We start from the raw sequence: 69,137 nt of genomic DNA on the forward strand, positions 1-69,137 counted from the left end.
ATAAACTAGTTAAGAAGTGTCACTGAGAGAAGGTGGACAGTGGCCAGGAGCCACCCGCCTCCCAGGTGAGGCCGAGGGAGGCCTGTGGGCAGAGAGAGCAGGAAGCCTGGTGGGGGGAGAGAGCTCAGTCTGTGGGAGCAGGGGTGAGGGGGGAGAGAGCTCCAGTCTGTGGGAGCAGGGGTGAGGGGAGAGAGCTCAGTCTGTGGGAGCAGGGGTGAGGGGAGAGAGCTCAGTCTGTGGGAGCAGGGGTGAGGGGGAAGAGCTCAGTCTGTGGGAGCAGGGGTGAGGGGGGAGAGCTCAGTCTGTGGGAGCAGGGGTGAGGGGGGAGAGAGCTCAGTCTGTGGGAGCAGGGGTGAGGGGGGAGAGCTCAGTCTGTGGGAGCAGGGGTGAGGGGGGAGAGCTCCAGTCTGTGGGAGCAGGGGTGAGGGGAGAGAGCTCAGTCTGTGGGAGCAGGGGTGAGGGGGGAGAGCTCAGTCTGTGGGAGCAGGGGTGAGGGGGGAGAGCTCAGTCTGTGGGAGCAGGGGTGAGGGGGGAGAGAGCTCAGTCTGTGGGAGCAGGGATGAGGGAGGAGAGAGCTCAGTCTGTGGGAGCAGGGGTGAGGGGAGAGAGCTCAGTCTGTGGGAGCAGGGGTGAGGGGGGAGAGCTCCAGTCTGTGGGAGCAGGGGTGAGGCGGGGAGAGCTCCGGTCTGTGGTAGCAGGGGTGAGGGGGGAGAGCTCCGGTCTGTGGGAGCAGGGGTGAGGGGGGGAGAGAGCTCCGGTCTGTGGGAGCAGGGGTGAGGGGGGAGAGCTCCGGTCAGTGGGAGCAGGGGTGAGGGGGGGAGAGAGCTCCGGTCTGTGGGAGCAGGGGTGAGGGGGGAGAGCTCCGGTCAGTGGGAGCAGGGGTGAGGGGGGGAGAGAGCTCCGGTCAGTGGGAGCAGGGGTGAGGGGGGGAGAGAGCTCCGGTCTGTGGGAGCAGGGGTGAGGGGGGAGAGCTCCGGTCTGTGGGAGCAGGGGTGAGGGGGGGAGAGAGCTCCGGTCTGTGGGAGCAGGGGTGAGGGGGGAGAGCTCCGGTCAGTGGGAGCAGGGGTGAGGGGGGGAGAGAGCTCCGATCTGTGGGAGCAGGGGTGAGGGGGGAGAGCTCCGGTCAGTGGGAGCAGGGGTGAGGGGGGGAGAGAGCTCCGGTCTGTGGGAGCAGGGGTGAGGCAGCTGTCCTCAGGGACTCACTCGGCGGCCAGGGGTGCGGCCTTGTCTGCTGCAGTGCAGAACGTGGACTCGAGCTGCCATGTGTCTGTCTGCTGCCGTGTGTCTGTCTGCCGTGTGTCTGTCTGTCTGCCGTGTGTCTGTCTGCCATGTGTCTGTCTGCCATGTGTCTGTCTGCTGCCGTGTGTCTGTCTGCCGTGTGTCTGTCTGTCTGCCGTGTGTCTGTCTGCCGTGTGTCTGTCTGCCGTGTGTCTGCTGCCGTGTGTCTGTCTGCCGTGTGTCTGTCTGCTGCCGTGTGTCTGTCGTCTGCCGTGTGTCTGTCTGCCGGTGTCTGTCTGCCGTGTGTCTGTCTGCCGTGTGTCTGTCTGTCTGCCGTGTGTCTGTCTGCCATGTGTCTGTCTGCCATGTGTCTGTCTGCTGCCGTGTGTCTGTCTGCCGTGTGTCTGTCTGCCGTGTGTCTGCTGCCGTGTGTCTGTCTGCCGTGTGTCTGTCTGCTGCCGTGTGTCTGTCTGTCTGCCGTGTGTCTGTCTGCCGTGTGTCTGTCTGCTGCCGTGTGTCTGTCTGCCGGTGTCTGTCTGCCGTGTGTCTGCTGCCGTGTGTCTGTCTGCCGTGTGTCTGTCTGCCGTGTGTCTGCTGCCATGTGTCTGTCTGCCGTGTGTCTGCTGCCGTGTGTCTGTCTGCCGTGTGTCTGTCTGCTGCCGTGTGTCTGTCTGCCGGTGTCTGTCTGCCGTGTGTCTGTCTGCCGTGTGTCTGTCTGCTGCCGTGTGTCTGTCTGCCGGTGTCTGCCTGCCGTGTGTCTGTCTGCCGTGTGTCTGTCTGCTGCCGTGTGTCTGTCTGTCTGCCGTGTGTCTGCTGCCGTGTGTCTGTCTACCGTGTGTCTGCTGCCGTGTGTCTGTCTGCCGTGTGTCTGTCTGCCGTGTGTCTGCTGCCGTGTAGACCCCGCAGCCCGGGGCCTGTGGCTACTGCTCTCTGCTCTCTGCCCAGCCCAGAGAGGCCTGATGTGGGGCCAGGTGGTGGTGTACCCGGTTAAGCACACATAGTACTAAACACAGTACCCACGCAAGCATCCGGGTTCCAGCCCCCGGCTCCCCACCTGCAGGGCGGTCGCCTCACAAGCCGTGAAGCAGGTGTGCAGGTGTCTCTCTCTCTCTCTCTCTCTCTCTCTCACCCTCCTCTCTCGACTTCTCTCTGTCCTGTCCAATAACACGGATCTGTAGTGCTGGCACCAAGTCCCAGTGAGAACCCCGGAGGCAAAAACCAAAAACCCTTATTTTAGATAATTCCATGACACAGCACGGAGCAGTATTTCATTTGCTTGTTTCTTGGTTTTTTAATTTTCCCCTTTTGTTGCCCTTGTTGTTTATTGCCATCGTTGTTATTTCTTGTTTTATCTGGAGACGGAGAGGCAGAGAAGAGTGAAGGGGCCTCAGACTGGGAGCTCCCAGCCTCGGGTTCCACGCTGCTCCATGAGCCACGGGGAGCTGTGCCCTCTGCACAAGGGGCCCTGGGGCCCTGGGGTGCTGGGGCCCTGGGGTGCTGGGGCCCTGGGGTGCTGGGTGCTGGGTTGCTTGGCCCTGGGGTGCTGGAGCCTTGGGGTGTTGGCACCCTGGGGTGCTGTGTTGCTGGGGCCCTGGGGTGTGGGCCCTGGGGTGCTGGGTTGCTTCGTCCTGGGGTGCTGGGTGCTGGGGCCCTGGGGTGCTGGGGCCCTGGGGTGCTGGGGCCTTGGGGTGTGGGGCCCTGGGGTGCTGGGTACTGGGTTGTTTAGCCCTGGAGTGCTGGAGCCTTGGGGTGTTGGCACCCTGGGGCGCTGGGTGCTGGGTGCTGGGGCCTTGGGGTGTGGGGCCCTGGGTTGCTGGGTGCTGGGTTGCTTGGCCCTGGGGTGCTGGGGCCTTGGGGTGTTGGCACCCTGGGGTGCTGGATGCTGTGTTGCTGGGGCCCTGGGGTGCTGGGGCCTTGGGGTGCTGGGTTGCTTGGCCCTGGGGTGCTGGAGCCTTGGGGTGTTGGCACCCTGGAGTGCTGGGGCCTTGGGGTGTTGGCACCCTGGGGTGCTGGGGCCCTGGAAGGGACACCTTGCCGGCTGGGAGGCAACTTGTGTCTTTGCAGCTCTGAAAATCGGGGTCATCCAGACGTGGGGGTGCCCGCATGGCCCCCACCCTGCAGCTGCTGGTGTCTGACTCGCGTGGTGTCCTCAGATGAGCTGGAGCCACCGCCAGCCTGCCAACCTGCCCTTGGGGCCCCCGACACTTGGGGCTGCAGGTCCTGAGCCGGGACAGGCCCGGCCCCCTCCAAGGGTGACTGTCCGCAGTCTGGGGGCCTCCCCCTGCACGCGTCCCTGCTGGAAGCGGTCACCACTGTCCCCTCCCAGAGTCCCGTCACCTTTCCCAGGGGAGCCACGGCCCAGAGGGGCTCCCTGCTGCCCCTCCCCGCACTTGCAGAAGCCCAGGGAGCAGGGGCAGTGGGTGCACCCCCTTGGGGAGCTGCCAGGAAGCGGGTGTCCTCTGCACCCACGCAGACACACAGGTCAGCCGCCCACGGGGCTCCGCGGCCGGACGGCCACCCCGTGGGGCTCTCTGAGCTGCTTCCGGCAGCCCGAGGCCCAGAACCCCAAGGAGCAGCTCCAGACACCCTCTGTTTGCAGGCATGGCGGTGGGGGGGTATGGAGGCGAGGGAAGCCCCCGGCCCCAGGGGCCGCCCGCCTGGCCTGCAGCACCCTCTGCTGGTAGCACCGGCCCCTGCAGCCACCCTGCCAGCCCCTCCATCTCAGAGACGGGAGCCCACCCGGACCCGGGCAGGGAGGACTGGCCCGTGTAGGGTGAGAGGGAGCACGTCTCAAAGTGCCGAGGTGGGTGTGGGGGCTCCTGACGTCATGCCCATCAGCAAGATGGAAGCCAGCCAGGGCAGGGAGGAGAGGAGGAGTGGGGAGAGGACTCTGGTGCCGGGTTCAAGGAAAGCCCCAAGAGAGTCGTTTCAGCGTCACAGTGGAGACGCCACGTAGTTGTTTCTCCAGGAGCCGTGAGGACGCCCGCACTCCGTGCTCACAGCCGGAGAGCAGGGTCAGCCTCGATGGCCACGGCGGATGGCCAGGCAAAGCTGTGAGCTGGGGCTCGGTGGAATACTACTCGGCTATGAAAAAGGATGGTGCCATGCCTTCCGAATCAAAGCCGATGGAATTGGAGGCACAGGTGCTCAGAGAAGTCAGTCAGGCTGTAACAGATAACTACTGAATGGTGTCACTCTCGTTTGAATAGAAATAACTAAAGCAGGAACTGGGTGGTGGGGCACCTGGCTGAACATATGTTACTGTGCTCAAGGACCTGGGTTCAAGCCCCAGACCCCCAGCAGGAGAAGGGAAGCTCCACAAGCATTGAGGCAGGGCTGCAGGTGGCTCTCCATCTCTCCTTCTCTCCCTACCTCCCCTCATGAGTTTTTCTCTGTCCTGTCAAACTAAATAAAGTCTAAAAATTAAAAACAAGTGAGCCCAACAGGCTTGCCAAGAATTGATCACAGCCAAGGTGACTTAGACCCAGTGGAAATCCCGCTGGTGGTCAGAGAGGGGGAGACAGGCGGGGGTCTGCGTGATGGCACCTGGGTGTGAAGCTGGACCCCTGGGGGCCGGGTGGTGGCGCACCTGGTGGAGCACACCTGCTACCCTGCACAAGGACCCGGGTCCCCACCTGCAGGGGGAAAGTTTTGCAAGCGGTGAAGCAGGGCTGCAGGTGCCTCTCCTTCTCTCTCCTTCTTTATCTCCCCTCCTCTCAATTTCTGGCTGTCTCTATCCAATAAATAGAGGTTAATAAAAAATTTAAAAACAGGGGCCGGGTGGTGGTGCACCTGATTGAGTGCCCATGTTACAATGCGCCCCGGGTTCGAGTCCCTGGTCCCCACCTGCAGGGGAAAAGCTTCACGAGTGGTGAAGCAGGGCTGGAGGTGTCTCTCTGTCTCTTTCCCTCTCTGCCCCCCACTTCCCTCTTGATTTCTGGCTGTCTCTATCCAATAAATAAAATAGATAATAGGGGGTTGGGTGGTAGCGCAGCGGGTTAAGCGCACGTGGCGCAAAGCACAAGGACCGGCGTAAGGATCCCGGTTCGAGCTCCCGGCTCCCCACCTGCAGAGGAGTCGCTTCACAGGTGGTGAAGCAGGTCTGCAGGTGTCTGTCTTTCTCTCCCCCTCTCTGTCTTCCCCTCCTCTCTCCATTTCTCTCTGTCCTATCCAACAACAACAACATCAATAATAACTACAACAATAAAACAACAAGGGCAACAAAAGGGAAGAAATACATAAATAAATAAATTAAATAAAGAAGGATAAAAAAAAGTTTTTTAAAAATCAAAAAAGAAACCGTGCCCCTGAAGCCCTGTCACACTGCCAAGCCACTCACAGAGTGAAGTCAGTCAGCCACAGACCCGTTTCCCGCACTGTCCAGTGGAACCCGGGACTTCTACCTCCAAGGGGTCCTGGCGACCAGGGGAGTGAGTGGCGGGTGGGTGTGCACCCCTGCTGTGGCCACCACACAGACAACAACCCAGCTGTGGACACACAGACAGACACCCCCAGCTGTGGACACACAGACGACACCCCTAGCTGTGGACACACAGACAGACAACACCCCCAGCTGTGGCCACCACACAGACAACACCCCCAGCTGTGGACACACAGACAGACACCCCCAGCTGTGGACACACAGACGACACCCCTAGCTGTGGACACACAGACGACACCCCCAGCTGTGGCCACCACACAGACAACACCCCCAGCTGTGGACACACAGATGACACCCCCAGCTGTGGACACACAGACAACACCCCCAGCTGTGGACACACAGACGACACCCCCAGCTGTGGACACACAGATGACACCCCCAGCTGTGGACACACAGACGACATCCCTAGCTGTGGACACACAGACAGACAACACCCCCAGCTGTGGCCACCACACAGACAGACACCCCCAGCTGTGGACACACAGACAGACAACACCCCCAGCTGTGGCCACCACACAGACAACACCCCCAGCTGTGGACACACAGACAGACACCCCCAGCTGTGGACACACAGACGACACCCCTAGCTGTGGACACACAGACGACACCCCCAGCTGTGGCCACCACACAGACAACACCCCCAGCTGTGGACACACAGATGACACCCCCAGCTGTGGACACACAGACAACACCCCCAGCTGTGGACACACAGACGACACCCCCAGCTGTGGACACACAGACGACACCCCCAGCTGTGGACACACAGACGACATCCCTAGCTGTGGACACACAGACAGACAACACCCCCAGCTGTGGCCACCACACAGACAACACCCCCAGCTGTGGACACACAGACGACATCCCTAGCTGTGGACACACAGACAGACAACACCCCCAGCTGTGGCCACCACACAGACAACACCCCCAGCTGTGGACACACAGACAGACGACACCCCCAGCTGTGGCCACCACACAGACAGACAACACCCCCAGCTGTGGACACACAGACAACACCCCCAGCTGTGGCCACCACACAAACGACACCCCCAGCTGTGGACACACAAACAACACCCCCAGCTGTGGACACACAGACGACACCCCCAGCTATGGCCACCACACAGACGACACCCCCAGCTGTGGTGGATTGTCAACGCAATGTGACGCCCCCCCCACGATTCATCCCGTGACCTCACACTCAGTGAGCTCTTTGTGATGACCCAGATTCAGAGACAGCCCAGGGGCCCCACCGCAGGCAAGCAGATGACGAGGCTGTGGCCTCTCTTCACGGGGAATACTACGCAGCCACGTAAAGAGATGAGTCCTTCCCTTGCTACAGCACGGAGGGAACTGGAGACGTGGCACTCGGGGAGATACATCAGAGAGGATGGGTGCGGGGTGGCCTCTCTCACTCACGGGGGGACTGGGCACACAGCCAGGACCGGCGGGCTGAGGCAGCAGACCCCAGGACTCAGAGACAGGGAGGCAGGGACACGGGGAGAGGCCTGGGGACACAGTGGCCTTGGGGGAGAGAACAAGCCAGTGAGGGTGGGGGAGCCGTGTGGCACCTGTCTTGGGGAGACGCGAGACTGTAACCCATTACAACAGTCTCGGAAGTAATAAAAACACATTTTTTCCCCTCTAGGGTTATCTCTGGAGCTCAGTGCCAGCACCATGAATCCACCACTCCTGGAGGCCAACTTTTCCGTTTTATTGGACAGGACAGAGAGAAACAGACAGAGAGGGAGAGACAGACACTGCAGCCCTACTTCACTGCAGGTGAAGCTCCCCCTGCAGGTGGGGGGCCAGGGCTCCGACCCAGGTCCTCACAAGGTCCCTGCACTTGGCGCCACCTGCGCTTAACCAGGTGCGCCACTGCCCGGCCTCCAGAATGCTTTTTTAAGAACTGGGTTTCCCCCAGGGTTTGTCACCTCCTTTTCAAGGAAGGTCAGTGACAGGTGTGGAAGAGACACCTCTGGGCTCCCCCGCCTGCATGGACGCCCCCAGGATCCCTGCGTGGACAGAACAGGGAAAAGACAGGCCACAGGGACCCGTGGGGGTGACGAAAGATGGCGGCGTGAGGGCAGAGGTGCCTGTGCGGGCGCGGAGGCCGAGTCCGGGTGGAGGCTTTCCTGCCGCCGCCCCTCCACCAGCAGCTCCTGGCCTCCTGGCGGCCGCGGCTCAGCTGGGACCTCCCCGGGCGCTCCTGTGTGGTCACCGCGTCTGGGCGCCCAGGCTGGGGCTCGGGGCTCGCTCGGGGCTGGAGGAATGGGGCGAGGCCGGCTCAGGGCTGCCTGCAGGGAAGGGGGCACCGGGTGGGTCTGAGTGCAGGAAGGAGAGGTGCCAGGAGGGGAGTCGGGACGCGGGGGCACCAGGCACAGGGACAGACAGCGTTTCTGCACTGTCAGTGGGGCCATGCCTGAGACGGGGGCCGGCACCCTTGGGGGTTGTGTGGACAGCCCAGGTGGGGGCTTCTGGAGCCCTGACTGGATGCTGGACTTGCCACCGGGGGGGGGGGGGCTGTGGGCAGTGCCACCGTGATATGTCTGCAGTCACGTTGTGCAGCCAGGGCCTCCCCACGCTCCAGCTAACCCCGCCGCTGACTCTCACTCGGACAGAAAGAAGAGAGAGTGAGAGACAGAGAGACTGCAGCACTAGAGAGAGCTTCCCCCGGCGTTGTGGTGCCTCCATTTGGTTTGAACCTGGGCCGCACACAGGTGAGAAGTCTGTCCCTCCTGGCCCCATTTATGCTTTTTCCTTTTAAAAAAACTTTTATTATCTTTATTTATTGGATAGAGACAGCCATAAATCAAGAGAGGAGAGGGAGATAGAGAGAGACAGAGACAGAGACACCAGCAGCCCTGCTGCGCCACTCATGAAGCTTCCGCACTGTGGGTGGGGACCAGGGGCTTGAACCCGTATCCCTGTGCATAGTAACGTGTGCACCAGCACCTGGCCTCTGTCTTAGTTACTCTCTGTGCCACTTCAATGAGCAGAATTTTGAAGAAGCTGAGGACCAGTTATAAAGCTGGGGGGTGCTCCCACCTTCTCCCCTCACCATTTTCCAAACGAGGAGGCCCAGGTGCAGAGGGCTGAGGGCTTGTCCTGGACACCCAGGAGGTGGGCAGAGCTGGTCCTGGGGGGACGCCTGGCACCCTCTCATCAGGTTCCGTGGGGACAGATGGACCCCACACTGTCACCCCTCAGCACCGACACCCACGGGCTGAGGGCTGTCTGCCCTCCCAGCCACCAAGGTAGGCGACCCCCTCCTCACCCACCTGGCCTGACAGGCTCCTACCCGCGGAACACCTGGTAGCTGAAGCTGTCAGGCTGGGACTTGAAGCTGAACTGGCCGGTCATCCTCTGGTAGCGCCAGATGAGGAGGGCGGTCACACCTGCCACCGTCACTATGGCGGCCACCACGGTGAGCACCAGGGCGCCGGGTCCCAGGCCCAGCCCTGCCGTGGCGGGGGACTCAGCTGCAAAGGACAGGCAGGTCCAGGAGGCCATGTTGATGGGCCAGGACCCAGGTGGGTGTGTGAGTGGCTAGATGAGTTGATTGGTGGAGAGGTGGATGGTGGATGGCTGGGTGGATAGACAGAAGGATGAATGGATGGATGAATCATTGGACAGATGAGTATTGATCAAGTGAGTAGATGGATATATGGGTGGGATGGATAGAAGGATGGATGGATGGATGGATGGATGGATGGATGGATGGATGGATGGATGGATTATTGGACAGATGAGTATTGAGCGAGTAGATGGATATATGGATGGGATGGATAGAAGGATGGATGGATGGATGGATGGATGGATGGATGGATGGATGATTGGACATATGGGTATTGAACAAGTGAGTGGATGGATATATGGATGGGATAGATAGAAAGATGGATGGATGGATGGATGGATGGATATGTGGACAAGTGGATGGGTGGATATGTGGACTGAAGGATGGATGGAAGGATGGATGGATGGATGGATGGATGGATGGATGGATGGGTGGGTGGGTAGATGAAAGGATATATATATATATATATATATATATATATATATATATATTGATGGATGCATGAATTGAAGAATGATGGGGTAGTAAATGGATGGATGGATTTATGGATAACAGAAGTATGGAGAGCAGATGGGTAGATAGATTGTGGATAGATGGATGGATGAGTGGATGGTGGATAGATGAGTGGGTGGATGGGTGGTGGCTGGCTGGCTGGCTGGCTGGCTGGCTGGCTGGGTGGATGGTTGGATATGTGAATGTGCAGACATTAAAGGATAAGCAGCGGGCAGGTAGGTAAGTGGGTGTATATGTGCTAGAGGCACAGTGGATGGTGGACACATGAATCAATGGAGGTATGGTAGAATGGTGGATGGATGGATGGATGGGTGGATGGGTGGGTGGATGGGTGGGTGGATGGATGATAGAAGTATGATGGTACAGGGTTGGGCAGTGGTGCATGTTGATGAACAAGCCATGTGCAAGGACCTGGGTTTGAGTCCAGCTCCCCACCTGCAGGGGGCACTCCACAAGCAGTGCAGCAAGCACTTCAGGTGTCTGTCTGCCCCCTCTTGCCTCCCCTTCCCTCTCAATTTATCTCCCCTTCCCTCTCAATTTATCTCCCCTTCCCTCTCAATTTATCTCCCCTTCCCTCTCAATTTATCTCCCCTTCCCTCTCAATTTATCTCCCCTTCCCTCTCAATTTATCTCCCCTTCCCTCTCAATTTATCTCCCCTTCCCTCTCAATTTATCACCCCTTCCCTCTCAATTTATCTCCCCTTCCCTCTCAATTTATCGCCCCTTCCCTCTCAATTTATCTCCCCTTCCCTCTCAATTTATCATCTCTGTCCCACCAAATAAAGAAGGGAAAAAGGGAGAAAATGATCACAGGAGTGATGGGTTGCTGGTGCAAGTACCAAACCCCAGAGCCAACCCTGTTGGCAATAAAATAAATTAAAATAAAAGGAGTATGGGTGGTGGGGGAATGAATAGAGAACTTATGGGCGGATGGGTGATAGAGAAATGATGGCGGATGTGTGAGCGGGTCAGTTGATGAATGGGTGGATGGATGAGTGTGTGCATGGATGGATGGATGGATGGATGGATAGATGGATGGGCAGATGGATAAATGAATGGATGGATGACAGAAGGATGATGGACAGATGGACGTATGGATGACAGAAGGATGATGGTGGATGTGTGAACAGGTAAGTTGATGGTGGATGGCTGACTGGCTGGGTGCTAGCTGGTGAATGAATGAAGGAATGATGGATGGAGAGGGGTCCAGAGCGACACTGGCTTCCCCAGGCTCTCACTGATGACCAAGTGTGAGCACCTGTAGCCAACTCCGGTCTCCTCGCTCCAATCCATGTGTCCCATCCCAGTCACGCCGACATTTTTCTCAGAGAATGAAAAGGAAGTTCTACTTCTGTGCATGTCTGTCTCAACCACTTCTCCTGGAGGAGGAGAGTAGAATGGAGAGAGGAGGGAGGGGAAGACGTCCCTCCCTCCCGGAAGCCAAGGCAGCGGCTGCCTGAGGACCTGTCCGTCCCCGAGTCTGAGCCCCGGCTTTCAGCTTCTGATCTCTCAAGCACAGGTTGAGAGTCAGCGGCCAGGAAACCCTCCTTCCAGAGTTCCACCCCGGCCCCCCGCTCACCTTCAGACCGGATGAGGGGCCCCCAGGTCGTCTGGTGTGTGGCGGCAATGTCTCCACTTCGGGGCACCCGGAAGTCATTGCAGTTCTGTGGTTTTCCAAGGAGAGAAGTCCCAGTCAGCTGGCGGGAGTGCACAGCAGAGACACCCACCGGCAGGAAGGGCGACTGGACCCACATCTGGGCCCTGCTGGGGACATGGGGCCACTGAGGGCTGCAGGTGGGCTGGGTGGGGGAGGACACTGCACCCTGCACCCAGGGGCTCTGCCCAGCGTCTCGGCATGGGGTTGGGGCTGGGCGGGGAACAGGGCAGGGCACAGCCCTTGGTGGCACTGTGCCTGGGCCCCTCGCTTCTCTGTCTCCCCTGACTCCCAGTCTGCCCAGCCCTCCCTCCTGGACCCAGCAAGGGGGTCCTCCGTGTGCCCCAGGGCACCTGCTAGTGAGACCTGACTTAGATATTGGTCTCTGCAGATGAAGAAGCTGAGAGTCATTCGTGTGGACCCCCAGGCATACTCATCACGATGCCTGAGGACCCAAGTTCAAGCCCCAGGCCCCCCTCTTTCTGCCCCTCTTTTTCTTTTAATATTTTATTATCTTTATTTATTTACTGAATAGAGATAGCCAGACATCAAGAGGGAAGGGGAGACAGAGACAGAGAGGCACCTGCAGTCCTGCTTCACGGCCTGCAAAGCTTTTCCCCTGCAGGTGAGGACCAGGGACTCAAACTCGAGTCCTTGCACACTGTGACGTGTGTGCTCAACCAGCGGCACCGGACCACCCAGCCCCCTGCCTCTTTTTTTCTCTTTTTCCAACTCTCTCTCTGTCTCTGTCTCTCTCTGTCTCTCTGTCTGTCTGCCTCACACTCTATAAAAAACCAAACCAAAACAAAACAAAAAACCATGGCTGCCAGCAGTGGAGTATTCCTTGTGTATGGGGCCGAGTCTCAGGGAGAAAGCTGCTCACAAAAAAATAAATTCATGAATAACTAACTACCTGTCCCTCCACCTGTCCCTGTGCCTGTGCCTGCCCCTGTCCCTGTCCCTCCACCTGTCCCTGTGCCTGCCCCTGTCCCTGTCCCTCCATCTGTCCCTCCATCTGTCCCTGTGCCTGGGCCAGGCAGCCGCACACTGGCTAAGTGTACACATCACATGCCAAGCACCCAGGTTCAAGCCCCTGCTCCCCACCTGTGGTGAAGGTCTCTCCCTCTCTTTCTCCTCCTCCCCCTCAATGTCTCTGTCCTATCCAATGAAACAAAAAGGAAAAAAATAAAATGGAAAAATGGCCACCAGGAGCATGGTTTTGTAGTGCCAGCACTGAGCACCAGAGATAACCCTGGAGAATTAAAAAAAAAACAACAACAACTAAAAAACTGACTAACTAGATGAATAAGTAAGAAAAAGAAGAAAGAAATAGATCTCTTAAAAAAACAACTAAGTAGGAGCGGTCCCTCTAGAAGTGACAACAGCCAGTCCGCAGTGTGTCTGTGGCCCTGGGGGGCGGCAGCCTGAGGCCCCGGGACTGCAGGGTGCGTCCTCTAAGGTCCAGGATGGAGGAGGCTGGGGGGCTGGAGGTGGGGAAGACCCCCTGCCCTGACCACGTGCCTGTCGTCATTGTGCAGGCTTTATCCCGAGACCTCCACAGCGGACACACATCACCATGCGTAGAGACCCGGGTTCAAGCCCCCAGTCCCCACCTGCAGGGGGGACACTTCAAGAGTGACAGAGCATTGCTGCAGGTCTCTCTGCCTCTCTCTCCCTCTCTCTCTCTGCCTCTCTCTCTCCCTCCCTCTCTCTGCCTCTCTCTCCCTCTCTCTCGCCTCTCTCTCTCTGCCTCTCTCTCTCTGCCTCTCTCTCCCTCTCTCTCCCTCTCTGCCTCTCTCTCTCCCTCTCTCTGCCTCTCTCTCTCTCCCTCTCTCTCTCTGCCTCTCTGTCTCCCTCTCTCTCTGCCTCTCTCTCTCTCTGCCTCTCTCTCCCTCTCTCTCTGCCTCTCTCTCCCTCTCTCTCTCTGCCTCTCTCTCTCCCTCTCTCTCTCTCTGCCTCTCTCTCCCTCTCTCTCTGCCTCTCTCTCCCTCTCTCTCTCTGCCTCTCTCTCTCCCTCTCTCTGCCTCTCTCTCCCTCTCTCTCTCTGCCTCTCTCTCTCCCTCTCTCTCCCTCTCTCTCTGCCTCTCTCTCCCTCTCTCTCTCTGCCTCTCTCTCCCTCTCTCTCCCTCTCTCTGCCTCTCTCTCTCTGCCTCTCTCTCCCTCTCTCTCTCTGCCTCTCTCTCCCTCTCTCTCTCCCTCTCTCTGCCTCTCTCTCTCTGCCTCTCTCTCCCTCTCTCTCTCCCTCTCTCTGCCTCTCTCTCTCTGCCTCTCTCTCTCTGCCTCTCTCTCCCTCTCTCTCTCCCTCTCTCTGCCTCTCTCTCTCTGCCTCTCTCTCCCTCTCTCTCTCTCCCTCTCTCTCCCTCTCTCTGCCTCTCTCTCTCTGCCTCTCTCTCCCTCTCTCTCTGTCTCTCTCTCTCCCTCTCTCTCTCTGTCTCTCTCTCTGCCTCTCTCTCCCTCTCTCTCTCCCTCTCTCTGCCTCTCTCCCTCTCTCTGTCTCTCTCTCTCCCTCTGTCTCTCTGCCTCTCTCTCCCTCTCTCTCTCTGCCTCTCTCTCCCTCTCTCTCTTTCTCTCTCTCTCCCCCTCTCTCTTTCTTTCTCTCCCTCTCCTTCCCCCCTCCCCCTCCCTCTCTCTCTTTTTCTCCCTCTCCCTCCCTCTCCCTCTCTCTCTCCCTCTTCCTTTCTCTCTCCTCTCTTTCTCTTTCTCTCCCTCTTTCTCTCCCTCTCTCTTTCTCAACCCTCTCTCTCCCTCTCTCTCTCTCTCCCTTCTCTTCCCCTCTCTCTCTCTCTCTCTGTCTCACCTCTATCAAAAATTTTTAAAAAAGCAGGGCTGCCTGCCATGTGATTTCCTTATGGAAGGGCCAAGCCCCAGGGAGAAGGCTTCTCACAAAAAGCAGATACATAAACACACAAATAAATAAGGCCGGGCGGTGGCACACCGGTCACGTGCACGTTCTGCTCGAGGACCCCACAGACCCCATAACCAGCTGCTGGGGATGGAGGGAGCTCTCCCTTCTCTGCGTCACGCCCAGAGCCAGGGAATGAAGCAGGGGCCTGGTGCCACACGGGCTGCTCAACAGCCTAGCGGCCTGAGAGAGAGGCAGAGATGGGGAGGAGAGACACCACAGCACTGGGCTGCCAGGGCTTCACAAATGTTGAGGTGTGCCCCCTGAGCCCTGAGCCGTGGCTAAGCCCCTACAAAAGCAACCTTTATTTTTACTTTGAGAGAAATCTTATCTCCAGGAGCTACACGCTGAAGTGTTCAGGGTCAGGGACATCCTATCCGGACCACTTTCTTTTGGGTGTTAGGTCACCTCCGGGACGCTGTTGGGACTCGTGACTACTCTCCCACTGCTCCCAGCAGATGCTCTTTCCTTCTCATCTCCGAAATAGAGACAAAAAGTCAGACAGAGGGTGGGGGAGATAGCATAATGGTTATGCAAACAGACTCTCATGCTTGAGACTCCAAAGTCCCAGGTTCAATCCCCCACACCACCATAAGCCAGAGCTTAGCAGTGCTCTGGTGTTTCTCTCTGTCTCTCTCTATCTGCATCTCTCTCAAAAATAAAATAAATAAAATATTTAAAAAAAAAAAAAAAGTCAGACAGACCCAGAAGAGACACCACCCGGGAAGCTTCTCCTCTGTCTGCCTCTCTCATGGGAGGTCAGGGGGTTGAACCCAGGTCCTGTCCCGTAATGAAGTATGTGTGTGCTTTGCAAGCTGGCCTACCTGTGGGCACAGGAAAACTCGGTGGCTAAGGAGTTTGGAAGAGAAAAGAGAAAAAGAGGAGTCGGGCGGTGATGCAGTGGGTAAGTACACATGCACTCGCTACGTGCAAGGATAATCACAAAGAGCCGGGTTCGAGCCCCGGCTCCCCACCTGCAGGGGAAGGCTTCACCACCAGTGAAGCAGGGCTGCAGGTGTCTGCCTCTCTCTCCTCTCCATCTCCCCTCTTCTCTCAATTTCTCTGTCCTATCGAATAAAAAGGGGAGCTCCGCTTCCCCAGAGCCCTGCCCCACTGGGGAAAGAGAGAGGCAGGCTGGGAGTATGGATCCACCTGTCAACACCCATGTTCAGTGGGGAAGCAATTCCAGAAGCCAGACCTTCCACCTTCTGCACCCCACAATGACCCTGGGTCCATGCTCCCAGAGGGATAAAGAATAGGAAAGCTGTCAGGGGAGGGGATGGGATACACAGTTCTGGTGGTGGGAATTGTGTGGAGTTGTACCCCTCTTATCCTATGGTCTTGTCACATAAATAATAAAATGGGGGGGAGCCACTAGAAATTGAATTAGAAGTGCAGTCACCCTGTGACTGGAGGCAAGAAAAAAGAAACAAGGAAGGAAGGAAGGAAGGAAGGAAGGGAAAGAGAAAGAGACACAGGAGGAGACATGTCACAGCACAGTGCCACCATCCACAGGTGTGGGCCCCGGTGCTCCCAGGGGTGCTAGGTCACGGACCCGGGGCCTCGCACTCAGACATGCTGACGCCCCGGCGGGCTGAGCCCCAAGCCCCAGCACCCCCGCCCACCCCACTCGGGAGGAAGGGCCGGGCCCACGCACGACGCGGCAGGAGGCGGCCGGGGCTTCAATGCAGACACGGAGCCGGCAGTGCAGGTAGACGGCGGGGCCCTGTGCGAAGGAGAAGATTCGCAGACGCAGGCGGGCCGCGCCCGAGCCGCCGTTCTCCATCAGGTCCGTGTGCGTGTTGGGGACGGGGCAGCTGTGGGACGGAGGGGGCACGGCCCTGAGCGCCCATCGCCGGGACCCGGGGCTCAGCCACTTGAGCCCGACTGCACCAAGGTGGGGACAGGTCTCTTCTGGGGACAGTCCCCCTTCCTGTCGGCTGTTTCATTTTTAATTGCAGGCAGAGAGGGGAGAGGCTCCAAGTGGCCCCCATCACGGGGCTGAGTGTGGGAGACCCGGCTAGAAGCTACCTCAGAGCTGCTCCCCACAGGGTCTAAATCAGGGAGAGACCCCTGCCCAGCCCCCCACATGGGCTCCCTGGGTGCTGTGCCTGGTGCTGAGAGAGGAGACACCCCACAGCCCTGCCCACCCTCCATGGGCTCCCTGGGTGCTGTGCAGGGTGCTGAGAGAGGAGAGACCCCACAGCCCTGCCCACCCTCCATGGGCTCCCTGGGTGCTGTGCATGGTGCTGAGAGAGGAGAGACCCCACAGTCCTGCCCACCCTCCATGGGCTCCCTGGGTGCTGTGCAGGGTGCTGGGAGAGGAGAGACCCCACAGCCCTGCCCACCCTCCATGGGCTCCCTGGGTGCTGTGCCTGGTGCTGAGAGAGGAGAGACCCCACAGCCCTGCCCACCCTCCATGGGCTCCCTGGGTGCTGTGCAGGGTGCTGAGAGAGGAGACACCCCACAGCCCTGACCACCCTCCATGGGGTTCCCTGGGTGCTGTGCAGGGTGCTGAGAGAGGAGACACCCCACAGCCCTGCCCACCCTCCATGGGCTCCCTGGGTGCTGTGCCTGGTGCTGAGAGAGGAGACACCCCACAGCCCTGCCCACCCTCCATGGGCTCCCTGGGTGCTGTGCAGGGTGCTGAGAGAGGAGAGACCCCACAGCCCTGCCCACCTCCATGGGCTCCCTGGGTGCTGTGCCTGGTGCTGAGAGAGGAGAGACCCCACAGCCCTGCCCACCCTCCATGGGCTCCCTGGGTGCTGTGCAGGGTGCTGAGAGAGGAGACACCCCACAACCCTGCCCACCCTCCATGGGCTCCCTGGGTGCTGTGCCTGGTGCTGAGAGAGGAGAGACCCCACAGCCCTGCCCACCCTCCATGGGCTCCCTGGGTGCTGTGCAGGGTGCTGAGAGAGGAGAGACCCCACAGCCCTGCCCACCTCCATGGGCTCCCTGGGTGCTGTGCCTGGTGCTGAGAGAGGAGAGACCCCACAGTCCTGCTCACCCTCCATGGGCTCCCTGGGTGCTGTGCAGGGTGCTGAGAGAGGAGACACCCCACAGCCCTGCCCACCCTCCATGGGCTCCCTGGGTGCTGTGCAGGGTGCTGAGAGAGGAGACACCCACAGCCCTGCCCACCCTCCATGGGCTCCCTGGGTGCTGTGCAGGGTGCTGAGAGAGGAGAGACCCCACAGCCCCGCCCACCCCCCATGAGTTTCCATGTCTTGCTTACACTTGAACCCAGGGCCTCGCACACCAGGAACTATGCTGTCAGCCTGCTGAGCCAGCTCCTGGGGTGGGGTATCCCCCAGGAACCCGGCCTTTCAAGGTAAGTCTGGGGGTGAGGTGCCCACCTGTTGTTGATGAACCCAAAGGTGACTGGGTCCGAGGCGTTGCTGCCCGGCGTGGCCCAGCACTGCAGAAGCACCACCTTCAGGCCCGCCCAGGGTCTGCGCAGCCCCACCTCAATCCTCACGCTCGCAGAGGCCGGCACGCTGTGGTTCCGGGGGACGGGCACGTCCCCCACGAAGACCCGCATCTCCGTGCTGAAGCTGCCGGCCCCGTGTAGGTCTTCCTCGATGGCCGGGACCCTGAGCCGGGGGAGCCGTCAGGGACCCGCCTCCGACACCCCCTGCATAGCCCCACAAACCGGCTCCTGGACCCCAGGCCCAGCACACCTGCACCTCAGAACTCCAGCAACCAAGCCCCAGCACCCCAGCCCCGGCACACTGGCACCCCAGCACTCCAGCATCCCAGCAACTCAGAACCCCAGCCCCAGCACCCCAGCCCCAGCACCCCAGGACTGCCACAGCCTGGGGGTATTCCTATCTGCTTTCTAGGTAGGACAGAGAATTGCAGAAATCGGGGGGTGGGTATGCACACAGTCGAATGCGCATGCTCCCATGCACAGGACCCAGGTTCGAGCCCTCTCTGCCCACTGCAGGAAGGAAGTTTCAGGAGCAGTGAAGTAAAGTTCCAGGTGTCTCTCTCCCCCACCTCTCTCAATTTCATTCTGTCTTTATCCAAAGTAAGTAAATAAAAAGATCTAAAAATAATCACTGAAAAGTAAACAACACAAAGACGTCGCCGTGGACAGCGGTGCAGAGGCCGGGCCTCCCTGTCAGAGTAGACGTGGGAGCCGGCGACACTCCGCCCACAGGCTTGAACCGGCAGGCCTCTCCCTCTCTATCTGCCTCCCTTCACAATAGCTCTCTGTCCTGTTCAGCAAGCAAGGAAGGAAGGATGTTTATATTGGGTCAGAGGGTCTGATCAGCAAAAAGCTTATGTGGACAGGTTAGCCCTCTGTCCCCTACTCCTGGGCAGCATACAGTGAGGGCCACACAGCCCTGCCACCCTCCATGGGCTCCCTGGGTGCTGTGCCTGGTGCTGAGAGAGGAGACACCCCACAGCCCTACCCACCCTCCATGGGGCTCCCTGGGTGCTGTGCAGGGTGCTGAGAGAGGAGAGACCCCACAGCCCTGCCCACCCTCCATGGGCTCCCTGGGTGCTGTGCCTGGTGCTGAGAGAGGAGACACCCCACAGCCCTACCCACCCTCCATGGGGCTCCCTGGGTGCTGTGCAGGGTGCTGAGAGAGGAGACACCCCCACAGCCCTGCCCACCCTCCATGGGCTCCCTGGGTGCTGTGCCTGATGCTGAGAGAGGAGACACCCCACAGTCCTGCCCACCCTCCATGGGCTCCCTGGGTGCTGTGCAGGGTGCTGAGAGAGGAGACACCCACAGCCCTGCCCACCCTCCATGGGCTCCCTGGGTGCTGTGCAGGGTGCTGAGAGAGGAGAGACCCCACAGCTCTGCCACCCTCCATGGGCTCCCTGGGTGCTGTGCCTGGTGCTGAGAGAGGAGAGACCCCCACAGCCCTGCCCACCCTCCATGGGCTCCCTGGGTGCTGTGCAGGGTGCTGAGAGAGGAGACACCCCACAGCCCTGCCACCCTCCATGGGGCTCCCTGGGTGCTGTGCAGGGTGCTGAGAGAGGAGAGACCCCACAGCCCTGCCCACCCTGCATGGGCTCCCTGGGTGCTGTGCCTGGTGCTGAGACAGGAGACACCCCACAGCCCTGCCCACCCTCCATGGGCTCCCTGGGTGCTGTGCCTGGTGCTGAGAGAGGAGAGACCCCACAGCCCTGCCCACCCTCCATGGGCTCCCTGGGTGCTGTGCCTGGTGCTGAGAGAGGAGACACCCCACAGCCCTGCCCACCCTCCATGGGCTCCCTGGGTGCTGTGCCTGGTGCTGAGAGAGGAGACACCCCACAGCCCTGCCCACCCTCCATGGGCTCCCTGGGTGCTATGCAGGGTGCTGAGAGAGGAGACACCCCACAGCCCTGCCCACCCTCTATGGGCTCCCTGGGTGCTGTGCAGGGTGCTGAGAGGAGACACCCCCAGCCCTGCCCACCCTCTGTAGAGCCCGCCCAGGCCCCCTCACCCCCAGTGAGGGCTGTAGCCGGAGGAGCTGAGCAGGTGGTTTCTGAAGGCACAGGAGATGGGGCTGAGGATCCTTGGGTGGTGGAGGACGCTGCCCGGGGCCCGGTCACTCCTCAGCATGGTCTGCACCACCGTGTCCGTCCCGATCTGCACCAAGAACAGCATGGAAGCCGCCCCGGCTCCACCCCCGGCCCTCCCCGGCCCCCACCCCGGCTGGCCCTGGTCTCACGCTCTGCACCAGGGTGCCGCACTCCGCCCAGCCGGCGGCCAGGAGCACGTGGGTGGCGTTGTGCCCGCGGACGCCGCAGGCCGGCTGGCCCAGGTACAGCGCGGCCTCGGGGATGGCCTCCTGCCTCAGGAAGCTCCGGCGCACGGCCAGGGCCACCTGCCCGGCCTCGCACAGCACGCTGACCGCCTCCGCCAGGCTCAGCCTCCCCGCGGGGCCCTGGGGCACCAGCCCGGAAAGGCCGGCTGCAAGGCACGGGGACGAGTGCCGAGGAGTGAGGGCGTGTGCGACCAGGCGGGACTACCGCGGGAGCCGGGCAGGGCAGGTGCACCCGGTAGAGAGCACACCTTAGCACACACAGGGACCTGGGTTCAAGCCCCGGGTCCCCGGGGGGGGGGAGCTTCAGAAGTGGTAGAGGAGGGTCTCTAGGTGTCTCCCTCTCTATCTCCTTCTGTCTCAAGTTCTCTGTCTCTGTCCAATAAATAAATAAAATATCCATAACAGACTTTAAAAAAAAAAAAAGCAGGCTGTGCAGTCACACACCTGGTTTAGTGCTCAGATTAAAGTGCACAAGGACGTGGGTTCGAGTCCCTGCTCCCCACTTCCAGGAGGGAAGCTTCATGAGTGATGAAGCAGGGCTGCAGGTGTTTGTCTCCAGCTCCCTCTCCCTTCTCCATTTCCCTCTGTCTCTGGTCCATAAATAACAAAGAAAATCACACAAAAGGACAGCAGGGCCCCGCACAGGCTGCTGGGTGAGAGAAGAGTCCAGAAAGGGGGTCTGGAGGGCCTCACCTTGGCAGGGCCTCCCGGCATACTCCCCGGAGGAGGCGGCACCTCCCGGTCCGCAGATGCAGCGGAAGGAGCCCAGCGTGTTGTGGCAGGAGGCGCCCGGCTCACAGTCGTGCTCCCCGCTCGCACACTCATCGTAATCTGAGGGGCAGGAAGCAGAGGTGACGAGCAGCATGGAGATGGGCCACTCCCGAGACCGCAGAGCACAGGGCAGCACTGCCCGCAACCCCCGAAGGCCAGCCCCACGCTGGGGGCCCAGCTCACTGGCCGTGACCTCCGCACCTGACCGTGACCCCCGCACCTGGCCGTGACCCCCGCACCTGACCGTGACCTCTGCACCTGACTGTGACCCCCGCACCTGACCGTGACCACCACACCTGACTGTGACCCCTGCACCTAACCGTGACCACCACACCTGACCGTGACCACCACACCAGACTGTGACCCCCGCACCTGACCGTGACCTCTGCACCTGACTGTGACCCCTACACCTGACCGTGACCACCACACCTGACCGTGACCCCCGCACCTGACCGTGACCACCACACCAGACCGTGACCACCACACCTGGCCGTTACCTCCACACCTGACCGTGACCTCCACACCTGACTGACCACCACACCTGACTGTGACCCCCGCACCTGACCGTGACCACCACACCTGGCCGTGACCTCCACACCTGACTGACCACCACACCTGACTGTGACCCCCGCACCTGACCGTGACCACCACACCTGGCCGTGACCTCTGCACCTGACTGTGACCCCCGCACCTGACCGTGACCTCCGCACCTGGCCGTGATCCCTGCACCTGACCGTGACCTCCATACGTGGCCATGACCCCCGCACCTGACCATGACCACCACACCTGACCGTGACCCCCGCACCTGACCGTGACCACCACACCTGGCCGTGACCCCCGCACCTGACCGTAACCACCACACCTGGCCGTGACCCCCACACCTGGCTGTGACCCCCGCACCTAACCGTGACCACCACACCTGGCCGTGACCTCTACACCTGGCCATGACCCCCGCACCTGACCGTGACCACCACACCTGGCCGGCTCTGGTACAGCAGGTTCTTGGGGGCCAGCAGCAGCCAGGCCAGCTGAGCTGAGGCCTTAGGGCCCCTCTGGGGTCACCTCCAGGTATGTCGGAACGGTGACAGGTGTCCTCACCATCCCTCAGACACAGCCGGCAGCACAGCTGAGGCCGGGAGCCTCCCCGTGGAGCCCGTTCAGCCCCCTCCTGCACCCCGGTGTTCTCCACAAGCCTCACTGGAGTCACGACAAGACTGACCTGCCTAGAACAGCGACTTACAGCCTCCGAGGCCATTCCAGATCGCCTCCCTGACAGACTAGAAAAGGCAACGAAAAACATCACCTGAAAACTCAACAGAGTTCAACCAGGGTTTCTTCAGACTCACTCAGTCACAGCCACCAAGCTGCAGACGCCGCCATGACGCCACCCTGACCTCCCTGGACAGACGCCCTCATCTTGTGTCCCGGAACCTCCGCTCCCCAGAGCCCTGCCCCACTAGGGACAGACAGACACAGGCTGGGGGTGTGGGTCCACCTGCCGACACCCATGTCCAGCGGAGAAGCAGTGACAGAAGCCAGAACTCCCACCTTCTGCTCCCCATAAAGAATTTGGGTCCCTGCTCCCAGAGGGGAGAAATGTCAGGGGAAGATGCCCAGAGGGCTCTGAACCCCCAACTCCATCAGGACCCGGAGAGAGAAGAGGGAAAGGAGGGACATCTGGATGGAGTCACCGGTGGAGTGTGACCAGACAGGAAGAGGAGGCGGGGCCCTGGGGCCGGGTGCTGGCACGGCCAGTTAGACACACGCTACAGGCAGCTGCAAGGGTCCCAGCTCAAGGCCCCGGTCCCCACCTGCAGGGAGGACGCTTCACCAGCGGTGGAGCAGGGCTGCAGGTGTCTTTCTGTCTCTCCCTCTCTATCTCCCCCGCCTCTCTCAGTTCTCTCTGTTCTGTCCAATAAAATCGAAAAAAATGGCCGCCAGGAGCCATGGATTCATAGTGTTTGCACCAAGCCCCAGTGAGAACCCTGGAGGCAAAAAACCCCCCAAACAAAAAACAAAAGCCAAAGTAGACAGCGGGAAGGAAATGTTCTGGGGGGCAGGGGACAACTCAGAGGCCTCAGGGCCCAGCCTGTTACAGCCATTCCAGACTCTGCAGGCCCAACTGGACATGGGACCACTGACTGGACACAGGGTCACTGACTGGACACAGGGTCACTGACAGGACACAGGGTCACTGACTGGACACAGGGTCACTGACAGGACACAGGGTCACTGACAGGACACAGGGTCACTGACTGGACACAGGGTCACTGACTGGACACAGGGTCACTGACAGGACACAGGGTCACTGACAGGACACAGGGTCGCTGACTGGACACAGGGTCGCTGACTGGACACAGGGTCGCTGACTGGACACAGGGTCGCTGACTGGACACAGGGTCGCTGACTGGACACAGGGTCGCTGACAGGACACAGGGTCGCTGACAGGACACAGGGTCGCTGACAGGACACAGGGTCGCTGACAGGACACAGGGTCGCTGACAGGACACAGGGTCGCTGACTGAACACAGGGTCGCTGACTGGACACAGGGTCGCTGACACGACACAGGGTCACTGACAGGACACAGGGTCACTGACTGGACACAGGGTCACTGACTGGACACAGGGTCACTGACTGGACGCAGGGTCACTGACAGGACACAGGGTCACTGACTGGACGCAGGGTCACTGACTGGACGCAGGGTCACTGGACACAGGGTCACTGACTGGACACAGGGTCACTGACAGGACAGGGTCACTGACTGGACACAGGGTCACTGACAGGACAGGGTCACTGACAGGACACAGGGTCACTGACAGGACAGGGTCACTGACAGGACACAGGGTCACTGACTGGACACAGGGTCACTGACAGGACACAGGGTCACTGACTGGACACAGGGTCACTGACAGGATGCAGGGTCACTGACTGGACACAGGGTCACTGACTGGACACAGGGTCATTGACTGGACACAGGGTCACTGACTGGACACAGGGTCACTGACTGGACGCAGGGTCACTGACTGGACACAGGGTCACTGACTGGATGCAGGGTCACTGACTGGACACAGGGTCACTGATTGGACACAGGGTCACTGACTGGACACAGGGTCACTGATTGGACACAGGGTCACTGACTGGACACAGGGTCACTGATTGGACACAGGGTCACTGACTGGACACAGGGTCACTGGACACAGGGTCACTGACATGACACAGGGTCACTGACTGGACACAGGGCCACTGACAGGACGCAGGGTCACTGACTGGACGCAGGGCCACTGACTGGACACAGGGCCAGCCGCTGGACGCAGGAATGTGGTGACCAGAGAGCCCGCCTCAGAACTGCCCCCTCCCTTGGCACAGGAGCCCTTCCATGCTCCCCCTCCCCCTTCCCTGAGACCCGAAAATCCCCATGGAAGCAGGGACAGACCCCTGGCCATCCACCTGTCCCAAGCCTGTCACCATCCTCGGGCTGAAGGATGCAGGTGCTCTGAGCCCGTGCGGCCCCCCAGCCCGTCCAGTGTCTCCAGGGTGCGTTGTCCCCACGTACCCCCGATGAGGGGGCCCTCGGCGGCCACCTCCAGCAAGGACATGTTCTGGAAGGCGGCACGGAAAGCGGCCGTCACCTCCCGGGCGTCCAGGGTGGCACTGAGCAGCAGGACAAACTCCACCACGACGCTGCCGTTGGTGACACGGGTGACCTGTAGCTGGACGCCACCCATGTCCACGGGTCCCCACAGGGCGGCCGGCAGGGAGCTTCTCACCTGGGACAGCAACACAGGAGTGGTGACCCGTGGGAAGGGGGCAGCCTGGGGGTCGCCGCCGGCCAAGCCCTTCAGTGTCCCCTGGGGGCCCCAGCCGGCCCAGTGGCCAAGACCCTCAGTGTCCTCTCGGGGTCCCCACCGGCCAAGGGGCCCGACCCCCCAGCCACGCCCGAAGGACTTGCTGCCCGTGAGTGTCGGTGACCCAGAGACTCTGCCGGCAGCCCAGCGCTGACTGTCACCTGAACACCAGGTCAGCCTGGTCCGCCTGTCACACAGCCAGGTGCCTGCTCTGTTGTGTTTGTAGAACCGGGGCCTCGTGCCTGGGGACTTCCACTGCCCTGAGACACGCAGATGGAGAGACACGGAGAGAATGAGGGGGGAGACAGAGAGATAATGAAGGAGAGAGAGAGTGAGGGAAAGAGACCAGGAGGTGGTGCACCTGGCTAAGTGCTCACGTCACAGTGCTCAAGGACCCAGGTTTAAGCCCTGCTCGCCACCTGCAATGGAGAAAGCTTCACAAGTGGTGAAGCAGGGCCACAGGGGACTCCCTCTCTCTCTCTCTCTCTCTCTGTCTCTCTCTCCTCCTCTTTCAATTTCTCTCGTTTCTATCCAATAAATAATTGTATAAAAAAAAGAGAATGTGAATGAGGTGAAGACAGAATGAGGGACAGAGTAAATGAGAGAAAGAACGAGGGAGAAATAGAATAAAAGAGGAAGAGATAATGAGGGAGAGAGAGAGAATGAGAAAGAGAAAGAATGAAGGAGAAATAGAATGGAGGAGAGAGAGGCAGAGGGAGAGAGAGAGAGAGAGAGAGAAAGGGAGGGAGGGAGAGGGAGAGGGCACAGCAGTGGAGATTTACTCAGTTACCACAGCATCTCACATGTGGCCCCTGGGTTCGACCCCGGCCCAGCGGATGACCGGACATAGGTCCTGCCCAGTGAGCTACCTGTCTGTCCCCACGTGTGCCCACGGCGGTGCAGGTCGGGCTCCCTTCGTGAGTGGGTCTCTGCGCGGGCATCCCAAGCCTCTCACCTGGCCAAGGAACAGCCGCAGGAAGTCCCGGAGCTCCGGGCTGCTGGCGTTGCGGAAGGACTCTCGGTACCCGGCGTTGGCAATTCGGACAGAGCCCTGCAGCTTCTGGGCAGCTGGGGGCGGGGACGGGGACGGGGACGGGTCAGGCGCGAGGCTGCCCCTTGACGCCACACTCACAGCGGCTCCCGCCAGCCGGGCGGGGACCAGGCTGAGCCACCTTGAGGGACAGGGGCAAGGCCTGGGCAGGGGAGAAGCTTCCAAACCAGCCCGGCCCTGAGGCTGTCCTCCGGGGATTCCCCGCTCCCAGGCACCCCCAGAACTAGTAGCCACCACAGAGCCGGGCTGCTGGGACGTCCTGGAGCCTGGCCCCGTGGGGACACTGGGCCACAGCCCTGCCCACCCTCCATGGGCTCCCTGGGTGCTGTGCCTGGTGCTGAGAGAGGACACACCCCACAGTCCTGCCTACCCTCCATGGGCTCCCTGGGTGCTGTGCAGGGTGCTGAGAGAGGAGACACCCCACAGCCCTGCCCACCCTCCATGGGCTCCCTGGGTGCTGTGCCTGGTGCTGAGAGAGGAGACACCCCACAGCCCTGCCCACCTCCATGGGCTCCCTGGGTGCTGTGCCTGGTTCTGAGAGAGGAGAGACCCCACACCCCTGCCCACCCTCCATGGGCTCCCTGGGTGCTGTGCAGGGTGCTGAGAGAGGAGACACCCCACAGCCCTGCCCACCCTCCATGGGCTCCCTGGGTGCTGTGCCTGGTGCTGAGAGAGGAGAGACCCCACAGCCCTGCCCACCCTCCATGGGCTCCCTGGGTGCTGTGCCTGGTGCTGAGAGAGGAGACACACCACAGCCCTGCCCACCCTCCATGGGCTCCCTGGGTGCTGTGCAGGGTGCTGAGAGAGGAGAGACCCCACAGCCCTGCCCACCCTCCATGGGCTCCCTGGGTGCTGTGCAGGGTGCTGAGAGAGGAGAGACCCCACAGCCCTGCCCACCCTCCATGGGGCTCCCTGGGTGCTGTGCAGGGTGCTGAGAGAGGAGAGACCCCACAGCCCTGCCCACCCTCCATGGGCTCCCTGGGTGCTGTGCAAGGTGCTGAGAGAGGAGAGACCCCACAGCCCTGCCCACCCTCCATGGGCTCCCTGGGTGCTGTGCAGGGTGCTGAGAGAGGAGAGACCCCACAGCCCTGCCCACCCTCCATGGGCTCCCTGGGTGCTGTGCCTGGTGCTGAGAGAGGAGACACCCCACAGCCCTGCCCACCCTCCATGGGCTCCCTGGGTGCTGTGCCTGGTGCTGAGAGAGGAGAGACCCCACAGCCCTGCCCACCCTCCATGGGCTCCCTGGGTGCTGTGCCTGGTGCTGAGAGAGGAGAGACCCCACAGCCCAGCCCACCCTCCATGGGCTCCCTGGGTACTGTGCCTGGTGCTGAGAGAGGAGACACCCCACAGCCCTGCCCACCCTCCATGGGGCTCCCTGGGTGCTGTGCAGGGTGCTGAGAGAGGAGAGACCCCACAGCCCTGCCCACCCTCCATGGGCTCCCTGGGTGCTGTGCAGGGTGCTGAGAGAGGAGAGACCCCACAGCCCTGCCCACCCTCCATGGGCTCCCTGGGTGCTGTGCCTGGTGCTGAGAGAGGAGAGACCCCACAGCCCTGCCCACCCTCCATGGGCTCCCTGGGTGCTGTGCCTGGTGCTGAGAGAGGAGAGACCCACAGCCCTGCCCACCCTCCATGGGCTCCCTGGGTGCTGTGCAGGGTGCTCCCATCATGTGCTGGGATTCAACTCTGGAGCCTCTGTGCGAGAAGTGTGTCCTCCCAGCCCAGCCATCTCCTGCCCACAGACTGGCTCTGCCCCATCCCCTTTCTTAGCAGCTCTGCTCCCCTCACCTGTGGCCACACGCAGGTGGGCTCTGGAACCTTCTTTCCCGCAGGCCGTGGCCAGGATGTCCACCCGGTACAGGGCTCCGGGCTCCAGGCCCCACAGGGTCATGCTGGCGTTCCGGGTTTCCAGCCGCACGGGGGGACCCCTCGAGGGGGTCAGGGTGAGCTGGAACACGGGGTGTGCGGCGGGATCGGCCGCCCAGGCCAGGTGGAAGCCCGAACCCGTCACGTTGGAGACGGTGAGGCTGTGGATGGCGCCGGGGGCTGGAGGACGAGGGGAGGCTCGCCATGGCTCAGCCGGGAGGGACCCCGCTGTAGACGCCCCCTGCCGTCCTGCCCTCCTCGAGGCCCCGGCAGCAGCTGACCATGGGTGGTAGTCCCTGAGCCCCAGCACCCACCCCGCCTCTGGTGCCCTTCCTCCTGCCTCGGGGTCCCTGCAGTGCCTGGGAGGGGCGGGGGTGACACAGCTTAGGGTGGGTCACAGCCAGGGGGTCACAGCCTGGGGGTCACAGCCTGGGGCGATACAGCCTGGGAGTCACAGCCTGGGGGTCACATCCTGGGGGGTCACAGCCTGGGGGTCACAGCCAGGGGGTCACATCCTGGGGGTCACAGCCTGGGGTGATACAGCCTGGAGGTCACAGCCTGGGGGGTCACAGCCTGGGGGTCACAGCCTGGGGGTCAGCCTGGGGGTCTCAGCCTGGGGGCTCACAGCCTGGGGGTCACATCCTGGGGGTCACAGCCTGGGGTCACAGCCTGGGGGGGTCACAGCCTGGGGGGTCACAGCCTTGGGGGGTCACAGCCTGGGGGTCACAGCCTGGGGGGTCACAGCCTGGGAGTCACAGCCTGGGGGGGTCACAGTCTGGTGGGTCACAGCCTGGGGGGGTCAGAGCCTGGGGGTTCACAGCCTGGGGGGGGTCAGAGCCTGGGGGTTCACAGCCTGGGGGGTCACATCCTGGGGGTCACAGCCTGGGCGTCACAGCCTGGAGGTCTCAGCCTGGGGGTCACATCCTGGGGGTCACAGCCTGGGGGGTCACATCCTAGGGGTCACTGCCTGGGGGACACATCAGGGGGTCACAGCCTGGGGGACACAGCCTGGGGGTCTCAGCCTGGGGGTTCACAGCCTGGGGGGTCACATCCTGGGGGTCACATCCTGGGGGTCACAGCCTGGGTTCACAGCCTGGGGGGTCATAGCCTGGGGGTCACAGCCTGGGGGTCACAGCTTGGGGTGCAGCAGAGGGAGGTATATTGACTTGGGGGCATGTTCCAGGAATGACAGGCTGGGCACATGGCTTGGGGTGCACAGGGAGGGCACCCAAAGTAAGATGCATCTTACTGGGGTGCATCTTACTGGGGTGCATCTTACTGGGGTGCAGCTTACTGGGGGTGCATCTTACTGGGGTGCAGCTTACTGGGGTGCATCTTACTGGGGTGCTGCTTACTGGGGTGCATCTTACTGGGGTGCATCTTACTGGGGTGCAGCTTACTGGGGTGCAGCTTACTGGGGGTGCAGCTTGCTGGGGTGCAGCTTGCTGGGGTGCAGCTTGCTGGGGTGCAGCTTGCTGGGGTGCGGCTTACTGGGGGTGCATCTTACTGGGGTGCAGCTTACTGGGGTGCAGCTTGCTGGGGTGCAGCTTGCTGGGGTGCAGCCTACTGGGGGTGCAGCCTACTGGGGGTGCAGCTTACTGGGATGCATCTTACTAGGGTGCAGCTTACTGGGGTGCTGCTTACTGGGGTGCTGCTTACTGGGGTGCATCTTGCTGGGGTGCAGCTTACTGGGTTGCATCTTAATGGGGTGCAGCTTACTGGGGTGAATCTTAATGGGGTGCATCTTAATGGGGTACATCTTACTGGGAGTGCAGCTTACTGGGGTGCAGCTTACTGGGGTGCATCTTACTGGGCTGCATCTTACTGGGGTGCATCTTACTGGGGTACAGCTTGCTGGGTTGCATCTTACTGGGATGCATCTTACTGGGGTGCAGCAGGTTGGGTGCAGCAGGACTGGGGTGCATCTTACTGGGGTGCAGCAGGACTGGGGGTGCAGCTTACTGGGGTGCATCTTACTGGGGTACAGCTTGCTGGGTTGCATCTTACTGGGATGCATCTTACTGTGGTGCAGCAGGTTGGAGTGCAGCAGGACTGGGGTGCATCTGTCCTGGGTACTCAGTGCTGCTGGGCTTTGCTGAGTCTGCAACTTTGGGACTGGGTACTTGGGTGGGGGACTGAGTGAAGGTGGGAGCCATTGGCCCTCCTGAAGGACTGAGCACCAGCACCTGGTCTGCTGGAGGCCCCAGCCCTGCAGCTCCTGATCCTGCAGGTGGGAGTCGCATGCCCACGTGGGGCGCACAGCCCCCCTTCCAGCACTCACCACAGGAGGGGCTCCCCAGAGCCTGCATGGTGGACGTTGAGGACAGGTCCGGGGAGGCCGTGGGTCCAGGGTCCGTGTTTTGTGGCCACATGGGGTCCAGGGGTGCCGGGGCTGGGTCCCATGCAGGGGGGCTGGCATGCCAAACAGGGTCCTGGGTGGAGGTAGTCTGGGATGTCAGCTCCGTGGCAGAGTTTGGGGGTGCCCAGGCCAGGGTGTGCCGAGGTCCCCCAGATGTCCCGGGAGGGGTGCCCACTTCTGGCTGTGGAGCCCTGGGGTGGGCAGGGGAGGGGCTGGTGGCCAGGGTGGCCGTCCAGGGCCTGGACCCCAGGCCTCGGCCAGTGTTGGGCACCGAGTCCTCCATGCTGAGCCCGGTGCTATTCCTGGGGGGACTGGTGCCACTACTGCCCACTCTCCTAGATGGAGACTCTGGGGTCCCGGCTCCGGGAGTACCCCGTGGGTGGCCTGGGGTCGAGGTAGGGGTCTCCAGGCTGAGGGCCACCTCTGAGGGCCCTGGGGTCATAGCTGCAGGGGTGCCCCATGGACAACCAGGGCAGGGAGACAAGGCAGAGGTCCCTGGGCTGAGCGCCGTCCCTGGGGGTCCTGGGGTCCGGGCTGCAGGGGTGGCCCCTGGATGGCCAGGGCCGGGGTTCGAGGCAGGGGTGTCTGGGCTGATCACTGCCCCTGGGGGTCCTGGCAGGCTGCCTGCAGACACACCGGTAAGAAAGGTCGTTATCACAAAGGGAGGGTCAGGTGCCCAGGTGTCCACAGTGTCCAGCAGTCTACACCGGCCTTGGCCCTGTGCCTACACCATGGCCGTCTAAAGCCGTCTACACCGCATCTCCACCCACCCACACTGCAGCCCGCACCAGTCTACACCACAGGCTCCTTCCAAGAGGGTTAGGGCCTCTGGTTCCCAACTGAGCTGGGGCCTGGGGGAGGGAGGCGGCTCCGGGTTCGGTCCCAGCACTGACCTGAGTGGTGCCCCAAGCACCCGCTATCTCTCTATCTCTGTCTCTCTATATCTCATGGAAATAAATAACACGGCTCCTTTGAAAAATAGTGAAAGACTATCTATCTACCTGTCTGTCTGTCTATCTTTCTTTCTATCTACCTTTCTATCTATCCATCTATCTATCTTGTACCTATCTATTATCTATTATCAACTATCTATCTATCTATCATCTAGCTTTCTATCTATCTATCCATCTATCTATCTATCTATCCATCTATCTATCTTCTACCTATCTAGTATCTATTATCACCTATCTATCTATCCACTGTCTCTCCCATTAAACAAATAAAATATTACAAAGAAAGACTCCTGTCTGGAGCTCTGAGCTCAGCCCAAGCTGAGCAGGACTCACGGTAAATAAATCACAGTATAAGCCGCACCCCCATGCAAAAAGCCCCCAGGGCCCTGAAGCCATTCCCACAGGACCCCAGCCTGTCCCCGTGCTCTGGGGGTCTCACCCACCTTCTGTGCGGCTCAGTTCAGGGGCCTGCTGGGGGTGGGGGCACTGGCGGGACCCCTCCAGGTTCACACACGGCCGCCCCGAGGGGCATCTGTGCAGCTCCCGGAAAAAGCACTCGTCCACATCTGGGGGGGGCAGGACCGGGTCAGTGGCCTCCAGGCCCAGGGCCCCATCCCCCCCGCCACCCCTGCCCCCGCAGAGAGCACGGTCTCTGAGGTCCTCACAGACCTGGAGTCTCGGGGTTGCAAACTTGGGAGACAAAGCCAACAGGCAGAGGCCAGGTTTGGGGGGTAGTGGGGTCCCACCTTGCACCCTGATGCTGATGACCTCACACAGGTGCCTGGCCACGCCGTCCAGGGCGGCCCACACAGAGGCCGCAGGCTCAGGCCTCCGCAGGCCCAGCAGCAGCCGAGACTCCGTGCTGTACGGCCCACCTGCCGCCGAGAGTAGGTGGCGAATGGCGGCCTCCCGGGGCTGCAGGGCGCTGGTCAGCTGTGTGGTGGGGGGGCAGGGGTCCCTGAGTGCCATGCGTCCTGCCGCACAGCAGCTGGGTTCCAGCCCTGACTCCACGTGGGAGGGCTGCGGCACCAGGGGAAGATCGACTGCAGTGAACTCGCTCCCTCTTTCTCTGCTTCTCGGGCAAATGAGAAAGCTGCTCCGGGGGGAGAGCTCACACGTCTGAGGTCACACAGACACACAGACACACAGACACACAGACACTGTGCACGGTCAGGGAGCTGGATCTGAATCCAGGACTGCTGGCAGGAGTCTTGCTGTCACCTCTAATTACCACTTGGACTTGTAATGATGCCTGCACTCCCGTACTCTCTCCTCCACCACCACCTCCTCCTCCTCCTCCTCCTCTCCCTCTTCCTCCTTCTTCTCCTCCTCCTCTTCCTCCCCTCCCTTCTCCTCCTCCTCCTCGTCCTCCTCTTCTCCCTTCCCCCAACACTTCCGCAATCTCCTGGTTTCTGAGCCATTTGCCCAGATGGGAGAGGAAAGACACCACCCCACCCACCCCACCGTCTCTGGAGCTTGTCCCCAGCGCTGCCCCTGGGCTGGGGCTCGGACCCAGGCCTGGCACTTGGCAAGGGGCGCCCTGGGGTGAGTATCCCCTCCCGTGCCTCCTTTCTTCAAGGCTCATGCATTCATGTCATGGGGTGGGGTGCCCCTGGTCTGAGTGCCAGGAGCCAGCCCGAAGCTCCGGCCACAAGTCCTGCACTCTAGTGGAGTCACCGCTGTCGCCTGTCCCCAGCAACCCCAGGCTGACTGTCACCCCCCAGGGCCACGCCCTGACCCCTGAAGCTGCCTGTGGGCCCCACCCACCATGGCGTGCAGGCGACAGGAGAGGTCCAGCAGCCCCGGGTCCGCCTGCAGCAGCTGCCCAAAGTCTGTCTTCAGCAGCACCGTCACATTGTACCAAGAACTCCTCGGGGTCCCCTCCGGGTCTGCAAGGGGCATGGGGGGCACTGAGCACAGGCCAGCGGGGGCACTGAGCACAGGCCAGCGGGGGTACTGAGCACAGGCCAGCGGGGCACTGAGCACAGGCCAGCGGGGGTACTGAGCACAGGCCAGCGGGGGCACTGAGCACAGGCCAGCGGGGGCACTGAGCACAGGCCAGCGGGGGCACTGAGCACAGGCCAGCGGGGGGTACTGAGCACAGGCCAGCGGGGCACTGAGCACAGGCCAGCGGGGGGGCACTGAGCACAGGCCAGCGGGGGGGGTACTGAGCACAGGCCAGCGGGGTACTGAGCACAGGCCAGCGGGGGCACTGAGCACAGGCCAGCGGGGCACTGAGCACAGGCCAGCGGGGTACTGAGCACAGGCCAGCGGGGGGACACTAAGCACAGGCCAGCGGGGGGGGGTACTGAGCACAGGCCAGCGGGGGACACTGAGCACAGGCCAGCGGGGGGGTACTGAGCATAGGCCAGCAGGGGGGCACTGAGCACAGGCCAGCGGTGGGGTACTGAGCACAGGCCAGCGGGGGTACTGAGCACAGGCCAGCGGGGGGGTACTGAGCACAGGCCAGTGGGGGCGCACTGAGCACAGGCCAGCGGGGGACACTGAGCACAGGCCAGTGGGGGACACTGAGCACAGGCCAGCGGGGGGAGGACTGGAAGGCCAGGCCCGCACTTTTGCACCCAGGAACACAGATTCTCTGGGCATCAGGGCCGCCCCAGCCCTGCCCATTTCCCTGCTCGTGGCAAAGCCCGAAGCTGGGGGGCTGCATCTGCCCCCTCACCCCCCAGCCATCTCTGCAGCCCTCAGCCCAGGTGGTTCTCAGCCTTACCTGGGGACACAGGGGACATGCAGTGGGGGCCCGCTGGGGACGGGCAGCACTTCTGGAGTCCTGGACAGTCGGTGTCCTGGATGCACGTGGGCGGAGGGGCTCCCTGTCCCTCGGGGGGGCAGAGCCCGGGGCTCAAGAGAAAGTCCTGGGGGCCGCTGAGGGCTGGGGCGGAGAGTGGGGGTGAGGAGCTGCCCCCATACTAAGCCTCAGAGTCCTGTTGTGGGCCCTCGTCCCCTAAGAGCCCCTGACTGCCCAGTGTACTGGGGGCCAATTTCTCACTCAATTATTCATTCACTCAATCAATTAATCAATCATTAATTAAATATTCACTCACTCACTTAATTTTTTTTAATGTTGAGTCCAGGACCTCATGGACACTCAGTCTTCCTGAGGAAACTCCCTACCCAGTTTTTATTAAACATTTTCTGAGAGAAGAGGTGGGAGAGAGAGGGGAGACCACAAAGCCCTGCCCACCCTCCATGGAGCTCCCTGGGTGCTGTGCCTGGTGCTGAGAGAGGAGAGACCCCACAGCCCTGCCCACCCTCCATGGGCTCCCTGGGTGCTGTGCAGGGTGCTGAGAGAGGAGACACCCCACAGCCCTGCCCACCCTCCATGGGCTCCCTGGGTGCTGTGCCTGGTGCTAAGAGAGGAGACACCCCACAGCCCTGCCCACCCTCCATGGGCTCCCTGGGTGCTGTGCAGGGTGCTGAGAGAGGAGAGACCCCACAGCTCTGCTCACCCTCCATGGGCTCCCTGGGTGCTGTGCAGGGTGCTGAGAGAGGAGACACCCCACAGCCCTGCCCACCCTCCATGGGCTCCCTGGGTGCTATGCAGGGTGCTGAGAGAGGAGAGACCCCACAGCTCTGCTCACCCTCCATGGGTTCCCTGGGTGCTGTGCAGGGTGCTGAGAGAGGAGATATCCCATAGCCCTGCCCACCCTCCATGGGGGTCCCTGGGTGCTGTGCAGGGTGCTGAGAGAGGAGACACCCCACAGCCCTGCCAACCCTCCATGGGCTCCCTGGGTGCTGTACATGGTGCTGAGAGGAGACACCCCACAGCCCTGCCCACCCTCCATGGGCTCTCTGGGTGCTGAACATGGTGCTGAGAGAGGAGAGACCCCACAGCCCTGCCCACCCTCCATGGGCTCCCTGGGTGCTGTGCCTGGTGCTGAGAGAGGAGACACCCCACAACGCTGCCCACCCTCCATGGGCTCCCTGGGTGCTGTGCCTGGTGCTGAGAGAGGAGAGACCCCACAGCCCTGCCCACTCTTCATGGGCTCCCTGGGTGCTGTGCCTGGTGCTGAGAGAGGAGAGACCCCCACAGTCCTGCCCACCCTCCATGGGCTCCCTGGGTGCTGTGCCTGGTGCTGAGAGAGGAGACACCCCACAGCCCTGCCCACCCTCCATGGGCTCCCTGGGTGCTGTGCAGGGTGCTGAGAGAGGAGACACCCCACAGCCCTGCCCACCCTCCATGAGGCTCCCTGGGTGCTTTGCAGGGTGCTGAGAGAGGAGAGACCCCACAGCCCTGCCCACCCTCCATGGGCTCCCTGGGTGCTGTGCCTGGTGCTGAGAGAGGAGAGACCCCACAGCCTGCCCACCCTCCATGGGCTCCCTGAGTGCTGTGCAGGGTGCTGAGAGAGACCCCACAGCCCTGCCCACCCTCCATGGGCTCCCTGGGTGCTGTGCAGGGTGCTGAGAGAGGAGAGACCCCACAGCCTGCCCACCCTCCATGGGCTCCCTGGGTGCTGTGCAAGGTGCTGAGAGAGGAGAGACCCCACAGCCCTGCCCACCCTCCATGGGCTCCCTGGGTGCTGTGCAGGGTGCTGAGAGAGGAGAGACCCCACAGCCCTGCCCACCCTCCATGGGCTCCCTGGGTGCTGTGCCTGGTGCTGAGAGAGGAGAGACCACACAGCCCTGCCCACCCTCCATGGGCTCCCTGGGTGCTGTGCAGGGTGCTGAGAGAGGAGAGACCCCACAACCCTGCCCACCCTCCATGGGCTCCCTGGGTGCTGTGCCTGGTGCTAAGAGAGGAGACACCCCACAGCCCTGCCCACCCTCCATGGGCTCCCTGAGTGCTGTGCAGGGTGCTGAGAGAGGAGAGACCCCACAGCCCTGCCCACCCTCCATGGGCTCCCTGGGTGCTGTGCCTGGTGCTGAGAGAGGAGAGACCCCACAGCCCTGCCCACCCTCCATGGGCTCCCTGGGTACTGTGCAGGGTGCTGAGAGAGGAGACACCCCACAGCCCTGCCCACCCTCCGTGGGACTCCCTGGGTGCTGTGCAGGGTGCTGAGAGAGGAGACACCCCACAGCCCTGCCCACCCTCCATGGGCTCCCTGGGTGCTGTGCAGGGTGCTGAGAGAGGAGAGACCCCCACAGCCCTGCCCACCCTCCATGGGCTCCCTGGGTGCTGTGCAGGGTGCTGAGAGAGGAGACACCCCACAGCCCTGCCCACCCTCCATGGGCTCCCTGGGTGCTGTGCCTGGTGCTGAGAGAGGAGAGACCCCACAGCCCTGCCCACCCTCCATGGGCTCCCTGGGTGCTGTGCCTGGTGCTGAGAGAGGAGAGACCCCACAGCCCTGCCCACCCTCCATGGGCTCCCTGGGTGCTGTGCAGGGTGCTGAGAGAGGAGACACCCGACAGCCCTGCCCACCCTCCATGGGCTCCCTGGGTGCTGTGCCTGGTGCTGAGAGAGGAGACACCCCACAGCCCTGCCCACCCTCCATGGGACTCCCTGGGTGCTGTGCAGGGTGCTGAGAGAGGAGAGACCCCACAGCCCTGCCCACCCTCTATGGGCTCCCTGGGTGCTGTGCCTGGTGCTAAGAGAGGAGACACCCCACAGCCCTGCCCACCCTCCATGGGCTCCCTGAGTGCTGTGCAGGGTGCTGAGAGAGGAGAGACCCCACAGCCCTGCCCACCCTCCATGGGCTCCCTGGGTGCTGTGCAGGATGCTGAGAGAGGAGACACTCCACAGCCCTGCCCACCCTCCATGGGACTCCCTGGGTGCTGTGCAGGGTGCTGAGAGAGGAGACACCCCACAGCCCTGCCCACCCTCCATGGGCTCCCTGGGTGCTGTGCCTGGTGCTGAGAGAGGAGACACCCCACAACGCTGCCCACCCTCCATGGGCTGCCTGGGTGCTGTGCCTGGTGCTGAGAGAGGAGAGACCCCACAGCTCTGCCCACCCTCCATGGGCTCTCTGGGTGCTGTGCCTGGTGCTGAGAGAGGAGAGACCCCACAGCCCTGCCCACTCTTCATGGGCTCCCTGGGTGCTGTGCCTGGTGCTGAGAGAGGAGAGACCCCACAGCCCTGCCCACCCTCCATGGGCTCCCTGGGTGCTGTGCCTGGTGCTGAGAGAGGAGAGACCCCACAGCCCTGCCCACCCTCCATGGGCTCCCTGGGTGCTGTGTAGGGTGCTGAGAGAGGAGACACCCGACAGCCCTGCCCACCCTCCATGGGCTCCCTGGGTGCTGTGCCTGGTGCTGAGAGAGGAGACACCCCACAGCCCTGCCCACCCTCCATGGGACTCCCTGGGTGCTGTGCAGGGTGCTGAGAGAGGAGAGACCCTACAGCCCTGCCCACCCTCCATGGGCTCCCTGGGTGCTGTGCCTGGTGCTAAGAGAGGAGACACCCCACAGCCCTGCCCACCCTCCATGGGCTCCCTGAGTGCTGTGCAGGGTGCTGAGAGAGGAGACACCCCACAGCCCTGCCCACCCTCCATGGGCTCCCTGGGTGCTGTGCAGGGTGCTGAGAGAGGAGACACCCCACAGCCCTGCCCACCCTCCATGGGCTCCCTGGGTGCTGTGCCTGGTGCTGAGAGAGGAGAGACCCCACAGCCCTGCCCACCCTCCATGGGCTCCCTGGGTGCTGTGCCTGGTGCTGAGAGAGGAGACACCCCACAGCCCTGCCCACCCTCCATGGGCTCCCTGGGTGCTGTGCAGGGTGCTGAGAGAGGAGACACCCCACAGCCCTGCCCACCCTCCATGGGCTCCCTGGGTGCTGTGCAGGGTGCTGAGAGAGGAGACACTCCACAGCCCTGCCCACCCTCCATGGGACTCCCTGGGTGCTGTGCAGGGTGCTGAGAGAGGAGACACCCCACAGCCCTGCCCACCCTCCATGGGCTCCCTGGGTGCTGTGCCTGGTGCTGAGAGAGGAGACACCCCACAACGCTGCCCACCCTCCATGGGCTCCCTGGGTGCTGTGCCTGGTGCTGAGAGAGGAGAGACCCCACAGCTCTGCCCACCCTCCATGGGCTCTCTGGGTGCTGTGCCTGGTGCTGAGAGAGGAGAGACCCCACAGCCCTGCCCACTCTTCATGGGCTCCCTGGGTGCTGTGCCTGGTGCTGAGAGAGGAGAGACCCCCACAGTCCTGCCCACCCTCCATGGGCTCCCTGGGTGCTGTGCCTGGTTCTGAGAGAGGAGACACCCCACAGCCCTGCCCACCCTCCATGGGCTCCCTGGGTGCTGTGCAGGGTGCTGAGAGAGGAGACACCCCACAGCCCTGCCCACCCTCCATGGGCTCCCTGGGTGCTGTGCAGGGTGCTGAGAGAGGAGACACCCCACAGCCCTGCCCACCCTCCATGGGCTCCCTGGGTGCTGTGCAGGGTGCTGAGAGAGGAGAGACCCCACAGCCCTGCCTCACCCTCCATGGGCTCCCTGGGTGCTGTGCAGGGTGCTGAGAGAGGAGACACCCCACAGCCCTGCCCACCCTCCATGGGCTCCCTGGGTGCTGTGCCTGGTGCTGAGAGAGGAGAGACCCCACAGCCCTGCCCACCCTCCATGGGCTCCCTGGGTACTGTGCAGGGTGCTGAGAGAGGAGACACCCCACAGCCCTGCCCACCCTCCATGGGACTCCCTGGGTGCTGTGCAGGGTGCTGAGAGAGGAGACACCCCACAGCCCTGCCCACCCTCCATGGGCTCCCTGAGTGCTGTGCAGGGTGCTGAGAGAGGAGAGACCCCCACAGCCCTGCCCACCCTCCATGGCTCCCTGGGTGCTGTGCAGGGTGCTGAGAGAGGAGACACCCCACAGCCCTGCCCACCCTCCATGGGACTCCCTGGGTGCTGTGCCTGGTGCTGAGAGAGGAGAGACCACACAGCCCTGCCCACCCTCCATGGGCTCCCTGGGTGCTGTGCAGGGTGCTGAGAGAGGAGAGACCCCACAGCCCTGCCCACCCTCCATGGGCTCCCTGGGTGCTGTGCAGGGTGCTGAGAGAGGAGAGACCCCACAGCCCTGCCCACCCTCCATGGGCTCCCTGGGTGCTGTGCCTGGTGCTGAGAGAGGAGACACCCCACAGCCCTGCCCACCATCCATGGGACTTCCTGGGTGCTGTGCAGGGTGCTGAGAGAGGAGACACCCCACAGCTCTGCCCACCCTCCATGGGCTCCCTGGGTGCTGTGCATGGTGCTGAGAGAGGAGACACCCCACAGCCCTGCCCACCCTCCATGGGCTCCCTGGGTGCTGTGCCTGGTGCTGAGAGAGGAGAGATCCCACAGCCCTGCCCACCCTCCATGGGCTCCCTGGGTGCTGTGCAGGGTGCTGAGAGAGGAGACACCCCACAGCCCTGCCCACCCTCCATGGGCTCCCTGGGTGCTGTGCCTGGTGCTGAGAGAGGAGAGACCCCACAGCTCTGCTCACCCTCCATGGGCTCCCTGGGTGCTGTGCAGGGTGCTGAGAGAGGAGAGACCCCACAGCCCTGCCCACCCTCCATGGGGGTCCCTGGGTGCTGTGCAGGGTGCTGAGAGAGGAGAGACCCCACAGTCCTGCCCACCCTCCATGGGCTCCCTGGGTGCTGTGCAGGGTGCTGAGAGGAGACACCCCACAGCCCTGCCCACCCTCCATGGGCTCCCTGGGTGCTGTGCATGGGCCTGAGAGAGGAGAGACCCTACAGCCCTGCCCACCCTCCATGGGGATCCCTGGGTGCTGTGCAGGGTGCTGAGAGAGGAGACACCCCACAGCCCTCCCCACCCTCCATGGGCTCCCTGGGTGCTGTGCAGGGTGCTGAGAGAGGAGACACCCCACAGCCCTGCCCACCCTCCATGGGCTCTCTGGGTGCTGTGCCTGGTGCTGAGAGAGGAGAGACCCCACAGCCCTGCCCACCCTCCATGGGCTCCCTGGGTGCTGTGCAGGGTGCTGAGAGAGGAGACACCCCACAGCCCTGCCCACCCTCCATGGGGCTCCCTGGGTGCTGTGCCTGGTGCTGAGAGAGGAGACACCCCACAGCCCTGCCCACCCTCCATGGGCTCCCTGGGTGCTGTGCCTGGTGCTGAGAGAGGAGAGACCCCCACAGTCCTGCCCACCCTCCATGGGCTCTCTGGGTGCTGAACATGGTGCTGAGAGAGGAGACACCCCACAGCCCTGCCCACCCTCCATGGGCTCCCTGGGTGCTGTGTCTGGTGCTGAGAGAGGAGAGACCCCACAGCCCTGCCCACCCTCCATGGGGCTCCCTGGGTGCTGTGTCTGGTGCTGAGAGAGGAGAGACCCCACAGCCCTGCCCACCCTCCATGGGCTCCCTGGGTGCTGTGCAGGGTGCTGAGAGAGGAGAGACCCCACAGCCCTGCCCACCCTCCATGGGCTCCCTGGGTGCTGTGCAGGGTGCTGAGAGAGGAGAGACCCCACAGCCCTGCCCACCCTCCATGGGCTCCCTGGGTGCTGTACATGATGCTGAGAGAGGAGAGACCCCACAGCCCTGCCCACCCTCCATGGGCTCCCTGGGTGCTGTGTGGACTCTGCAAGATGGGCACCGGAGCTGGCCATCCAGGGTTTATTGAGCACTTACTGTGTGTGGACAAGGGCTTGGAGGGGCCACTGAGGTGAGAGCAGGAGGGAGAAGCACAGGGTGGGGGTGGAGGCAGGAGGTTGGGGGGCTGAGAAGTGGGTGCCTCTCACTTCCAGAGGACAGAGAAAGCCTGAGGCTGGGGGGCAGCTGGACCGTAACCTCGGGGTGCTGGAGGGACTGAGACACCGTGACTGGCCAGGTGGGTGGTGGGGTGTAGGAGGGCCCCAGAGAGCTCATGGGTGAAGGAGACCCCTGCAGGGGCACTGTGTCCCTCTGAGAACATCCGGACAGGGAGACAGCCCGGGGGTGGAGCACCGGACCTGCAGGGAGAAGGCCCCCCACCCCGCACCGCCACAGCAGAGCTGACGGGGCTCTGGGCAAAGGCGAGAAGCAGCAGGAAGGCCCCTGGGGTCTGTCTCCCAGCTCTGCACAGGGACCTGGTGGAGGTGAGCAGCTCTGGGTCCCCCTCAGGGCCACTGTGCTGTAGACTCCCCACAGCCCTGAGCGGGGAGGGGGCTCCCTTCAGCAGGGGCAGCCATGTCCCCCGGGAAGAGACGAGAGAGAGAAGGAACCACAGGGGCGTGGCACCCGGTGTCTGACTCTTGGTGCCAGGCTGGAAGGGTGCTACGTACTCAGTACCCCTCCACAAGCTGGCAGACGGTTCGCCCAGTGGAGAGCACATTTTACAGGTGAGGACCTGGGTTCGAGCCCCCCAACAGCACTGGGAGTTCCAATAATGGCGGCCTGGTGCTGTGGTGTGCCTGTTCCCCTCTCTGCATCTCTCTGCTCAGACAGAGACAAGGATGGAGACGGAAGAGAGGGACAGAGAGAGAGACCACAGCACCGAAGCTTCCCTCAACATGGTGGGGGCCAGGCTCGAGCCTGGGTCCCACACTGGGCAGAGCAGCACCCTGACCAGCTGAGCTATTTCCCAGCATTCTGCCTGAAAGTGCCTGGGGGGGGGTGCTCACCTGTGAAGCCGCTGGCCTGGCTGGGACCCACAGTGCTCAGCAGGGCCAGGAGCGACAGGCCCAGGGTCCCCGGCATGGTGGCCCCTTCTGTCCCCAAGCCACCAGCAATGTGGTGGCCTCAGGGTTGCTGGCTGGAGCTGTCCCTTATGCAGGCTCCCTGCCTGGCAGGTCCCTGGGGACACCTGCAGGTCACAGTCCAGCTCTGGACAGATGGGATCTCTCTGGAGCAGAGTCCCCAGCCTCCTGGGCCCCCAGCCCGCTGCCCCCAGCCCATGCATCGGTCCCTTTTACCCCCTTTGCACCCGGTGTTCCCTTACACGGCCATGGGGAGCTGGCAGCAGAAGAGAGGCACCAATCAAAGTAGTTCATCTCCACGGTTGTCAGAGCCTTGGGGAGGCCCCGGCACGGCTCCCAGGACAGCCAGGCCACAGCGTCCAGGACCTAGTCAAGTGCCAGTCAGGATTTGACCCAGAGAAGCCGAGGGCAGGGTGAAACATGAGGGCGCCCCTGGGTGCAACATTCCAGATGCCCCCACCCCCATCCCACGGGGGGTGGAAAGCAAACTCTGGGAGCGGGAGACAGTTCACACATCAGAGCGCAAACCTGGCCAAGCTCAAGGCCCAGGGTTTGAGCCCCAGCACCACATGAGAACACTGCTGCACCTGGGGAAGCTCCTAGAACGGTGGAATGGTGCTGAGATGAGGGCCGCTTTCTCTTTGTCTGAAAAGGAAGGAAGGAAGGAAGGGGGGGAAGGAGTTGGCCCAGATGCGGTGGGCCTGGCATTGTAATAATTAAAGGATGATAGGAGTCGGGTGGTAGCACAGCAGGTTAAGCACAGGTGGCGCAAAGTACAAGGACTGGCGTGAGGATCCCGGTTCGAGCCCCCGGCTCCCCACCTGCAGGGGAGTCGCTTCACAGGAGGTGAAGCAGGTCTGCAGGTGTCTGTCTTTCTCTCCCCCTCTCTGTCTTCCCCTCCTCTCTCCATTTCTCTCTTTCCTAGCCAATAAAATGAAAAAAATGGCTGCCAGGAGCAGTGGATTCGTAGCCCTGGCACCAAGCCCCAGCGACCTAGAGGGAAGGGGAGACAGAGAGGGAGAGAGGGAGAGAGGCACCTTCAGCCCTGCTTCACCACTCACAAAGCTTTCCCTCTACAGTGGGGAGCAGGGGCTTGAACCTAGGTCCTTATGCATTGTAACTGTGTGCTCACCCAGGTGCACCCCCACCCGTCCCCTTCCAAGGGCAGATTCAACACCCTAGAGGCCACCTGGGGGCGGCATTGGGTGGGGGCACTGGACTCAGCACCAGGCCTCAGGTTCATTCCCCAGGGTGGCCTCAGGTTCATTCCCGACGTGCGCTCTGGGTCGTTGTCTCTTGTCACTGTGTGTGCGCAGACGTGTGTGTATGTGATACTGTGCTTTCTGCTGGATGGAGACAGAGAGAAACTGAGAGGGAAGGGGAGGGAGCAGGGCAGAGACCCCTGCAGCCCTGAGCCACCGCCTGTCCAGGACTTGAACTTAGAAATGTGTCCCTCCGGGAGTCGGGCTATAGCGCAGCGGGTTAAGCACACGTGGCGCCAAGCGCAGGGACTGGCGTAAGGATCCCAGTTCGAGCCCCCGGCTCCCCACCTGCAGGGGAGTCGCTTCCCAGGCGGTGAAGCAGGTCTGCAGGTGTCTGTCTTTCTCTCCCCCTCTCTGTCTTCCCCTCCTCTCTCCATTTCTCTCTGTCCTGTCCAACAACGACAACATCAATAACAACAACAATAATAACTACAACAATAAAACAACAAGAGCAACAAAAGGGAATAAATAAATAAATATTCTTTTTTAAAAAGGATGAAAGGAAGCCAACGTCACAGAGTGGTATCAGTGTCAGAGGAAGGGGCGGCCGCACAATCGCGTCAAAGCAGGGCAGTGAGGCCTCAGAAACACAGGGAGGTAGCGCTGGGCCTCCAGGACTGGATGCCGGGCCCCCAGCCCCGTGCGCGGCTCAGGGCTGAGAGATGAGCTTCAGACTCGCCTGCCGTGAAGGCAGAGGGCTGGGGGCCGGCGGTTAAGAGGGTGTGACGCGGCCAGAACTTCTGCAGTGTGTTTACTGGTTTGTTTGTTCGTTTGTTTTGCCTCCTGTCGCCGGGGCTCGGTGCTGGCACTACCAATCTACTGCTCCTGGTGGCTGTTTTGTTTTTCCATTTTACTGTACACGACAGAGAGAAATTGAGAGAGGAGGGGGAGAAAGAGAGGGAGAGATAGAGAGACACCAGCAAAGACACCTAACACGTGAAGCTTCCCCACTGCAGGTGGAGAGCCGGGGGCTTGAACCGGGATCCTTGTGTGTGTCTTTCTGCTAGTACCATGTGCTTAATCAGGTGCACCGACCACCCAGCCCCTGAGTGTTTGTCACCGGAGTCTGCGTCACACCAGAGCACGGGGGGGGGGGAACCTCAGAACCCCAGGGGACACAGATGAGGACAGCGAGTACCAGCCTCCTGGGCACCGCCGTGCCACCCTCTGGCCATGCAGGGGCTGTTCACGGCATCCAAGCACTCACTCCCCTGTCTGGGGGACAGCTGTGTGTCCCAGACGCTGGCTCTAGGCCTGTGGCCTTGGGGTCTGTTGACCCAAACTGCCGGCTGGCCTGAGACGTCCCCGGTGCCCGGCAAGAACAGAAGATACAATACCTGGGGGTAAATCTCACAAAGGAGGGCTGGGGGGCGGGTGGCACAGGGGTTCTGCAAAAGACTCTCTTGCTTGAGACTCTGAGGCCCCAGGTTCCATCCCCAGCACCACCATCAGCCAGAGCTCAGCAGGGCTCTGGAGAGAGAGAGAGAGAGAGGTCACGTAATGGGCACAGCCCAGGTGGTGGCGCACTGGATTGAGCTGTAAGTGTTATAAAGCATAAGGATCCAGGTTTAAGCCTTCAGACTCCACCTGAGGTAGAAACATTTCACAAGCAGTGAAGCAGGGCTGCAGGCCTCTCTCTCTCTCTCTCTCTCTCCCTCCCGCTCCCTCTCCAGAGACTCCCCTGCTCCCTGTCTCTCCTTTCCCACTTGATTTCTCTGTGTCTCTACCCAATAATAAATAAATAAATAAATTGAATATATATTAAAAAATCATTAACAGCCATTATAATCCAAGGGTCTACAACATCAAGAAATAGGCATTAAAGTACGTAAGGACCCAGGTTCAAGACCCTGTACCCCACCTGCAGGGGGGAAGCTTCACGAGCGGTGAAGCAGGGCTGCGGGTGTCTCTGTCTCTCTCCCTCTCTATCTCCCCCCCTCTCTCATTTTCTCTCTGTCCTATCCAATAAATAAATAACTAGTTTTTAAAAGGATGTTATACAATAAAAGGAAATAGGCGTTAAGAAGCCAGGGGGTCTCCAACACCCTTCTGTTGGGCCTCACCCCTACAGGACTCCAAAAGGACTCTGTGGCTTAAATTCACCCGGCTCTGCCCTCTCCTGCCCACTGCCACCAGGTCAGACTGGCATCTAGAGCCATTGAGCCAGTCCCGACACGGGCACCGAGGCGGGGTGCCAGCCAGCGTGGCCCTGGGCGCCCACCCCACCCCCCAGACACACAGGACAGTGCTCAGTGTCCAAGGAGGACGGCTTGGTTGGAGCAGGAGGACTGCGGGTCAGGGTAGCAGACAGCTGAGCCCTGGAATGTCTTATCTACAGAGAGTGACGCCAAGAACTGGTGTCAGAGGACCTGGGCCTGCTGGGGCTCCCCCACCCACAGTCCACACCCCTGGGCCCTGCGCCTCTGAGTCTGGGACCAGCTCCCCCAAAGGGGGCTCCAGAGAAGGTGGGGGGCTTAGCAGAGTGGGGCTCAGAGTGAGAAGAGATCCTTGCGTGCAAGAAAGAAACACATCAAACCCGGGTTGTTATGAGTCTGTTTGCATTTTTTAAAGACTTTTATTTATTTATTTTGGATCGAGATGGGAAGAAACAGAGACGTGAGACAGAGAGGCACCTGCAGCCCTGCTTCACTGCCTGTAAGCGTCGAGGACCAAGGGCTTGAACCCAGGACTTTGCACACTGTAATGCGTGCTCTCTCCCAGGTGTGCCACTGCCCAGTCCCTCTACTGGGTATGTAAAATGCTGCGTTTGACGCCCTCACCCATGAGTCCTGGAGCCTCCCCTCCCCAGAGCCCTGCCCCACTAGGGACAGACAGACACAGGCTGGGGGTGTGGATCCACCTGCCAACACCCATGTCCAGCAGAGAAGCAGTGACAGACCTCCCACCTTCTGCTCCCCATAGAGAATTTGGGTCCCTGCTCCCAGAGGGGAGAAATGTCAGGGGAAGATGGCCAGAGGGCCCTGAACCCCAACTCCATCAGGACCCTGAGAGAGAAGAGGGAAAGGAGGGACACTCAGAAGTAGTCACAGGTGGAGTGTGACTCAGACAGGAAGAGAAGGCAGGACCCAAGAACAAATGGGCAGATATATACAAATCTAGACATTCACAGAAATAAGTCAGCCCGTATCTGTGAGCTTGGGAGAACTATTATAGTTTCCAACGCAGGGAACGGGGACACGGACTCTAGTGGTGGCGATGGTGTGAAACTGTTCCTCTGTTATCTTATGATTCTGTAAACTGATATTAAATCACTAATAAAAAATGTCAGCCCAGGGCGGAGCAGGGAAACTCTGACGATGCCAGAGTAATAATATTAATAATAACAGCTGGAAACCAGTGCAGATGAGGCCTGCAGAACAAGGAAGCCTGGCCGTGCGTAGTGGGGGCGCGGACTGAAGCAGCCCCCACCCCGGGCACAGTCCGGGGACTGAGACGAGAGTGCTTTGCAGACACTTGCTAGGCAGAGGCAAGGAAAGGCACCAGGTGTCAGCAACTGTCCTGTGACAGTCAGCCCCCAGTCAAATGATGAAAGAGGAGGACCTGGCCAGGAGGTGGTGCGCCTGGCTGAGCGCACACATTCTAGCGCACAAGGACCTGGGTTCAAGACCGCACTCTCCACCTGTGGGGGGAGGGAACTTCACGAGCGGTGAAGCAGGGCTGCAGGTGTCTCTCTCCCTCCCTCTCTATCTCCCCTTCCCCTCTTGATTTCTCTCTGTCCTGTCAAATAAAATAGAAAGAGGAAGAGGAAGAGGGGAGAGGAAGGAGAAGGAGGAAGAGGAGAAGGAGGAGGAGGAGCCAGAAGCACCCACCCCCAGCGAGCCGTCTCCCAGGCATTTCCCCAAAGACCTGAAGATGCGGGTTCAGGAGCTGCATCAGAGCTGAGGGCCTGTAGCCTGCAGAGCTGGGGCCATGGGACTCACGCGAGCGACTGTTTCTCTTCTCTTGTGGCAGCTTAACTGGACCCGGAGCGTCACAGCCAGGCCCGGGACCCTAGTCCCAGCCCCATCGCCATTACCCAGCTCTTCCTGGAACATCCCTTGGTGCCCCTGTCGACCGCACTCGCACCGGTCCCACGTTGGTTCCGAGGCCACGGCCTGCCTTGGGCACCCGGTTTCCCAGCCCTGGCGCGTGGCTCGCCCCACGTGCCCCCGAAGCCCCAGTGTCTCACACCAGAGACCCTCCCCTCCCCACACTCCCTCCAGCGGCCTCCGCAGCTCTCAGAGTCTAGCTGCTGTTACTGTAGCGGCTCCCTGAGCTGCTCTGTCTTCACCTGCACAGGTGTGTGAGCCTCTGGCAGGCACCTTCTTTCACCGCCTGACTTACTTCACTCGGCACCACCTCCAGTCCCATACGTTTAGTCCCAAAAGACACGTGCCATCTTTTTGCTGACTGACTAGCATTCTCCTCAGCACTGCCCACCCCCCACACACAGCTCCTTAAGCCAGCCATCTGTGGACAGGCATGTAGGTGGATTCAGTGTTAACGATTTGAGGAGGGCCACTGTGGCTGTTGGGGTGCAGAGCCCTCAAAGCAGGCCCACTTTGTGCTAAGTTGGTAGAGGTGGGCTCTCTATGCATCTGGGCAGCAGGCCGGGGCCTCCCCTGCCCCAAGCTGCAGGACTCATGGGGACCAGGGGGCTGAGAGCTGGTGTTGGAGGGGCACCAGTGCAGGAGCCCCAAGACTATCTGCTCCCTCCAGGAGCCGCCCCTGCTTGGCCAGGTCACCACGGCACTCCAGTCCTCATGGACCCAGAGACGCGCAGGGCTGCCATCACCCTAACCTCCCACAAGGCATTGTGGGGAAAGACAGGAGCTACAGTGATGGTGATGGTGATCACTTCCCATCTTCCTTTTCCTGGATTCTATGGGAATCTACACAGGACCCAATAGATCTACACAGAACCAATAGATCTACACAGGATCCAACAGCTCTACACAGAACCCAACAACTCTATACAGGACCCAATAGATCTACACAGGACCCAGCAGATCTACACAGGACCCAACAGATCTATCTACACAGGACCCAACAGATCTACACAGGACCCAAAAGATCTATCTACACAGGACCCAACAGATCTACACAGGACCCAAAAGATCTACACAGAGCCCAATAGATCTACACAGGATCTGATAGAGTCACAGAAAATCCAAGAGATTTTCTACATAGGTTGATCTATATGGAGTCAGATCTGTATGGAGTCTGATAGATGTGCACGTACTGATATATCTGCATATAATGTGGAATATCCATCTATGATCTCATCTACATTCAACCTAACAGGTCTGCATATGATTTAATAGAGCTACGCAGAATCTAGTTGATCTACATAGAATATCATACAATCTAATGGGTTCAACAAGCAGAGCTTGTGTGAAGCCCCGGGTTCAATTCCCTGTCACCCCATATGACAGAGCAGAGCTCTTACTTCTCCTGTGAAATGAATCACTATGTCTTTGGGGCTGGAAGCCATGTCACAGGGTAGGGCCCTGGGGGCAGCCCCTGGTTCCAGCCCTGACACCACATGGGAGTGCCAAAGACACAAAAGCTTTCTTGCTGTTTTTTCTGTTGTCTGAAATGCAAAGAATGAGAAAAATCCAGCCCAGGAGTGGTGACGTCACACATGCCGATGCCCTGGTGCCGCCCAAAAGAATACCCCAGATGGAGGGATGGATGGATAGATGGATGGGAGGATAGATAGGTAGGTAGGTAGATGGATGGATAGATGGACAGATGGAGGGATGAATGGATAGATGGATGGGTAGATAGATAGGTAGGTAGGTAGATGTATGTATGGATGGATGTATGGATAGATGGATGGATGGATAGGTAGATGGGTGGGTGGATGGATGGGTAGATAGGTAGGTAGGTCGATGAATGGATGGACGGATGGATGGATGGATGGATGGATGGATGGATGGATGGATGGGAGGAGGGATAGATAGATGGGAAGATGGAGAAAATCTGATATGCAGATGTAAGTCATGCCTGTGTACAGGTGAAAGTGCTGACACTCATTTTTGAAGATCCCCTTCCTTATTTTTGTGAGGCCAGGACATTGCTCATCTCTGGCCCGTGTGCTGCTGGGGATCAAACCTAGGGCCCCAGACACTGAGCATCTCCCAACCCTAGAGATGCTCTGGCTGGTTGGTGTGTTTATCTCTGGCTGCTTCTGCAGAACTGGGACCTCACACCTGCTCTATTTCACTGCTCTAAGATGGCTATCCAGAGAGACCCCACAACACCAGAGCTCCCTCCTCCTTGTGCCTAACACCTCCCATGTGGTGCTGGGGCCTGAGACGTGTGCCCTGCCCTGGGGACTACAAGCAGTGTCTCTCTCCCACTCTATCTTCCTCTCCCGTCTCTCTCCCACTCTATCTTCCTCTCCCCTCTCAATGTCTCTCTGTCCTATCCAATAATAAACAAATACATAAATAAATTTTTTGCCTCCAGGGTTACTGCTGGGGCTCAGCGCCTGCACGACAAATGCACTACTCCTGGAGGCCATTTCCCCCACTTTGTTACTTTGTCGCCCTTGTTGTTGTTGTAGGATAGGACAGAGAGAAATCAAGACAGGAGGGGAAGACACAGGGGAGGGGGGAGAGAAAGACAGACACCTGCAGACCTGCTTCGCCGCTTCTTCGCGGCTTGTGGAAGCGACTCCCCTGTAGGTGGAGAGCTGGGGTCTCGAACCCGGATCATTGCGCATCGCGCCATGTGAGCTTAACCCACTGCGCTACTGCCCAGCTCCCCATAAATCATTTCAAAAAGCTCTTCCCTACTTCCCACCACGGTGTGGGGGAGAGAAGGCCGTGGGTCCTCCTGGGTGAGGCAGCTCGACCTCCCAGCCGGCCCAGAGACACCACTGAGCCCAGCAGACACCCCCAGCACACAGGCCCGGCTGGGACTCCGGACTGTCCCCACCTGCACCTGCTGGGGGTGGGCAGAGGGCACGGCCCCCAGACACCAGAGGCTGTGAAGTGGGCAGTGGAGCACCGGGAGGGGAGCATGGCCCCGGGCTGTGTCAACTATGTCACCGGCAGGGACCTCATGTCCCATGTGTCCCTCACCCTGGGACATTTTTCTGTGCTGCCTGCAGCCAGGCAGGATGGCCCCGCATGCCCTGGTGACTGTCACCCGCTGTCACCCGCTCTGAACCCGGGATCCCACCCCCTGGGCCAGCAGGGAAACAACAGAGCCTCAGGCTTCAAAGCTCAAAGCCGCTCCCAGGAGCCAGCAGTTCAGGGTGACAGGGTGGCCTTCAGGTGGCCAGGCGGGGGAGGGACCTGGCAGGTGGGTGACTGGGCTGTGGGGACAGAGCAGGGGGGAGGGGAGGATGGCACCCGACAGGCCTAGGGGTGGTGCTCCCCTGCAGGTGGGGGTGGACGTGCTCTGCCCCATGGGTTCCCATCACACCCACTCACAAGGGTGCAGCCCCAGCACCACACGGGAGGTGCTGTGGAACTGGAGGAAGCTCCCATGCTGTGGCTTCTCTCCCTCCCTGAATGAAAAGGTGCCTGACACAGAAATCAAAACAGTGTCTGTGCGAGGCACAAAGAATCATGGGAGGAGGCAGTGTGGATAGCATGACCTCCTCATAAGCACAAGGCTCTGGGTCCGAGGTCTAGCGCCTCAGGGGAATAGCAAGGAGCCCGCGGCAGATGGTGGAGCAGTGACGTGCACTGTCTCTATGGGTCTCTGGGTGGGGGGTGAGCAGTGACATGCACTGTCTCTCTGGGTCTCTGGGGGTGAGCAGTGACATGCACTGTCTCTCTGGGTCCCTGGGTGGGGGGTGAGCAGTGACATGCACTGTCTCTCTGGGTCTCTGGGTGGGGGGTGAGCAGTGACATGCACTGTCTCTCTGGGTCCCTGGGGGTGAGCAGTGACATGCACTGTCTCTCTGGGTCCCTGGGGGTGAGCAGTGACATGCACTGTCTCTCTGGGTCTCTGGGGGGTGAGCAGTGACATGCACTGTCTCTCTGGGTCTCTGGGGGGTGAGCAGTGACATGCACTGTCTCTCTGGGTCTCTGGGGGTGAGCAGTGACATGCACTGTCTCTCTGGGTCTCTGGGGGTGAGCAGTGACATGCACTGTCTCTCTGGGTCTCTGGGGGTGAGCAGTGACATGCACTGTCTCTCTGGGTCTCTGGGGGTGAGCAGTGACATGCACTGACTCTCTGCGTCTCTGGGTGGGGGGTGAGCAGTGACATGCACTGTCTCTCTGGGTCTCTGGGGGGTGAGCAGTGACATGCACTGTCTCTCTGGGTCTCTGGGTGGGGGGTGAGCACTGACATGCACTGTCTCTCTGGGTCTCTGGGGGTGTGAGCACTGACATGCACTGTCTCTCTAGGTCTCTGGGGGTGAGCAGTGACATGCACTGTCTCTCTGGGTCCCTGGGTGGGGGGTGAGCAGTGACATGCACTGACTCTCTGGGTCTCTGGGTGGGGGGTGAGCAGTGACATGCACTGTCTCTCTGGGTCCCTGGGGGTGAGCAGTGACATGCACTGTCTCTCTGGGTCCCTGGGGGTGAGCAGTGACATGCACTGTCTCTCTGGGTCTCTGGGGGGTGAGCAGTGACATGCACTGTCTCTCTGGGTCTCTGGGGGGTGAGCAGTGACATGCACTGTCTCTCTGGGTCTCTGGGGGTGAGCAGTGACATGCACTGTCTCTCTGGGTCTCTGGGGGTGAGCAGTGACATGCACTGTCTCTCTGCGTCTCTGGGTGGGGGGTGAGCAGTGACATGCACTGTCTCTCTGGGTCTCTGGGGGGTGAGCAGTGACATGCACTGTCTCTCTGGGTCTCTGGGTGGGGGGTGAGCACTGACATGCACTGTCTCTCTGGGTCTCTGGGGGTGTGAGCACTGACATGCACTGTCTCTCTGGGTCTCTGGGGGTGAGCAGTGACATGCACTGTCTCTCTGGGTCCCTGGGTGGGGGGTGAGCAGTGACATGCACTGACTCTCTGGGTCTCTGGGGGTGAGCAGTGACATGCACTGACTCTCTGGGTCTCTGGGGGTGAGCAGTGACATGCACTGTCTCTCTGGGTCCCTGGGGGTGAGCAGTGACATGCACTGTCTCTCTGGGTCCCTGGGGGTGAGCAGTGACATGCACTGTCTCTCTGGGTGGGAGGTGAGCAGTGACATGCACTGTCTCTCTGGGTCTCTGGGGGGTGAGCAGTGACATGCACTATCTCTCTGGGTCTCTGGGGGGTGAGCAGTGACATGCACTGTCTCTCTGGGTCTCTGGGGGGTGAGCAGTGACATGCACTGTCTCTCTGGCTCTCTGGGGGTGAGCAGTGACATGCACTGTCTCTCTGGCTCTCTGGGGGGTGAGCAGTGACATGCACTGTCTCTCTGGGTCTCTGGGGGTGAGCAGTGACATGCACTGTCTCTCTGGGTCTCTGGGTGGGGGGTGAGCACTGACATGCACTGTCTCTCTGGGTCTCTGGGGGTGTGAGCACTGACATGCACTGTCTCTCTGGGTCTCTGGGGGTGAGCAGTGACATGCACTGTCTCTCTGGGTCCCTGGGTGGGGGGTGAGCAGTGACATGCACTGACTCTCTGGGTCTCTGGGGGTGAGCAGTGACATGCACTGACTCTCTGGGTCCCTGGGGGTGAGCAGTGACATGCACTGTCTCTCTGGGTCCCTGGGGGTGAGCAGTGACATGCACTGTCTCTCTGGGTCTCTGGGGGGTGAGCAGTGACATGCACTGTCTCTCTGGGTCTCTGGGGGTGAGCAGTGACATGCACTGTCTCTCTGGGTCTCTGGGGGTGAGCAGTGACATGCACTGTCTCTCTGCGTCTCTGGGTGGGGGGTGAGCAGTGACATGCACTGTCTCTCTGGGTCTCTGGGGGGTGAGCAGTGACATGCACTATCTCTCTGGGTCTCTGGGTGGGGGGTGAGCACTGACATGCACTGTCTCTCTGGGTCTCTGGGGGTGTGAGCACTGACATGCACTATCTCTCTGGGTCTCTGGGTGGGGGGTGAGCAGTGACATGCACTGACTCTCTGGGTCTCTGGGGGTGAGCAGTGACATGCACTGACTCTCTGGGTCTCTGGGGGTGAGCAGTGACATGCACTGTCTCTCTGGGTCCCTGGGGGTGAGCAGTGACATGCACTGTCTCTCTGGGTCCCTGGGGGTGAGCAGTGACATGCACTGTCTCTCTGGGTGGGGGGTGAGCAGTGACATGCACTATCTCTCTGGGTCTCTGGGGGGTGAGCAGTGACATGCACTGTCTCTCTGGGTCTCTGGGGGGTGAGCAGTGACATGCACTGTCTCTCTGGCTCTCTGGGGGTGAGCAGTGACATGCACTGTCTCTCTGGCTCTCTGGGGGGTGAGCAGTGACATGCACTGTCTCTCTGGGTCTCTGGGGGTGAGCAGTGACATGCACTGTCTCTCTGGGTCTCTGGGGGTGAGCAGTGACATGCACTGTCTCTCTGGGTCTCTGGGTGGGGGGTGAGCACTGACATGCACTGTCTCTCTGGGTCTCTGGGGGTGTGAGCACTGACATGCACTGTCTCTCTGGGTCTCTGGGGGTGAGCAGTGACATGCACTGTCTCTCTGGGTCCCTGGGTGGGGGGTGAGCAGTGACATGCACTGACTCTCTGGGTCTCTGGGGGTGAGCAGTGACATGCACTGTCTCTCTGGGTCCCTGGGGGTGAGCAGTGACATGCACTGTCTCTCTGGGTCCCTGGGGGTGAGCAGTGACATGCACTGTCTCTCTGGGTGGGGGGTGAGCAGTGACATGCACTGTCTCTCTGGGTCTCTGGGGGGTGAGCAGTGACATGCACTATCTCTCTGGGTCTCTGGGGGGTGAGCAGTGACATGCACTGTCTCTCTGGGTCTCTGGGGGTGAGCAGTGACATGCACTGTCTCTCTGGGTCTCTGGGGGTTGAGCAGTGACATGCACTGTCTCTCTGGCTCTCTGGGGGGTGAGCAGTGACATGCACTGTCTCTCTGGGTCTCTGGGGGTGAGCAGTGACATGCACTGTCTCTCTGGGTCTCTGGGGGTGAGCAGTGACATGCACTGTCTCTCTGGGTCCCTGGGGGTGAGCAGTGACATGCACTGTCTCTCTGGGTGTCTGGGGGGGTGAGCAGTGACATGCACTGTCTCTCTGGGTGTCTGGGGGGGTGAGCAGTGACATGCACTGTCTCTCTGGGTCTCTGGGGGGTGAGCAGTGACATGCACTGTCTCTCTGGGTCTCTGGGGGGTGAGCAGTGACATGCACTGTCTCTCTGGGTCTCTGGGTGGGGGGTGAGCAGTGACATGCACTGTCTCTCTGGGTCCCTGGGGGTGAGCAGTGACATGCACTGTCTCTCTGGGTCTCTGGGGGTGAGCAGTGACATGCACTGTCTCTCTGGGTCTCTGGGTGGGGGTGAGCAGTGACATGCACTGTCTCTCTGGGTCTCTGGGGGTGAGCAGTGACATGCACTGTCTCTCTGGGTCTCTGGGTGGGGGGTGAGCAGTGACATGCACTGTCTCTCTGGGTCTCTGGGGGTGAGCAGTGACATGCACTGTCTGTCTGGGTCCCTGGAGGTGAGCAGTGACATGCACTGTCTCTCTGGGTGTCTGGGTGGGTGAGCAGTGACATGCACTGTCTCTCTGGGTCCCTGGGGGTGAGCAGTGACATGCACTGTCTCTCTGGGTGTCTGGGGGGGTGAGCAGTGACATGCACTGTCTCTCTGGGTCCCTGGGGGTGAGCAGTGACATGCACTGTCTCTCTGGGTCTCTGGGGGTGAGCAGTGACATGTACTGTCTCTCTGGGTCCCTGGGGGTGAGCAGTGACATGCACTGTCTCTCTGGGTCTCTGGGGGTGAGCAGTGACATGCACTGTCTCTCTGGGTCTCTGGGTGGGGGGTGAGCAGTGACATGCACTGTCTCTCTGGGTCCCTCGGGTTGGGGTGAGCAGTGACATGCACTATCTCTCTGGGTCTCTGGGGGTGAGCAGTGACATGCACTGTCTCTCTGGGTCCCTGGGGGTGAGCAGTGACATGCACTGTCTCTCTGGGTCCCTCAGGCTGGGGTGAGGCAGTAGTGATGGGCTCAGAGTTGAGGCAGATTGGTGAGAGCTTGGAGAGACCCTGCACCCTGAGAAGCCTTTCTGCAAAGGTCCCAGTAGTGCCTGGTGCCCACGTCACACAGCCCCCACCCCCCACCTGCAGAGTGGAAGCTTTGCCAGCAGTGACACAGGGCTGCAGGTCTCTCTCTTCCTCCCACTCTTCTCTCACTTCTCTCCGTCTATCCTGTAAGAAATCAAAGACATTACTTTTGAAAAGATAAGTACAGTCTCCTAGGCTGAAGAGGGAGGGCTGTGGGTGCCACCCCGACTCCTGCTGTAGGCCCGAGGGCCCAGGCTGTCCCCACATGGCCCTCAGAGGAGCCGGGGCTGAGCAGGGGCTTCGTCGTCCACCACCTTCCTCTAGACATTTCTCTTTAATAAGTAAGCGAGACACTTGAAAAGTGGGGTGGGGTAGCCGGCGGGGGGGGGGGGGCACTGCTTCTTTCCCTGGGCCTCTTGAGGGCTGTCTCTCCGCCCACCCAAGGGACTTTGATTTAACGTGGTTGTTGGGCCTGGAGGCAGCCGGACCTTTCCACAGCTGACCCTCCTGCCGGAGGCTCCAGGACCCGGGTTCGGTCGCCAGCACCACCAGCAGCCAGAGCTCAGCGGGGCGCTGGGGGAGAGTGAATGAACTAATTTGTCTCCCCACCAAGACTTTCCAGGCAGACAACCCGGAGAAGGGTCTGATCTCCACATACTGGGAGGGCCGCAGGGGCCGCCCTGGGGACAGTAGGGAGGCCTGCCAGCCTCTGTGCCCCCACCCCACTGAGCAGGGCTCTGTGCAGGGTGCAGACTGCATAGCCCTCCCGGACAGACCAGGACCCCGGGCTGAGCTCAGGGGACAGGGAGGGGAGGGGAGGGGAGGGGGCAGGGGAGGCGAGGGGAGGGAAGGGGGGGAACCGTGGGCACCAGGAGTGGATCTGCTTCCACCGGCCCTGACTCAGCCTCTGCATCAGCAGCTGGGGTCTTCCTCAGTCAGGAGGGGCTGAGCTCCAAGCGTCCAGGGCGGTGGGGGGTGAGGAGAAAGACAGAAAGAAACACAGGAGGAAGGGGGAAGAAAGGGAAGAAAAAACTAAAGAGAAACAAGGAAAGGAAGGGAAGGAGGGAGGGCGGACATGCCCGGGTTCGAGCTCAGCCCCCACCACACTGAAAGAAGCTTTGGTGCCTCTGTGTCTCTCTCCCTTCCTCCTCTCTTCTCTACCTGAAATGTAAACAGAATAAAAATAAAAGAAGGAAGGAGTAAGGGTGGACGGCATGACGGTTCTGAGGCTCCACATTCCCAGGTTCGGTTCCCAGCACCACCACATGCCAGAGCCCAGCAGGACTCCAGAGAGAGAATCAAACAAAAGAGGAGCCTGGGGCGCGCGTGGGGTCACCACTGACACCCGGATGGGATGGTCCGCTGGGGACGCCCTGCTGCAGAGTCGGGGCCCAGAGCTGTGGGGGGCAGCGGTGGGTGGCTGGAGAGCTGGGGTCCAGGGAGACACGGAGGGGACTCAGGGCATGGGCGGACAGGACACGGGGCAGAGGAGGGGGGACACGAGCATGAGGACACGGGCAGCACACCATGAGTAGGGTGGACAGGCTACAGGCAGAGACGGCTGGGTGCACGGGTCTCGGGGTGCACGGGTCTCAGGGTGCACGGGACTCGGGGTGCACGGGACACGGGTGCAGGGGACACGGGGTGCACGGGTCTGAGGGTGCACGGGACAAGGGGTGCATGGATATCAGGGTGCACGTGACACGGGGTGCATGGGTCTCAGGGTGCTCAGGACACGGGTGCACGGGACACGGGGTGCTCGGGACACGGGGTGCACGGGACTCGGGTGCACGGGACACGGGGTGCATGGGACACGGGGTGCAGGGGACACAGGGTGCAGGGGACACGGGGTGCACGGGTCTGGGGGTGCACGGGACAAGGGGTGCATGGGTATCAGGGTGCACGGGACACGGGTGCAGGGGACACGGGGTGCACGGGTCTGGGGGTGCACGGGACAAGGGGTGCATGGGTATCAGGGTGCACGGGACACGGGGTGCACGGGTCTCAGGGTGCTCGGGACACGGGTGCACGGGACACGGGGTGCATGGGTCTAGGGGTGCACGGGACACGGGGTGCATGGGTATCAGGGTGCACGGGTCTCAGGGTGCTCGGGACACGGGTGCACGGGACACGGGGTGCATGGGTCTCGGGGTGCACGGGACACGGGGTGCACGGGATTCGGGTGCACGGGACACGGGGTGCATGGGACACGGGGTGCAGGGGACACAGGGTGCACGGGACACGGGGTGCATGGGACACGGGGTGCAGGGGACACAGGGTGCACGGGACACGGGGTGCTCGGGACACGGGGTGCACGGCACTCGGGTGCACGGGACACGGGGTGCATGGGACACGGGGTGCAGGGGACACAGGGTGCACGGGACACGGGGTGCACGGGTCTCGGGGTGCACGGGACACGGGGTGCACGGGACTCGGGGTGCACGGGATTCGGGGTGCTCGGGACTCGGGGTGCACGGGACTCGGGGTGCACGGGACTCGGGGTGCTCGGGGTCACGGGACTCGGGGTGCACAGCTGACGCTGCGGTGACGGGAGCACGCAGAGTGGGAGCAGAGGAGAGGCAGGGGCGAGGGGGCAGGAGGCCGGTGAGCAGCCGGAGGCCAGAGCGGCGGGAGGAAGCGGGTGTCCGACCCCAGGGGGAAACTGCGCGCGACAGGAGAGCGGAGTCCGGACTTTTGGGCGCCGGGGCGGAAGCGTCCGGGAAGCCGCTGGCCGCCCCGCCCCGCCCCGCCCCTCCCCTCCCGCCCCGCCGCAGGCCCCGCCCCTCCCGCCCCGCCGCAGGCCCCGCCCCTCCCGCCCCGCCGCAGGCCCCGCCCCGCCCGCCCCGCCGCAGGCCCCGCCCCGCCCGCCCCGCCGCAGGCCCCGCCCCGCCCGCGCCCGCAGGCCACGCCCACCGGCTGACGGCCCTCGCGCCGGCCTTCCTGGCCACGCCCCCGGACGGGCCGGCCACGCCCACCGCCACCCCTAGGCCACGCCCCCACGCCGCGCGCTGCCCTCGCTCCGCCCCCGGCCTCCCGGCGGCCAATAGCGGCGCGGCGCACGTGACGAGCGCGGCCGGCGATGACCTCATCCCTGCTGTGGGATGACGTCAAATTCAAGATGGATGGAATCACGGCGGCGGCGGCGGCTGCGGCGCGCGCGAGCCGAGTGTGAGCGGAACGGGACCCGGCGCCTGCCGCGGGGCCGGAAGCCGGTGAGTAACGGGCGCGTCCCCGGCCCTCGGAGCCCGGCGGGGCCCCGGGGGAGGCGGCGGCCGCCCCGCACGGCGCGGCCTTTCCTGACGTAACTCTGAGGTGGCGCCTCTCCTCTCGCGCCTCTCCCCGGCGAGCGGAGGGAGCGGGCGCTGGTGCGCGTGCGCACGGCCCGGTGCCCAGTGCGCACGCGCGGGAGTGCACGTCGTCGATTGTGCCTTCACCCCGCGCATGCGCCGTACCCACGTCGGCCTCGCCCTCGCTTCTGCGCACGCGCGGCCCGCGGACTCGGGGCCTCTGGGCTCAGGGCTGCTCCGCGACCCGGACGGCGGAAGGAGGGAGACGCGCGGGGAGGGGCAGGGGGAGGGGCACCCGGCAGACGCCTCACCCCTGCTTGCCGGACTCAGCCCTGCAGACCCTGACTCACCCCTGCTTACCCCACCTCACCTCTGCTTACCGGACTCAGCCCTGCAGACCCCACTCACCCCTGCTTACTCGACTCACCCCTGCAGGCCCTCCCGACTCACCCCTGCTTACCGGACTCAGCCCTGCAACCCCACTCACCCCTGCTTACCAGACTCAGTCCTGCAGACCCTCCCGACTCACCCCTGCTTACTGGACTCAGCCCTGCTTACCCCACCTCACCCCTGCTTACCAGACTCAGCCCAGCAGACCCCGACTCACCCCTGCTTACCGGACTCAGCACTGCAGACCCCACTCACCTCTGCTTACCAGACTCACCCCTGCTTACCCACTCACCCCTGCAGGCCCTCCCGACTCACCCCTGCTTACTGGACTCAGCCCTGCAGACCCCGACTCACCCCTGCTTACCAGACTCACCCCTGCTTACCCCACCTCACCTCTGCTTACCCGACTCACCCCTGAAGACCCTGACTCACCCCTGCTTACCCGACTCACCCCTGCTTACCCGACTCACCCCTGCAGACCCCACCTCACCCCTGCAGACCCCGACTCACCCCTGCTTACCCCACCTCACCTCTGCTTACTGGACTCACCCCTGCAGACCCTGACTCACCCCTGCTTACCCGACTCACCCCTGCTTACCCGACTCACCCCTGCAGACCCCGACTCACCCCTGCTTACCAGACTCACCCCTGCTTACCCCACCTCACCTCTGCTTACCCGACTCACCCCTGCAGACCCCGACTCACCCATGCTTACCAGACTCACCCCTGCTTACCCCACCTCACCTCTGCTTACCCGACTCACCCCTGCAGACCCCGACTCAACCCTGCTTACCAGACTCACCCCTGCTTACCCCACCTCACCTCTGCTTACCGGACTCAGTCCTGAAGACCCTGACTCACCCCCGGACTCAGCCCTGCAGACCCCGACTCACCCCTGCAGACCCCGACTCACCCCTGCTTACCAGACTCACCCCTGCTTACCCCACCTCACCTCTGCTTACCCGACTCACCCCTGAAGACCCTGACTCACCCCTGCTTACCCCACCTCACCCCTGCAGACCCCGACTCACCCCTGCTTACCCCACCTCACCTCTGCTTACTGGACTCACCCCTGCAGACCCTGACTCACCCCTGCTTACCCGACTCACCCCTGCTTACCCGACTCACCCCTGCTTACTCGACTCACCCTTGCAGACCCCGACTCACCCCTGCTTACCAGACTCACCCCTGCTTACCCCACCTCACCTCTGCTTACCCGACTCACCCCTGCAGACCCCGACTCACCCATGCTTACCAGACTCACCCCTGCTTACCCCACCTCACCTCTGCTTACCCGACTCACCCCTGCAGACCCCGACTCAACCCTGCTTACCCGACTCACCCCTGCTTACCCCACCTCACCTCTGCTTACCGGACGGACTCAGTCCTGAAGACCCTGACTCACCCCCGGACTCAGCCCTGCAGACCCCGACTCACCCCTGCAGACCCCGACTCACCCCTGCTTACCAGACTCACCCCTGCTTACCCCACCTCACCTCTGCTTACCCGACTCACCCCTGAAGACCCTGACTCACCCCTGCTTACCCGACTCACCCCTGCTTACTCGACTCACCTCTGCAGACCCCGACTCACCCCTGCTTACCAGACTCACCCCTGCTTACCCCACGTCACCTCTGCTTACTGGACTCAGTCCTGAAGACCCTGACTCACCCCTGGACTCAGCCCTGCAGACCCCGACTCACCCCTGCAGACCCCGACTCACCCCTGCAGACCCCGACTCACCCCTGCTTACCGAACTCACCCCAGCATACCCCACCTCACCTCTGCAGACCCTGACTCACCCCTGCTTACCCGACTCACCCCTGCAGACCCTCCGTCCTCACCTCTGCTTACCAGACTCACCCCTGCAGACCCCGACTCACCCCTGCTTACCGGACTCACCCCTGCAGACCCCAACTCACCCCTGCTTACCCCGACTCACCCCTGCAGACCCCACCTCACCTCTGCTTACCCGACTCACCCCTGCAGGCCCTCCCTCCTCACCCCTGCTTACCCGACTCACCCCTGAAGACCCTCCCTCCTCACCCCTGCTTACCTTCTTCCTCACCCTTATTTACCCAACTCACCCCTGTAGGCCCTCCCTCCTCACCCCTGCTTACCCGACTCACCCCTGCAGATCCCTCCTCACCCATGAAGGCCCTCCCTCCTCACCCCTGCTTACCCGACTCACCCCTGCAGATCCCTCTTCACTCCTGTAGACCCTCCCTCCTCACCCCTGCTTACTCAACTTACCCCTGCAGAGGCTCCTCCTCACCCCTGCGGACCCTCCCCATTACTCTTACCCAGCTAATCCCTGCAGACCTTCTCCTCACCCCTGCTTACCCAACTCACCCTGGAAGATTCCCTCCTCACCCATGAAAACCCTCTTCACCCTTGCTTACCTAACTCACCCCTGCAGATCCTCCTCACTCCTGCTTACCCAACCCATCCCTGCAGACCTCCATCCTCACCCCTGCAGGCCATCCTCACACCTGCTGACCCTCCTCCTCACCCATGCAGACCCCCTTCTCACTTCTGCAGACCTCCCTCACCCCTGCAGATCCTCCTCCTCACCCCTGAAGACCCTCCCTTCTCACTCCTGCTTACCCAACTGACCCCTGCAGACCCCCTCCTCACCCCTGCAGACCCACTTCACCCCTGCAGACCGCCTCCCCTACAAACCCTCGTCACCCCCGCAAAACACCTCTTCTTCCCCGCAACCCTCTTTCTTCCCCCTCGCAGCTCCCCCTCACCCCTGCAGACCCCCTTCCTCACCCCCACACACCCATAGACTCTCCTCACCCCTGCAGACCCCCTTCCTCACCCCCACACACCCATAGACTCTCCTCACCCCTGCAGACCCCCTTCCTCACCCCCACACACCCATAGACTCTCCTCACCCCTGCAGACCCCCTTCCTCACCCCCACACACCCATAGACTCTCCTCACCCCTGCAGACCCTCCTTATCTCATAGACCCCCTCAACCCCCCTCCTCACCCCCACAGACACCCCTCACACCCACAGCCCCCCTCCTCACCCCTGCAGACCCTCCTCCTCACCCCACAGAACCCCTTCACATCTGTAGACCCACCTCCTCACCCCTGCAGACGCTCCTCTCGTGGCAGGGAACTGGGGTGCCCTCCCACTGGGCGTCAAGTCCAGGAAGTCAGCGGGGACCCAGCTCCCTCGGGAGGGCGTGCGACGGGCCGCCCCCAGCTGATCCACGGCCGGGCTCTGTGCAGGGCAGGAGTCGGGAGTGGGCAGCTCTGTGGCCGGGCGTCCCGGACGGTGGGCGTGGGGCTCTGGGTGCAAGGGCACCTCAGACGAGCCCCACCCAGCCCGGGCAGAGACGCACACTGGGCAGGGCAGGGACGCACACTGGGCAGGGCAGAGACGCACACCGGGCAGGGCAGAGGCGCACACCGGGCAGGGCAGAGGCGCACACCGGGCAGGGCAGGGACGCACACCGGGCAGGGCAGGGACGCACACCGGGCAGGGCAGAGGCGCACACCGGGCAGGGCAGGGACGCACACCGGGCAGGGCAGGGACGCACACCGGGCAGGGCAGAGGCGCACACCGGGCAGGGCAGGGACGCACACCGGGCAGGGCAGAGGCGCACACCGGGCAGGGCAGAGGCGCACACCGGGCAGGGCAGGGACGCACACCGGGCAGGGCAGAGGCGCACACCGGGCAGGGCAGGGACGCACACCGGGCAGGGCAGGGACGCACACCGGGCAGGGCAGGGACGCACACCGGGCAGGGCAGGGACGCACACCGGGCAGGGCAGGGACGCACACCGGGCAGGGCAGGGACACACAGCAGGCAGGGGAGAGACGCACACCGGGCAGGGCAGGGACACACACCGGGCAGGGCAGAGACGCACACGGGTCCTCATTCGGCCAGATGGGGTCCTGGGAGACCGGGTGTCCCCTCGGCCTCACGCCACACGTCCTGAGCTCTGTCCACTGTCCTGGGGGTGGCACAAGGGCGAAGCAGGTACTGGGCGCTCGGTGCTCAGCCAGCCCCCAGGGATGCCCGGGCAGGTGGGGGAGCGGAGGGCACACGTGGCGCCTCACTGGCACAGGACCCGGCCGCGCCCATCCCTCCCAGGCCCGGCCCCTAGCCGCTCTCCGGAGCCTGCTGGACGGGGCCGCGGGACGGGCCGAGCTGCCGGGTGGGCTGGGCTTGGGGTGCCACGCCGCGGCCAGCCTTCCTCTGCGCCTCCTGGCGCCCACACACTCAGGCCGGGCCGGCACGGCTTCCCTCCCTGGCTGCAGGCGCAGACGGACGGACGGACGGACGGGGCGCGTAGGGTGTCCGAAGCCTGGACACCAGGCGCCCTCTGCACTTGGGGAAGGAGCCTGAGCGGCCGCCATCGGCCACCTGATGTCCCAGCCTCCTGGCCGCCCCTAGGGTGTGGGCTTGGTAACAGGGTCCCGAAGGCCGGACCCCTCCCCCGCCGCCCCTGGTGTCACCTGGCAGCTCGGGCAAAGACCTGAGGCTGCTTCCCGGGGGCCCCGCTGTCTCCAGCAGACCAAGCAGACATGGGCCGCCCTGCCGAGGGGCTCCCTGGGGTCCCGGCCGCCGTACCCCGTGTCTCGCTGTGCAGATCTGCCCGGTCGGGGCCCAGCCAGGTGGCTCGCTCCATGCCTGCGCCCGCAGGGGTCCAAACGGGACGGGTCAGCGGGCCCGGGGCCCTCAGGGTGGCGGAGCTCACGGCGCCGCAGCCTCCCTAGGTAGTCGCTGGGAAGGGGTGAGGGCAGGGGACCCGGTGCCCAGCAAGCAGGGTCCACCCGGGCCCATTGGCGGCCGGCCTGCCTGCCCCGCACTGTTGACCCGCACCCTCCTGTTCTGACTTTCCAGGAAGCAGTGTGAACTAGGACCGGCGGGCACACCCGGGGGAGAGACGCGGGCGGGACCGAGCAGGGTAAGGCTGGCGGGGGGCGGGGGCACCCCGTCTTCCCCTCCTCACCCACCTGGGGCCACAGACGTTCAAACCCGCCTCTGGCTCGGGGCTGGAGGGGCCACTCAGAGACAGTCCGGCTTCCGGGAGAGATGGAGAGGGGAGGGGGAAGGGGAGAGGAGGGTGGGGCAAGGCAGTGGTGCTGCCGCCCGTGTGGCAGGGATGGGACTCTGAGCTCACGGCCGAGCCCTACCCACTGCACCACCCCCCGGCCATGGGAGGCGGTGGTGGGGGCAGAGCTGGTACGGGAGGCGGCTGGGGACCTGCTGCAGAGGCCTCCCGGGGCCTCGGCGCCCTTGCGGCCCAGCGTGAGCCCCGAAGGGTGGGCGCCCTGCTAGTGGGTGGGCGCAGGCATAGCCGGGAGGAAGGAGCCCCTCTGCCCAAGGGCCCTCACCGGCCCTGGACTTGGCTCCCCACTCAGTAGCAGCAGGAGTAGAAGCTTCTGGGGCTTTGGCTGGGGCGGGCATGTGACGGCGACAAGTCTGTCCGTCTGTCTGTCTGTCTGTCCATCGGGCCCAGGAAAACCAGGCCGGGAAGCAGCCAGAGCCAGGTGCCCTCGCGGGATGCCGGCCTGCAGCTGCGGCGGCCGCGGTAGAGGGGACAGCAGAGGGGGGTGGGAGGGCGCAGGCCTTCGCAGCTGAGGACAGTGGCGTGGGTGTGCCGAGCGCGGGGCCAGGGAAACACACGGCTTGGCTCCACGCATGAGGCCCTGGGTTCGAGCCCTGGCGGCCTCCACAGAGCAGCCTGCAGCGTGCCCCCACCGCTGGTTTTCCAGACAGATAAGGCTGCCCAGTCCTGGGCTCCTCCCCGGCCCTGCGTGCGCGTGAAGAAGCCAGGCCGACGGTAGACAGGCAGACGGACGGACGGACGGACGGACGGACACGCGCAGAGCGAGAGGCCCGTCATCCTCAGTGTCCCCCCGCCTCCCCCCAGCCCCACACCACGCCCCGGGCCCGCGCGCCGGGGGTCGAGTCCGCGAGGCCATGGAGCCGCTGCTGCACTACGTGAACCCGGCGCATGCCATCTCGCTGCTGAGCGCGCTCAACGAGGAGCGCCTCAAGGGGCAGCTGTGCGACGTGCTGCTCATCGTGGGCGACCACAAGTTCCGCGCGCACAGGAACGTGCTGGCGGCCAGCAGCGAGTACTTCCACGGGCTCTTCTCCAGCCCCGAGAGCCGCGCGCAGGCCGTGTTCCAGCTGGACTTCTGCGAGCCCGACACCTTCGACACGGTGCTCAGCTACGTGTACTCGGCCTCGCTGCTCGTGGACAGGGCCAGCCTGGCGGCCGTGCAGGAACTGGGCTACACCCTGGGCATCTCCTTCCTCACCGACATCGTGTCCAGGCCGCCCCAGGGCCCCTTCCCTGCCTTTCCCGGCCGCCGCAAGGCCTGCTCGGAGGACGAGGACCCCGGCGCCCAGAAGCGGAGCGTCATCGTGTGTCAGGCCGCCCGGCCCGCACTCCTGCCCGCGCCCGGCCCCAAGGCCCCCGAGCAGAGCCGGCCGGCGGACGGCCCCGGGCCCTACGCCAAGGCTCCGGAGCGCCCCACGGCCCTGGACGAGCCGGCACCGGGGGGTTCCGCGCAGCCCCCGCCGGACCCGGAGGCGCCCGAGGAGAAGCCGGGGTCCGGGGGCCCACAGCCCGCGGGGCAGGCGCTCGAGCCGGCCCAGCCGCGGCCCCCGGTGCTGGCCCTGCGCAGTGCCGAGACGCCCTACCTGCTGGCCGAGGCCGCGCGTCCGGGGGCCGCCCCCGGCGAGGACCGCAACCTGCTCTTCCACTCCCGCCTAGGCCTGGTGGTGCCCGCAGCCGTGGACCGCAGCGGCCCCCTGGTCAAGAGCCTCCTGCGACGCTCCCTGTCGGTGGACAGCCAGGTGCCCGGCCATTCGGCCGCCCCGGACCTCACGCCCCCGCCGGCCCGCCCCCCGCGGCCCGCCGCAGCCCCGCCGCCCCGCCTGCGCTCCCTCAGCGCCTCCGTGTGCCCCTCTGCACCCCCGGACCCCGAGGTCCAAGTCAAGGCCGAGCCCCGCAGCCCGCCGAACGCTGAGACCTCCGACATCATCCGCGTCACCGTGGGGGGGGACAGCGCCCCCCGCGACCCGGTCCTGAAGGCCGAGGAGGACGCCGCCGACCCTGCCCGCCTGCCCGTCAAGCGCCGCTTCCAGGCCGACTGCCGGCCGCCGCCCGAGAAGCCTCAGGCCGAGGGGGACATGGACACGGACGGCCCGCGGGGACCCGGCGCGGAGGAGCCCGAGGGCCCCCGGCTGGGCCGCAGGTTCAAGTGCAGGCAGTGCCTGAAGGTGTTCCGCTCGGCGGCCGGGCTGCAGCGCCACGCCAACATGTACCACAACCCCGAGAAGCCGTACGCCTGCGACATCTGCCACAAGCGCTTCCACACCAACTTCAAGGTGTGGACGCACTGCCAGGCGCAGCACGGCGTGGCCCGCGACCCCTCGCCCGCCGCCACCGCTGCCACCACCACCACCACCGCCGGGCCCGCCGGCCCGGGCGCCGCCGTGCTGGACGACAGGTTCCAGAGGAGGCTCGTGGACATCGTGCGCGAGCGGGAGATCAGGAAGGCGCTGCTGCTCAAGCTGCGGCGCGCCAAGAGGGGGCTCCCCGCCGCCCCCGCACCCCGGGCCCGCGGCCTGCGCCCCCGCGCCAAGCCCGCCTACCTGTGCGCGCACTGCGGCAAGGCCTGCCGCTTCCTGTCGCAGTTCCGGCAGCACCTGCGCCTGCACCCCGTGGCCACCGAGCGCGACGGGGACTGGCCGCGCCCCCGAGAGCCCCCCGCGGGTGCCTCACCCCCGCCCGCGCCCCCTCCCCGCCGCCGGCCATGCAGCGCCCTGGGCCCCACGCGGGAGCCGGGCCACCAGGAGCGCGGGTGCCGCTGCGCCCCCGCCGCCTGCGCCTTCTGCAGCCTCCGCTTCCTGTCGGCCGCGCTGCGCCAGGAGCACGAGGCCCGCTGCGACCTGCGGCGCCTCACCTGCGTGGACTGCATGCGCACCTTCAAGTCGGCCTTCAGCGTGTGGCGGCACCAGGTGGAGGTGCACAACCAGAACAGCATGGCACCCCCCGACGCCCCTGCGCCCGCCGCTGCCGCCGCCGCCGCCGGGGAGCCCGCTGGGCCCGAGCCCCGCGCCCCTGACGCCACCGCCCACCCTCCCGAGGAGCCCCGGGAGCCGCCGGTCAAGGAGGAGCCGGCAGACGAGGCGGAGGACGAGACCCCCGAGCCCGGAGGCCCCGGGCCCCGTCAGTGGCCCTGCGAGAAGTGCGGCAAGAGCTTCCCGTCGCCGCGGCAGCTGGAGCGCCACCAGGAGCTGCTGTGCGCTGTCAAGCCCTTCATCTGCCGCGTGTGCGGCAAGGCTTTCCGCACCAACTTCCGCCTCTGGAGCCACTTCCAGTCGCACGTGGCACAGGCCGGGCCCCCCGACGCCGCCGCCCGGCCTGGGCCCGGGGACTCGCCCTCCCCGCCGCCACCCCCGCCGCCGCCCCCGCCGCCACCGATCCGGCCGCTGGAGCCCGACGGCCCGGCCCCCGGGCCCCCCGACACCACCCCGGACGGGCCGCTGGCGCCGCGAGAGTCGGACACCCTCTTCTACCACGCGCCGCCCCTGTCCGCCATCACCTTCAAGCGCCAGTTCATGTGCCAGCGCTGCCACCGTACCTTCAAAACGGCCTTCAGCCTCTGGAGCCACGAGCAGACCCACAACTGACCGGCGCCCGGACCCTGTCCTGTGAGGGCCCCGCGGGCAGCCGAGCCTCTAATGAAAGGACACGGACCCGCTCTCGTCTCGGTCTTTGCCGGGCGCGTGGGGGCGGGGTGGGGCCGTGCTGCGGGGCCGCTGCGGGTGGTGCCTGTCCCAGGATCCCACCCGGGAGCCCCGGGGCACCCCTGTGCCCGCTCTCTGCCAGAAGGGGCGGCACCCCGTCCCGAGGCCGCCTGGCCACATCTGTCGGGCCGGTGTACTCCTGGTGCCCGCGGGCGGGTTCCAGAGCCAAAAGGGGGGGGGGGACTTCGAAAGACCCCGCCGGCTGGCATGTTGGCCATAACGGGCTGGGGGGACAGGCCTGCTGGGCTGGGGGCTTCCTGCCAGACTCACAGCCCACTCTGCCCCTGCACACACCTCCGCCTCTCCCTCCCTCCCCCCAAGCCTGGCGCCTGGGCCACAGCGCAGACCTTTTTCTCCAGTCCTGGTCGACCGCTCAGCAGGAATGGCGGGGGCCTTGGGCCTGGGTTCCACTCAGGACCGCAGTCCCTCCCCCATGGCCCCTGCCACTTCCGGCTGTGAGCCGCTTGCCTTTCCCGGGGGAGGCTGTGCCAGCGGCTTCTCTGTGCTCCCAGAGAGATCTCTGTGTCTCGGGCCCTGAGACCACGGGCACCAGCGCTGTCCGGCAGTGCCTGCTCCCCCGATCCCCGGTGCTCTCGCCGCTCCATGAGCAGCTCCCTGGTGGCCATACGGTCCGCGGCCCCAGACTTGAACCTTTGTGCTACAGTTTTTCGGAGTTTTCTAATAGTGTTAATCAGTAAAAGAATTAAATGAAAGATGACAAAAGGCCTTTTTTTTGGCCTAAAGCTCCAGGCTCTGCCTGGCTTAGTGACTCCTCCACCCGGGTGAGGCGTGGACTCCAGATGTGACTTTGAACCAAAAACGTTTCTAACACAGAAGGTTTTTCTAACCCTTTTTATACTGTCTCCACCTGCAAGGTGCCAGCCTGGGAGAGTTTATTTTGCTGGTCAGAGAGACGAGAGATGCTTCCAGTCTGGCAACTGTTTCTGGCGCCGAGACGCTTGGCAGCTGGAGACACGAGAATCGTGTTCAGGGGGCATTTGAGGGGTTTGCGCCCAGACGGGCGCCTGGTGTAAAGCAGGTTGGTCTTGGGGAACTCGAGCTGGCTAAAGACATTCTTGTAAATGTTTTTTTCCCCCAATTGTAACTAATTTTTGAAAGAATGTGAGAAGCCTCATCCCCTTCCCCTTGTAAGTGCCCGGGGTGTCTGCTTTCCACACCTTTGCGGAGAGAGTGTGAGATGCTTTAATATATTCCTTGTTCTCCAGTGCTTCTCTGGGCTCATTTCCACTCTGTGGGCTGGGTCACGCCCTGAACACCCTGTGCTGTTGTCACAGTGGGCTGTTGGGTGACACGGTGGCAACGCGGTTCAAGGGGTGGAGGAGACGGCACAGGTTCGGCGGAATCCTTCCTGCTTGAGGCACGGAGGGCCCAGGTTCAGTCCCCAGCAGCCAGAGCTCAGCAGGGCTCTGGGTGCTCTCTCCCCCACGCCCATTTCTGTATCTCTCTCATTAAACAAATGAAGGGTACTGGGATTCGAACCGGGGACCTCAGGTGTTCTGGTCTAGCACTCTCACCACTGACCCACGTTCCCCAGCCACCTCCCAAGTCCCTCTTGAGCACCAGATAGGTGGCCTCCAGTTTCTTGGGTCACTGTGCCCGTGCCCCTGGCAGGGCATCCCACAATTAGCTGACGGGTAGAAGCCCACCCCCACCCTACCCTGTAGTCCACCTCGGGCCCTCGGAGGGAGGCCCCTTCCTGGTCTGAAACCAGCACGAGGGAGCTGAGCTGCCCCACGGGGGCCGTCCAAAGCCACCAGCACCACGCAGACATGCTGGGCACTCTCCCTGTGCCCGGGGTCCGGCATGCAGGGGACACCA

The 69,137-nt window shown here is 62.6% G+C and overlaps 2 protein-coding genes across 2 annotated transcripts; one reads left to right on the forward strand and one right to left on the reverse strand.

The window, feature by feature from the left end:
- Positions 1-7,362: 7,362 nt before the first annotated feature.
- On the reverse strand, positions 7,363-41,451 carry UMODL1 (uromodulin like 1). The gene is made up of 21 exons (XM_060196979.1): positions 41,376-41,451; positions 33,636-33,797; positions 32,672-32,793; positions 31,651-31,837; positions 31,348-31,470; positions 29,874-30,575; positions 27,515-27,772; positions 25,634-25,746; positions 24,299-24,600; positions 23,526-23,662; positions 23,317-23,406; positions 23,108-23,254; positions 21,790-21,865; positions 20,755-21,071; positions 19,966-20,207; positions 19,738-19,883; positions 17,653-17,889; positions 15,957-16,116; positions 11,306-11,407; positions 8,931-9,130; positions 7,363-7,916 (listed from the first exon to the last, which is right to left on the reverse strand). Exons 1-20 carry the CDS (start codon positions 41,449-41,451, stop codon positions 8,951-8,953), a joined length of 3,879 nt encoding a protein of 1,292 aa, XP_060052962.1. The 3' UTR covers positions 7,363-7,916; positions 8,931-8,950.
- Positions 41,452-64,411: 22,960 nt separating this feature from the next.
- Positions 64,412-68,526, forward strand: ZBTB21 (zinc finger and BTB domain containing 21). Its single transcript, XM_060198732.1, has one exon. It carries the CDS (start codon positions 64,455-64,457, stop codon positions 67,179-67,181), a length of 2,727 nt encoding a protein of 908 aa, XP_060054715.1. The 5' UTR covers positions 64,412-64,454; the 3' UTR covers positions 67,182-68,526.
- Positions 68,527-69,137: the final 611 nt, after the last annotated feature.

This window comes from Erinaceus europaeus, chromosome 9 (assembly GCF_950295315.1).
Source record: "Erinaceus europaeus chromosome 9, mEriEur2.1, whole genome shotgun sequence".
Classification (NCBI taxonomy): Eukaryota; Metazoa; Chordata; class Mammalia; order Eulipotyphla; family Erinaceidae; genus Erinaceus; species Erinaceus europaeus.

What these genes read in the sequence shown, in the direction of transcription:
- UMODL1 (XM_060196979.1), bottom strand. Translation starts at nt 41,451, where the DNA reads ATGCCGGGGACCCTGGGCCTGTCGCTCCTGGCCCTGCTGAGCACTGTG. An exon ending in CATCAGCATCAGGGTGCAAG is followed by an intron (nt 31,471 to 31,650) that starts GTGGGACCCCAC and finishes TGCCCCCCCCAG; the next exon opens with ATGTGGACGAGTGCTTTTTC. An exon ending in GGCTACAGCCCTCACTGGGG is followed by an intron (nt 17,890 to 19,737) that starts GTGAGGGGGCCT and finishes CCCCCGGCTCAG; the next exon opens with GGTCCCGGCCATCGAGGAAG.
- ZBTB21 (XM_060198732.1), top strand. Translation starts at nt 64,455, where the DNA reads ATGGAGCCGCTGCTGCACTACGTGAACCCGGCGCATGCCATCTCGCTG.